This window comes from Cyprinus carpio, chromosome A13 (assembly GCF_018340385.1).
Source record: "Cyprinus carpio isolate SPL01 chromosome A13, ASM1834038v1, whole genome shotgun sequence".
In the NCBI taxonomy this organism is placed as follows: Eukaryota; Metazoa; Chordata; class Actinopteri; order Cypriniformes; family Cyprinidae; genus Cyprinus; species Cyprinus carpio.
This window is the reverse complement of record NC_056584.1, coordinates 12,916,919-12,989,007: the sequence shown is the minus strand read 5'-3', so window position 1 is coordinate 12,989,007 and position 72,089 is coordinate 12,916,919. Positions and strand designations below refer to the sequence as shown.

Sequence of the window (72,089 nt, the reverse complement as noted above, 5' to 3'; positions counted from 1 at the left end):
AGAAAGATTCGTTCACGATCCGGACATCACTAGACGAGACAAAAACAATAAAAACCCATTACAAACGAGGCATTTGTTGCATCCAATGGGGACATAATTACTGATTATAGTGACTTATACTGTCTTTTTATGTGTTGCATTGCATTGCATCGTGCCACATAAACATAAAACAGGCTGTGAGTCAGAAGCGCCAGACTGTCCTTGCAAAGTTTGAAATGCCCAACTTTATAGAAACAGCCTTTGTGCCACAGATGCATTGCAGGCTACTGGTTCAGGAAACAGTCCTCATCCTCCATAAAATGTGCAGCACACATCTGAATATTTGGGTTAAACTGTTCTGGAACAGTGTTGAAATACAACTTAACCACTGATTTCTAGTTGTGTCCAAACAAATAGTTTCGCTTTCACAATGAAACACACAGCGTCTCCACGACATGGCACCAGCGGCAACAGAGAAAATACAAGTTGCGCCTTCTTTCTTTGCGTGAACATTTGGGCAGTGTTATGAAAAATCTTCCCACATAGTGACATAGACATGTGCAGGAGTGTTAAACCGAGCCGTTTTAGGGGGGTGTGGTTGACTTTAAACTTTTATAAAGAATATCTTTTTGGATTTGAGACTTTAGTCCTTTCAACTTTACAGATCTTCTTTATGCACCAAGAGTTTGTAACACTCCAAAGAGAAAGGAATAAATCTCATCATATGACCCCTTCAAAAAAACTCACCAACCCCACACTTGTAAACAGTACTGTGTTTAAATTTTAACATTATAATTTTTGCATATTTTTTGCAAAGTTATTTGGTTTGCATATTTATATTGTTTGTTTGTTTTTTTACCCAGAATTATTAGCTAAGGTCTTCCATTCCAAAAAAAATTATTAGTCATCATAAATGTATTGAATTTCTTTAAATATGTTTGAGTTTGCAGTACCTGTAATTCCCCAGCCGGTGATAACACAGGCAATAGGCCTCTTGCCCCTCCTGTTGCTCTGAGGAGGAAGGCAAACTGCATTAGTGTGCGGGTTAAAGGCCACACAATTCCCATCTGTGCCCTTCAGCTTCAGTAAGGCAATATCATACTCCCAGCCCTGGCTGTGGTACTTCCTGTGGATCACGATGCGCTCAGGAGAAAGAGTGCGCTCAAAGTCATCCCTCTCCTCTGTGTGGTAGTCACCGAGCCGCAGCACATAACGGGAGGGGTCTGAACCAAACCTGAAAAAAGAGATGTTCATGCACAGCACGTTTATTTATCGCCTAACTGTCAGGAATGACAGACATTGTAGCAAAGTAGTGTTTGTCATTCTCTTTAGAGCCACTAGATGTCAGGAGAGTCTTTCTCTCGCCTCTTGAAGCAATGAGCAGCAGTAATGACCCAACAGGAATTGATAAGAGTCGCCCCACAAAGTGGATGGGTGCCTTTCGATTGAGACCTCAGCCACAGAGATACTTGCCACGGCCAGTCACCCCTAAACGACAGTCACAGATGGTTTAACACACATGTGCCAAGTTCTAAAAAATGTACTGTTTAGAAATGTACTCCTTGCCTTACACATCTTAATCATTATTTTATTTGATTATTTTATATATATATATATATATATATATATATATATATATATATATATATATATATATATATATATATATATATATAAATCTCCATTCCAAGGAAGTCATATGGGTTTGACATAAAATAATGACATAATTTTAATTTTTGGTGAACTATACCTTAACTCAAAACCTTTTTGCTATCAAACACGATTATAAAGCTAATGACATTTTTCTGTTGTAACTGTAAATAAACAAACATTATATATTGCTCCCCTGTGAACAGAGATTAATAAACACAATGCACATGTTACAATGTTAGTGAATAAAATAAACCATGACGTTCATTACCGCAGAGACTTGTCTCCTCCGATGATCCTTCTCCTGCGCCTTTGTGTGTTGGGTCTCAAACCACATTCCTGCTTGCTCATGCTTCTGTACTTTATGGGTTCAGTGGTGAAGTCACAGATAACCCCTGCGTCCTCACTGTGCCTGCAATCATGGGCGTCCGGACCCACAGCTGAACACTCCCCTAATGAAGCCTCTGTCCCAGCACAATTCACATTATCCAGATGGATGGGTCCCTGACCCTCACCAAAATAAGCCATGGAGCGGGCCTTCGAGACCCCACTGAAATTGTTAAAGGGAAAGACGTACAAATAAGTGTCTGAAAATGTGTGTTTATCTTCTTTCATCGCATGAAACAGGCTTACACAAATCCTAGCTGTCTGCAGACCACTCCAGCACTGATGTCATTCCAACCATCATCACACACACTGCCCCACTGGCCGTTAATAAAGACCTCTACGCGGCCCTCCTTACGGCTCTCGCCATCCACCAGCCTCACCAGGGGACCTAGAACCACAGCACAGGAAAGATGGACCTCTATATACCTGGATGAGTAGTGGATTATATGATTGAGAATAAAAAAAATTACAGTCTTTTTTTAAAGGGTGATGTTGTGCAAAATCACATATGAAATACCATATCATATCATATATTTAAAAAAAAATCATATATCAGGTGTTCAATTGGCTATGGGCACTCTTGTTATTCAGTACTAGAATTGAATGCCTAATTAGAAATGACAGAAACAATTTTATGGTATATTTATATATATTTAATAATTATAAGCTACATATAAAAATGCATTTCATTATATGTACGTACATGTATAAGCATGTCATTACAATATAAAAGATGATGTCTTCTAGTATCCTATTTGTTTTGGAGGGCTCTTAAAAAAAGTGTAGTGGACTTGTTTCTTAACATCTGGTTCAGATATTGTGCTACTCTTGATGATGATAATGCTAATAAAAGTTTTTACATAGAGTTTACAAACCTGTGGCAAGAGGCACTTCAGGGATCTCATTGTTCTGTCCTTCTCTTTCACAGCGTATGCCCACATCCTCAGTGTGAGAGCAGTCATGCTGTCCCCACTGACCGTGAACACAGTCCAGCAGAGAGCTCTCTCCCCCTTCACATGTCACCTCATCCAGCAGGATCAACCCTGTACCCTCTCCCATAACATCCCATCTGGAGCCCACCTCAGCTCGCCCTTCTGTTTGGACAAACAGCAGTATTGCGGTACCTAAATGAAACAAACTTCCTGGTCTCCTGAGACCAAAAGATCTCAAATCAAACTTGAAATCATCTAGCATGCAAAAAATGTGCTGCTTTTAAAATTACTGCTTTTAAGTAGCACATTATATGCTTGCATTCAAGAACTATGTTATCAACAGGACAAATACATAGCTTACTGATAACCCAGCTGTCGACACACCACCTGGGCGTGACGGCCGGTCCAGTTGTCATCACACACTGTGCCCCATTCTCCAGCGTGATAAACCTCAAGACGTCCTTCCCATGGGCTATCAGCTCCTACTAGACGCAACACTCCATCTACAGCAGCATTAGCATGTCTATGTTTAATCAGTGCACTTATACAAACAAATAAAATGCTGATAAAAGTAAAAGGGTTTTGGTCCTTGAAGTATTTGAAATGTACTACATAGTTTGACACAGCTTGTGTCACATCTTCACCTGAAAACGGGTTGCACGAGACTCCAGCGTCCTCCATGTGATCACAGTTGTGCTGGCCCCAGGGCGCATGAGGGCATTCCTCCAGAGACAGCTCATTTCCTGTGCAGTGCACTCCGTCCAGCATGATAGGACCAGTGCCCTGCCCAAAGTGCGCCCATGTCCATGCCTTTGGTACACCACTGAAAACAAACACATGCCTGTGATTCATTCCCTTATCAAAACAGTTAAGATACACTGCCGATTAAAAGTTTGGGCTCAGTGAGATGTTTTGAAAGACGTCTCTTACGCTCACCAAGGCTGCGTTTATTTGATAAAAAAACAGTAAAAATGGTAATATTATTACAAAAATATTAAACTGTAAAATATCATTAAAATTGAAAAATAATAATAATTTAATATGTTTTAAGTGGCATTTATTTAGTTCTAATGTTGGCAAAGTTTAATTTCATTACTCCAGTGTCATATAATCCTTACACAAGTACACAAAAAATACAATTCGGAACCAAAAACCCTCCACTAAAATAAAAAATAAAAATTAAAAACTATACAATCCTTCTCACACAACTGAAAAAAAAATTAAAAACTTTATTGCGACTTTTTATCTCACAATTCTGACTTTATTTCTCAAAATTGTGACTTTTTTCTCACAATTTTGACTTTAGTCTCTCCAATTGCGAGTTATATCTTGCAATTCTAACTTTCTATAACTTGCAATTTCGAGTTTTGTATCACGCAATTCTGAGAAAAAAAGTAGTCAGAATTTCAACACGTTTGTTTTCACGCAATTGTGAGGGAAAAATGTCAGAATTGTGAGATAAAAAGTCGCAGTAATCTTTTTTTTATTTTTATTTTTTATCCAGTGGCGGAAACGGGCTTCCATAGAAAACAGTTCAAGGAAACCATAATACAATTTCTTTTTACAGAGTTCTGTGATGAATAAAAAGTCTAATTTAATGCATCCTTACTGAATAAAAAAGTATTAACTTCTAAAAAAAAATCTTTCTGACGCTAATCATTTAAATAATAGTGTAATTTTAAAGACCATAACAAGGAGGAAGAGAGATATAAAGGCATATGGAACTATATTAGTTTATTGTACATAACTTTGTAATGATACTTACATTGCAAAGTCATTCAAAACAATCACTGGCTATGTACAGAAGAGGACTGATGTACTGAAAAGTGTATGTTACACGGATGGTGAAGGAATTAAAATTCTATCCCACTGCAGACTCCTGGAGTGAATCCCTGCACCCCATCAATCATTCATACACTCCATCCATTCATCTATATTAATAAAGTTCACTTGCTGTGCTAGTGTGTGCATTTGTGTGTGTAAAATGACAGTCCTTATAGGCAGCACTGATTTGTGCATGACATCATCAGTGTCTTCCAGCTCTTGTAAATGCTTTAAGTCAAATCATTTGTGCAAAGTGTTTCTAAATTTTGCTAAACAAAACAGAAACATCCTGATGATGATACAAAAGCTTTCAAGCAACATTAGAAGACCTTGCAATAGATCAGTTTGAGATCATATCCTTGTAATAATGCTATAAGACAAGGTTTTTTTTTTTTTCAAATGGAAAGCCATAACACAGTTATTGAATTTGATATAACTACAGTTTCATTCTTTCTAGTCTAAAATCAAATATTTTATCAGTTCTTCCATCGAAAAATACTATGTTTTTTATTTCAACATGTTTTATACATATAACATTACTTTAAAAGAAGGTAGAAACAATACTTGAAATAGTTTTTGCTTTAACACAGTGACGATATAAAAAAAACTTTATAAAATTGAAAAAACGATACTTGTTAAAAAATATTTTAAAATTATTTACGGTAATTGAAAGTAAAGATGATGACACAATGTAATATTGAAGTCCTTGGCATAAAAAAATTGCTAACCCTGTGCGTACAACACACATATGATAATGATTTCTTACCCCAATCCTAACTGTCGGCCGGCAAACAACTTCATGCATTTCAATATATCCCATTCGTCATCACAGATAGTGGCCCCACCTCCCATTATGGTACACCTCCACACGCCCCTCGAAATCCTCAAGGCCTCCCACGAGCCTAAGTGGGGCACCATGGCCTGAACAAAACAAAAGTCCAAATCAAATCAATATTCATTCATTAATTCAATGCAGTGGATGATGCATAGGACAAAATAATTAGTGTGACATTTGCACACTTCTTGAGAGCAGAAGCTTAAAATATGCTTCAGTACGGAACCCTTTTACAAGATATCGAGATCTCTCATAATGCTTTGAAGCATGTATGTGTGCATGGTAAAGGATGGGGAACTGTGTAAGGGACTCTTGGCTAAGCACTTCATGAGCTCTCAGATTGCTTTCTCCTTCCTACTGTTTCACTGTGTGAATAATTCACAGCTATCTCTCTAAATATACAGATCCGTTTTAGCAAAATACTTTATATTAGTTCCCCATTACAACAGGCAGACTGTTTATGACCACTAATTCTGTCACTCATGAATTCTGTCTTCATTTAGCTCCACAGAAGGCCGTTCCACACGCCTAAAACCACCACTGTTGAAAATATAGTTATTAGATTCATGATCAGCAGATTACAGGAAGACTCAGCTATCGATTTATGAACTGACTGAACTGTGACTCTGAGAAACAAAAAATGAGAAGGCATGCTACAAAGATAACTTTTTTAACTTGCATTTCTCATATTAAAATATATCTATATTATTACAGTACAGGTCAAAAGTTTGGAAAACATTACTATTTTTAATGTTTTTGAAAGGAAGTTTAACCTTCTGCTCATCAAGCCGCATTTATTTGATCAAAAAATCAGAGGCACAAAATTGTAATATTGTGATATATTATTACAATTTAAACTAATTGTTTTTAAATTTATTATACTTAAATTATCCATTTATTTCTGTGATGCAAAGCGGAATTTGTAGGATCATTTATCACATGATCCTTTAGAAACTCATTCTAATATGATGATTCATTATCAAATTGTTTTGGAACAGTTCTGCTGCTTAATATTTTTTCAGAAACATGTGATACTTTTTTAGGATACTTTGATGAATAAAAAAAAACAAAAAAATTAAAAAAAAAAAAGAAGCTATGTTTTTAAAATATAAATATGTTTGTAATAACAATATACACTACTGGTCAGTAATTTGGGTGTCATGTTAATTTTTTTTTCTTTCTTTTTGTTAAATAACAATCAATACTTTTATCAGCAGCTAGGATGGTGTTAAATTGATAAAAAGACCCCCTCCCCCGATAGTAAAGAAACATATATTATTAGAAATATATTATTACGAATTTTGCTTTTAGTGATTTGAATAAATGCAGATCTTTTTAACCTTGTATTCATCAAATATATTAGACAGCAGAACTGTTTTCCCACACTCATAATAAATTTGTTCAGGAATATTAGAATGCCATTTCTAAATGATCATGTGATAGACTGGAGCGTTACATGCTTGACACTGCAAGGCCCAGGACTGAGTCACTTCACTGATGCTGAAAACCAGTCAGCTCTTTGCAATCACACGGAATACCCTTTTTTTTGTTTAAGTATATTCAAATAGAAAACTATTATTTTAAAGCCTGTAATAATATTTTCACAAATTACTGTTTTCTTCTGTATTTTTGCATCAACACCACGAACACAGCAGGCTTGATGAGCATGAGAGACTTCTTTCAAAAAACATTAAAAATAGTAATGTTTCCAAACTTTTGACCTGACTACTTATATATATATATATATCTAATATATATATATATTATGTATTATGTGGGTGTGTGTGGAGTGTGTGTGTGTGTGTGTGTGTGTGTGGTGTGGGGAATGTAATGTTATGGTGTATTAAGTGATTTGCCTTGAAAAAAATATATTTCATAAGTTTGGGGTCAGTGGGGTTTTTTTTTTTCAGCAAGGATGCATTTAAATGACCAATAATTGGACAGTAAAGACAACTTAAAATGTTCGAAATGATTACAATTTCAAATAACATTCTGTTCTCTTTATTCATCAAAGAATTCCCCCAGTTTTCACAAACTTGGCTGTTTCATGAGCAGCAAATTCATCATATGACAATGATTCTGAAGGATCACGTGACACTCAAGGGACTGGAATAATTGTGCTTAAAATTCAGCGTTGCCATTCCAGGAATAAATGACATTTAAAAAATATTATCAACATAGAAAACCAGTTATTATAAATTGTGATTAACATTCACTGTATCACTGTTTGTATTGTTTTTGATACAAAATAAATCCAGCCTTGGTGAACATAAGAGACGTCTTAAAAAAAAAATAATCAATAATTAATAATAATCATACTAATCACAAACTTTGGCACTAGTATACATCACAATGAATAATTATCAGGATTCTCCACCTAAATAAAACAAGCGTACCCTCAGGTACTGCACACACCCACTCCGGCCTCATTTCCATGGTTACAATCACGGAGGACATTACTTTCCTGCTCCGGCACTTCAGAGAGGAATCCTTCATTTGCATGCAGCCAAGATAGTTTCAAAGGAAAGAGACCAGAACAGGTCCGAAATAGGATAGTCGAAGAGCAGTGCCGATTTCACGTTTGGGAGTAGTTGGCAGGTAATTAAATGACAGCACATGTGGGTCGTTAATCATACAGCGCCTCTAAATGATAATGAATAACAGTTTGCAGCTTATACCCCAAGCCTCAGATTGTCTACAGACCAACACTGGCCATCTCGAATCAGTCACGGTGGGTGTCACATACTGCTCCCCACGGCCATTTTAGATACACCTCAAGACGACCACTCTTATTAGAGGAACCCCCCACTCTTCGCCTCACCTGGAGAATAGAAAAAAAGTGCAGAATCAAACATATTCAGGGATTTAGGAATGATAGCGTGTACCAAAACTGTTATGCTTTGAACTTGCTTTAGACAGATAACAAAAAAGCAAAATTAAAATAAAAAATAATAATTTATTATCAGATAAACTAAATATAGATATATTATATTTAATTTGAATGCATTTAATTATAAAAATATTATTTATATTTTATTTGTTTCTTATCCGCACTGTGCTCCCCATCATTTTAACATTCATTTTTATATGTTATGTTATGTTATGTTATGTTATGTTATATGTTATGTATAGTTTGGTTTATTGGCTGATTTATGTGTTTCTGAAGGTTTATGGAAAAAATAACTGGAGACTGGAAAGGCATAGTGCATTATTAAAAAGTTTTTTTTTTTTTCTAAATAATGTATGACCATAAGTTAATTTGAAAGGTAGTCTACATCTAGCACATATTCTCCAAATGTACTGTAGCTTATCTCTTAACACAGCATGTTATATACACAACCTTTTATTCTTTCTTGGAAAAAAATGCCATTTTTAATAGTCTTAATTTTTATAGTCTTAGCATGAGAGCAGACATCCTGAAATGAAATTAGGTTTTACTGCCATCTTCTTTCTCCTTGACTAGAGGACAACTTAAGGAAAAGTGGCACTGCTTTACCCCCTCTCTCCCCCATTTACAGACTCTGTGAATCAGCTCTCTATAATTTAGGACAGAATGATCACATTAGAGACACTCTGTGTCTTGCAAATTATCATCTTGCTGCCACACTGTCATGCGCACACAGACATGAATTTAAATGCACACTCTAATTGTTTGAGTCTGTAACCGTGTTTAATGTTATTACATAGAACGGGAAAGGAGGAGAGAGGCGACCGAGATAATCACAGCTCACAGAGATAAGGCAAACAGATTTCAACACTAGCTCAGTACTGAACCACAGACACAGCCAGGTGATGACAGACCAGCACAAAGAGATCCAGGAAGCGTCTACCGGACACTTAAAATGGGAGTAACAAATGTGCATAGTGATGTAAGTCTGACTGATTATTAGACCAGCAATCCATAGAGAGGAAGATGAATGAAGACAATAAACAGAGAGGGACGGAGAGAATCCTTGACTGCTGTTAGCTCACTGACAGACACACTGTGGCTGTGTGCTGTGACACTGCAGTAATAAACATCACTCAGCTTCTGTACAACAACACCTACACCCCTAATATAACAGTTATGGCCTACAAATACTCACCAGGACACATTCATAATAAACACAAACACTCACGGTCAGGATTTAATATGGTTTATTCTAACAGCCTATTTATATGTAAAGGTCCTTATTGTGTTGTGGTCCTATTTAAAGTGTATACAGTACAATGCATATTTTTAGTCTTTCGCTATGTTTTTCTGTACAGTCTCTATACAAATAAAACCAAAAAAAATAAAAATAAAATCTATAAAATAAATACATTTATTTATGCTTTTGTTAGCTCAAGAAAGGCATGTTTTGGTTATTATGGTGAATAATTTGCTTGAATAATTAATAATAATAACTTTTTAAGAAATAGCCTATACTTTTACCAGCCTGTTGAATTGCATTTGATATGTCTATAAGATATTTAGTGGATAAATTTACCCAATTATAAATTAGTTGGGTCATATCTCTGATGGACCACAGGTTAGTCACACATGCTAGTAGATCTCCTGTAAATGAAACAACCTAAAAGCGACATTTTCTTGCACAGTAAAAACGCACGTGTTGGGTGGTTTGAACTCACTCCTTCACACAAAACTCAAAGTAATACAAAAAGCTCTTAAAAATGAAAAAATGAAGCTTTTTGTAAAATATGTCAAAAATGTGAAGCGAAGGCCAGTCAGGAGGGCTCACCCTGGTGGCAGTGCGCAGTAGGCCCATCCGATGGCTCCTGACTTCTGTCTGAAAAAGCACCAGGGTTTGGATCCCGTCGGTCAGGGTTTCTACATTGGTTGTGGTCACTTGATCCACGGTTGGGGTACTGCAGCATGTAGTCTGGAAAGTCAGTCCATTTTTAGACAGGAAGGAGCCAGAGTCTGTCTGAGACACAGATCCATTGTAATAGCCCAGCTCGAGTGAAGCCCTCCAGAAGCAGGGACAAGAGGACCTAAGGGAAACACACACACACACACACACACAAAGTTATAAGTAAAATTCAACATTTCATTTATGAGAGAAATTCCCTTGATGGAGCAAAAAAAATAGCACATTTTGAAATGCAGTGGCAAATAAAGGTCAACTCGTTGTAAAAATTCTTGACATGAAAAATGCAGTAATGCACTTGACCCTAAAATGACCTTGTGTTAACTCAAACTGGCAGTGTTAGCCAAACCTAAGGTGAGGATGCTTATTAGCTGTTTTATTGTGAAACATTTTTCTCTATCCCTTTTCTCTGGAAACCCCTATAGTGCTTCCTCTGGGTTCAGAGGGTGGGGACAGCAGTGTGAAGACACTATGAAGGCTTACTGCACTGCTGGAACAGCAAGACCCATGAGGACCCACTGTCGTGTTGTGTTATACAACTGTGTGTATGTATGGGTGTATTATTGATGGGTATATGTGGGTTGATATATTTATATGTACTATGCACTAAAATACAAATATTATATATTTGAATTATATAATAATATCAAACAAAGAATAAAAATAATAATGTAATAAAAATAAATACATATATTACATTTATTTGATATTAACTATATATACAGTATTTATAATTGTATTATATATTCTAATATTTTACATATAATATATTTACCTCTTTTTTAAATGACTGGTTTATGCTAAAAAATGAAAATGTTTCTTTTTAGAGGTAGGGTAGAAAAAGTCTATGGTAACATTCTCAATTTAGACCTGGAATGATATTGGCAATATGTGATGATGATATTGTGTGTTGTTTGAGGCACAAGGACACACAGTATATTTTCTAAACTATTTACCTTTGTGTGGACAGATTCTGATTCAATAATTTTACTTTTGCTTGCTTGCAGTCTATTCAGCATGCATCAAATAATCAGGAAGATCCTTCTTCCAAATGATTCTAATCAAAACAATTAAATTAAACAGAAATATGTGTGACTTTGGGCCACAGTGAGCAAAATTACATGCTGCAAGTCTCTTGTGAGAAGCATTCTCTAATACATTTTATGGGCGACAATACAGTTTCATGCTTTACTATGGGTTTTTTAAATTAATTTTTAAGCATTTAAACTATAATTTAATACACATACTTAGTAGAAATATTCTTATGCTATTCATCCAGCTAAGTATGCAGCACTTAGTCTGTCCTTTATTTTCATTTCAGGACTATGTGATGACTAGACAGGAAAAGAAAGTCCTGTGCTGGGCCCATTTTCCAAGTCCAAAGCAAAGAGACAGATGTTAAATCCAAACTCTACCTAGACAGGAGAAGGATATGTTAAATAGAAGTCGCAGGAGCATTCATAAAATGGAATGAAGTCAGGTTTTTAAAAAGTACTCAAAAAGGACATAACCTTAAAGCAGTTAGGGTTACTGAAAGCAAAAACATACACTCTCAGGATTTGTTTAGGGAAGTAACAACAGTTTTACCAAAGGGAACCTTATCACCACAAATAAATGTTAAAAAAAATCCCACTGTTTTGATTTTTTTCAAAAAAAAAAAAAAAAAAACTACTGAGAATGTATGGGTTTAGCTTCTCAGATAGCTGTTGTGCAGGACCAGACAGAGCTAATGTGCCCTCTAGTCTCTTCTTTTTTTTTAGAAGCAGATGCTAAAACCCCTAGGAGAAAAAAAGCTGTACTTTTGTGAAAAGTGGTAATGGCAGAAAAGTATTTTACACCTGCATGTGTACACAAGCTAACAACCCAGGACGGACACGAAGCCTAACCCTGCTTGCTTGTGTAGATTGCTCCCATACAATCTTGTCTGAGGAGCAATTGTTGCGTTGAGTAGTTCTTTAACCTCTGCTGTAGGGAACTCATCAACGAAATATATATCTGACTGCAGATTGGTTTGCATTAGTTAATGTTGTATTAGAAAAGCCAAGCAGGAATGTGTTTTTTGCCATTGAACGAGATGCTCTTTACGAAAACAAAATACCTGTGACATTTCAGTCACGACCAGTAATGAGTATGTGTCTGATTAGGTGGCATAATTAATTTCCCAAGCAAATGCACACAAAAGAGATGCCGGTATATTGCCAATTCTGAAAAAAAAAAAAAAAAAAAGATTCCAGATTGCACCTTTATTTAACTTTTAACAAATAGTAAAAACAAGTAAATGCAGTGGGTGCCTACCTGAGATCTGCAGTGTATTCAGGTACACAACGCTTTTTCCTGCCTATGAAGACAAAATAAGCAGAGTCAATTAACTTCTTTAACTAATACAAATGTATTTAAAGTACCAGTTTTTTGACCATGTACCATGGTAATTCTTTGAAATACCTTGAATAACCATTTAAATGGCATGGTAAATGAATGGGTAAGATTTGGAATTGGTATTTTGTTCCCTTTGCCTAAAGCCACTGATCGAGTGGTGCCTTGTTGTTCTGGTATGAAGTCACCTTCCAAAACCTTCACCCTCTCTGTTCCTCCCTGGTGTAATGTGCTGCGACACCACTGCTCTAGCTGGTTTCCTAATTTAACATTCTAATGAACATGGAATTGAATATTGTTGGCTCTGTGACAAATTGCTTATGTTCCTCTATTGTATGTCGCTTTGGATAAAGCGCCTGCTAAATGCTTAATTAAATGGTTGTATGATACATATGAAAGTACCATATTATTACAATCTTATACTATCACTGTACCATGACAGTTTTTGTAAAGGTATGACGAATAATAAAGTAACATACTAATAACAATGAATTATGGCTTAAAAATTCATGGTTTAATAGGATACAACCCTTATTTTTAGTTTATACCATTTGTTTTTGTTTTGATCCCGTAACCAGCTGCAAGCCTTAGTCAAGGTTTTCTCCCGTGAAGAAGGTTATCAGACGTTTCTGCTGCTTTACGGTGAGGAGATGTCACATAATGACATGAGTTAATAGTGTAGAGCAGCTTTGCTTTAACTGAGATCAAAAACACTTTCATGACCATCAAGCCATTACGTGACTGCTACTGTGTGAGCTGGGTGTGATGAAGGGAACGAGCATCACGCTTTTCTCTCATCCTGACCACACTGCAAGCGTCTCGTCCCATCGTTCGCTTGTACTGTAGTCAGGATGAGAGTGAAGTGTGATGCTCTTTCCCTTCAACAGTAATTAAATACAAATGAGTTACATTACAAGAGACTCAATTTAAGTAACAAACCACAAAAAAAAAAAAAAAAAAAAAAAAAACCCCTACATAAAACTGAAACCATTTAAATTTTTTATTTTAGATATTTTGACAATATTATACCTGACTAATACCAAAATCCAAAATGATTAAAGACAATAGAAGGAAACTTTTGGTTTTTGGTGAACTTAACGGCTATGAAGGGAATTTAAGTGAAGGTGTTAGGGAGTATTATTTTGTGGTTTAATATTTAAAATTTATATAATATATTTACATCTTTTTTTAAATTACTTTTTTATGCTAAAAATGAAAATGTTTTCTTTTAGAGGTAGGGTATAAAAGTCTATGGTACATTCTCAGTTAGACTGTGATGTGTGTGTATGTGTGTGTGTGTGTGTGTTGTTTAGGCACAAGGACACACAGTATATTTTCAAACTATTTAACATTATTGAATGATTCTGATTAATAATTTACTTTTGCTTGCTTGCATCCGTTCGCTTGCATCAAATAATCAGGAAGATCCTTCTTCCAAATGATTCTAATCAAAACCATTAAATTAAACAGAAATATTGTGACTTTGGGCCACAGTGAGCAAATTACATGGCAAGTCTCTTGTGAGAGAGCATTCTCTAATACATTTTATGGCGACAATACAGTTTCATGCTTTACTATGGGTTTTTAAATTAATTTTTAAGCATTTACAGCTATATTTAATACAACAGTAGAAATATTCTTATATATTCATAATGCTGCACTTAGTCTGTCCTTTATTTCATTTTTCAGGACTATGGCATTAGGAAGGAAAAGAAAGTCACTGGCTGCTGGGCCCCATTTTCCAAAAAGCAAGAGACAGATGTTAAATCCATCTACCTAGACAGGAGAATGGTATTTAAATAGAAGTCACTTGGTGCATTCTAAATGGAATGAAATTATGATTTTAAAAGTACTGACTCAAAGACACCACCTTAAAGCATGTTTAGAGGTTGACATGAAGCAAACATTAATTTTTCCGATTTGTTTAGGGAAGTAACAACATTTTTTAAACCAAAGAGGAACCTACTCACCACAATAAATGTTAAAAAACTCACTGTTTTGATTAAAAACAAAAAAAAAAAACACTGAAAATGTCTGGGTTTAGTCAGAGATTGTTGGCAGGACAAGACAGAGGCCATGTGCCCTAGTCTCTCTTTAGAAGCAGTGCTCACCCTCCGGGAGAAAAAGCCAAAATTTTGCATGTTATGTCAGAACGTAGTTTACCACCTGCAATGTGTAACCAAATCGACACCCACGGACACCAGCCTAACCCTGTCTTTGCTTGTTTAGATTGCTCCTAGCAATCTTGTCGATGACATGTGCTGTTGCGTATTTCTTTAACTTTGCTGTAGGGAACCATCAAAGAATATATCTTGAAACGGCGAGTGTGTTGCAATAGTTATGTTGTATTAGATCATGTAGCCAAGCAGATTGTTTTTTTTGCCATTGAAGAGTTTGGCTCGTATGACAACAAAATCTGTGACATTGCAGTCACGTAACAATCGAACACCACAAAAAAATAATGAAGGTGATAGTGTGGGGGGGACAAAAGGGGTGTTGTCGTGATAAGTTAAGGTGGATCACAATAATGGGTGGTGAGAGAATATATGGGGGGGGGGTCCCAATCAACTGCCACACCAAAAATAGATTCCGGTGTATATTTCCAGTCTGATGAAACAAAAAATATCCAGATTGCACCTTGATTTAACTTTTAACAAATAGTAAAAAACAAGTACATGCAGTGTGTGGCCTACCTGAATCTGCAGTGTATCAGGTACACAACGCTTTTTGTTCTGCCTATGAGACGACAAAATAAATCAGAGTCAATTAACTTCTTTAAACTAATTACAAATGTATTAAAGTACCAGTTTTTTGACCATGTACCAGGGTATTCTTTGAAATACCTTGAATAACCATTAAAATGGCAGGGTAACATGAATGGGTAAGATGATTGGAATTGGTTATTTTGTTCCCTCTTGCCTAAGCCACTAGACTCGAGTGGTGCCTTGTTGTTCTGGTATGAAGTCACCTTCCAAAAACCTTCCTCTACCCTCTCTCTAGTTCCTTCTGGTTGTAATGTGCTTACGGACACCACTGCTCTAAGCTGGTTTCCTAATTTAGCATTCTAATGAACATGGAATTGACTATTGGTTGGCTCCTGGACAAATTGCTTATGGTTCCTCTATTGGTTATGTCGCTTTGGATAAAAGCGCCACTGCTAACTGCTTAAATATAACTGTTGTATGATACCTATGAAAGTACCATATTATTACAATAGATATACTTCATCCTGTACCATGACAGTTTTTTTTGTAAAGGTATGACGAATAAATAAAGTAAATACTAATAACATGAATTATGGCTTAAAAATTCATGGTTTGTAATAGGATACAACCCTTATTTTTAGTTTATACCATTTGTTTGGTGTTTGATCCCAGTAACCACGCTGCAACCTTGGTCAGAGGTTTTCCCTCCACCTGAGGAAGGGTTATCAAACGTTTCTGCTGCTTTAACGGGTGGTGAGAGATGTCACATAATGACATGAGTTAATAGTGTAGAGCAGCTTTGCTTTAAACTGAGATCAAAAACACTTTCATGACCATCAAAGCCATTACGTGACTGCTACTGTGTGAGCTGGGTGTGATGAGGGAACCGAGCATCACGCTTTTCTTCATCCTGACCACACTGCAAGTGTCTCGTTCCCATCGTTCGCTTGTACTGTAGTCAGGATGAGAGCGTGAAGTGTGATGCTCTTTCCCTCAACAGTAATTAAATACAAATGAGTTACATTACAAGAGACTCAGATTTAAGTAACAAAACCACAAAAAAAGCAAAAAAAAGAAAAAACACCCTACATAAAACTGAAACCGTTTAAATTTTTTATTTTAGATATTTTTGACAATATTATAAGCCTGACTAATACCAAAATCCAAAATGATTAAAAAGACAATAGAATGGTTAAGCTTTGGTTGTTTTTGGTGAACTTATACGGCATATGATATGCAATATTTTTCCCAGTGAAGGTAGTTAGGGAGTATTATGTTGTGTGGTTTATTTGATTTTTTCATTAATATATTTTTTTTTTAATTATTATTATTATTATTATTATTATTAACTATATAACCTGCTGAAAATCTTAAACCAGCCTGGTCTGTTACAACTACTTGGCAACTTTTCAAGCTTGTCAGGCTAGGAGAGCTACAGAACAGCTGAAAGCTCATTTTAAACCAGCAAAGCAACTGTACACCTCACGCCACAAAAATTAACAAAGACTGCACAAGATAATGCCAATTGTAACAATAACCACACACTGGCTTCAATGTCACACAAGTGTAAGGCGTAAAAGCGTCATAACATGCACGATCATAATTCATTCCTGTGTCGCCTATCATTCTAACTACTCATTTAGAAGAAGAAAATTTAAAAAGGGTGGAACCAGTGTCATCACATTTAGCTTATAACCAGCTTTTGTTTTTTTGCCTCCTTCTGACCTCCTCTACTGAACCCCACATCACGTCAGTCAGTTCTTCGTATTTCTTTTCGGACACAAATCGTGTTTGTAACAAAATGTATTTAACTTAGCTGACTAGGTATGCAATGTCATAAAGGCAAAAATACAAACAAACAAACAAAAAAAAAAACTAGGCGTTTACATACCTCGCGCAGACGGGTGATAGAGAAACGAAGGGACAGCAGCAATAAAGAGATCCCGCTGATAAGCAATCCTGTCATTGTACTGTAGGCTACCACCAGCACAACTGCGCCCATCATCGCTGTCCGCGGGCACACAAGGAAAGTGGGGAACGCCTTCCTGCCTCAAAGTGTTGTACAAATGTATGTACGGAAGAAAGAAAACGTCGAAATGATGAACTGAACAAAAACCAACCTCATGTAAACTTCTAAAAGTCCCTGACACCCCTCCCATGTTGAGGTGTGACTGAAGGTTTGCGTTCACTGTGAGGTGACCACGGAAAAGAAGAGACGCCGCTCCAGCAGCTTTCAGCACAGTACACATTACAGATGATTATAGGACATAAACATTTATAGATCACAGTGCGGAGAGGTTGGCCCCTTATGGTAAGCCGTTTAACAATCATCCATTCCTTAAGCGAACTAGCCATCTGTTTATGTTACTTTTAATTGGTTTTAATTGGAAATCCATAGTGACCATCTTCTGCAATTTCACTAGTAACTATTGAGTTAAAAAAAAAACTAGCTTGTACGCTTTTTTTTTTAAAATATATGTTTTTACCACTTTATAAAAAGCTAACGTAACAAATGTATGCCCGGATTTTTGAGAAAGCGGGCGGACAAAGGTTTTAATAAATACATACAGTAAAGAACAGAAAAACTGCTTTACTGATAATTTAGTGAATATGCCTAATAGCAACTGAAGGATTGGGCCAACCAACTTTTTCCCAACGTTTGTAAGTGCCATCATTCTTAACAATAATCACCGAAATGACAAGCATAAATAAATAAAGTTTACAAAATGTAAGACCAAATCACAAAAAAAAAAGAAAAAAAAAGAGAAAGAAATTCACCCTTCAAAATCATGTTATAAATCTTATTGTGAGCTATTCATCTGTTCATTGTAAATTCATTTTAAGATTTTTTTTTTGTTTTATGACCTCATCAAAATATAGCAATCCTACTGGAATCTTCCTGTGAAAACGACACATCTCTCTCTGGTGACATATGCAGGACCTTCTCCAGTCATTACTCCCCTGAAACCCCCGCCCGCTAGCTCATGTTCAATCTGCCTCCACTTTTGAGTGGAATGCCCAAAATCCAATTAACAACTGATGAATAGAACCAAGCCCTCGCCCTAGGTTGTTTTTCTTTTCTGAAAATCTCTTTACAGTTAAGATAGGAAAGAAAAGATCTGTCACTACTCTTTCACTTTATCACAACTTTCAAAGACTGTCAAACTACTTGTAGGCCTTTTCCCATTTCTAAGAATGGCAGCCTTTTAATAGATTTTAATGAGAAAAAAACACCTAACTACATTATGAGGAGGTGAATTCATACAATGTGATTTGTACAGAAACAAAAATTTTTAGGAAAAAAGTAAGCAGTTCCACCCCTAAACCCAACTGTCAGTAGGGCATAAGACCGTTCAAAAGATGTACAAGTGATATTGTATGAATGCATAGATTTAGCCACCAATTTGTCAAACCGCAAAATGGTTTATGAATTATATGAGAGTGTATCTTACAGGAACTATTTGAATTCAGAAAAAACATTCAATCATTTTATATATATAGATATTATATATATATAGATAGAATAGAATTCAAGTTACTATCTGCATGAAACATGCTTTTTTTAATGGATTTATTAAAATAATTTAATAAAAGATCAAAGTCTCCTTTTAACTTGAGCACAACTACACACGTTATTCATATAATAAACATAATTCTCCTATACTTAAATTCATTCATCTGTAGGATCAGTTTATTTGTGTCCAGAATTGAGTTGCTCTATACACATAAAGAGAAATAACATGTTTTCTAATTCTTGCTAAGAGATGGATTTAGCCTCTACATCATTCACAGATTTTACATCCCCCCAATACATGAAATCTAAGAATTTGTAGATTTGATTAAAACAACCATGTTTCATCACTGCAGGCCACCATAAAGTATTTTAAATTCAATCTGAGAGACATTGATATGGTAGCACCGCACTTTTTTGCATAGCCTGTAGCTCTTTCAGTCTTTTTCTAAAGTATTTTTAGCTTGTTCATTGTTACTTCACACTCATTTTTTGAAGTTTGTGCTTGTTGAACAACTGTGCAAATTTGCAATGTCGTGATTGAGCAAAGTTTAGATTTACATCAGACGGCGTTTCCTTTTGGGGTCTAAACACATTACGCTGCAGACAATTGTAGATATTCAGCTGAAGGAAATGGTGGGCAGTGTTATCCACAGGAATGGCTAGTGTTTAAAAATTGCATTAAGAGAACTAAAAACCAATTCATGGTCAGAAAGTTGATCAATGTTGATCACAATAAATAACATCAGAACAGAAAATGAATTATTATTTGTAAGTTAATATGTTTAATAATTAGTTTTTTTCTATCTTTATTGCAGAGCTCTCATGGTCAATTTCAATACAATTTATCCTGGCATGTAACGTGATCCGGCACAGAGTACTTCTCCTTTGAATCTCCATTTTCTGATAATTGAAAATGGCTGAGACTAATTATATTTGTGGACCACACAGCATGAAACGGGGAAAAAATTAAACAAAAGTAAAAATATAACTGCTTTTTACAAGTCACAGCTAAATTATGCAGGGGAGATTTAGAAAGTAATACCAAAAACCAAACACGACAACATTCAGATTATCCAAGAAGTAACATTGGTATAGTCAACACATCAATAACACAAATTACAAAATTATTAAATGGGACACTTCACCCAAAAATGACAAGTCCGTCATCATTTACTCCACCCTCATGTCATTACAAACCTGTATGACTTTGTTTCATCTGCTGAACACAAAAGGAGACATGAACATAAGTAAAGGGGGTACACATTTTCATTTTTGGGTGAACTATCCCGTTAAGGGACCAGTGTTTGTTCCTTTGTGTACTGTTTTGATGAGATGACCTACAGGAGTGCAGTAATGTAGTAATCACCAAAAGTGCCTTCAAAACCTTGCGAATGGCAGTTCATTTGCTTTTGTGAGCATCCTCGCTGATATTCTTTTGGCAGACTTAATTGCGTTTTGTTTTTTGTTGTTAGAGAAACCCTTTTCCACACACCCAATTCTCATAAACTGCCCGGCCCAGTCATACACTCAGAAAAAAAGTCCCATTTATACAGCTCAGACACTAAAAGTGTCCATTCTTTGACTAATCTGTGTTACTGGTCCTAGATTTCACTGCTCTAGGTTGGGAAAAGCGTTTTTAATAAGGTGTTGGGCTTCTTTAGGCAAAAGTCGACCCTGGGTTCCCTGCTTTGCTTTAGCCTTGTTCTGCGCCTGTAAGAAGTGAAATAAGGAAACAATGTTAAATATAAAAATAATCATGTTGCATGCACTTTATTTCCTATTCAAGGCTTAAGATAAGTCATTCCAACCAGCTTTCCTGAAGCTGTAGAGGAGACACTAACAGAAACATAATTACACTTGAATGCGTGAGGATGCCATAAACAGGAAACTGAAATTGTGTTCACCATAACCTGGCAGAGAAAATCCATCTGGTTGTTCATCCTAATCACCCATTCCCATGTATTCATCAAAACCATGGTAATTAAAGGGTTAGTTCACTCAAAAATGAAAGTGAAAATTGAAAAATGAAAATTCTGTCATTAATTTCTTACCCTCATGTCGTTCCAAACCCGTAAGACTTTCATTCATCTTCAGAACACAAATTAAGTTATTTTTGATGAAATCCGAGAGCCCTGCATAGACAGCAACAGAACTACTACGTTCAAGGCCCAGAAAGGTATAAGGACATCGATAAAATAGTCAGTGTGACATCACTGGTTCACCCGCAATGTTATGAAGCTACAAGAATATTTCTTCTTATTTTTAATTTTCCTTATTTTTATTTGTGTGCAAAGAAAACTATAATAATGACTTTATTAAACAACTCTCACTTCTGGGTCAGTTTTTGCCGCTATTCACGAGAGTACCATGACTAAAGTCATTATTTTTGTTTTCTATGCACACAAGAAACATTCTCGTAGCTTCATAACATTATCTGTACCAAACTGTTGTCACATGGACTATTTTAACAATGTCCTATAACCTTTTTGGGCCTTGAATGTGTCAGTTGCTTTGCTGTCTATGCAGGGCCAGAAAGCTCTCGGATTTCTTCGAAAATATCTTAATTTTGTGTTCAGAACAGAAGATGAACGAAGATCTTACGGGTTCGGAACGACATGAAGGTGAGTAATTAACGACAGAATTTTCATTTTTGGGTGAACTATCCCTTTAAAGATGTTAAACTGCTATCAGCAGGCTGTTTTACAGAAGATTTCCTGAGGACTGAGAGTTACCTTTTCAACACATGTGTAGAAGACTGAGACTTCTTTAGAGCAGACTGTGTTGTTGAAGTCATTCTGTTTCCAGCAAGCCATCAGCAATGACATTTCTGTTACACAGGTGGCCTCTGTAACAAAGAAGTTTATCACCATGTAGAGTTTAGCAAAAACAATGCTTTATAACAGCCCTTCGAAGTTGCCTTAAAAAAGCAAAACCAGCATCACTTGTATTTCCTGTCCCCCTTTAGAGAAGCAAAAATCATTTTAGTGCATTCACATCTTTTTTCTTTAGCCAATCAGATTACAATTAAAATGAACAAAAAATAACACCAAGGTACTTTTAATGAATGTATAAGTGATAAATATATCTTTATGCTTAAAAATATATATATATTTAACTGAATTACAACTGGCTTTAGTTGATATTAAAACTGTAGTTAGATATAAATCTGAGATTGTTTTCTAGCGAGCACAATGTTTAACCAACCATATAAAGCCTTATGCATCAAATTTTATATATAAATTTCCAAGGCCTCTAAATGATTAACATGATCAAAACATTGGAGGAAAACCTGTACACAATCGACTACATCCCTGATTTTAGCAAGGCCTTTTACTAATTCCAAAAATTTCCAAATTCAGGTGGTGGTACACATCATTTTGCTACAAAATCTTTAACAGCTTGTATAAACTACATGTAATAATAACTTTTATACTGTTATTAATATATTATAATATATAATAATATATTTAATCATATATATATATTAAAATATTTTATTTGTCAGGTTTTTAACGGCTAAACAGAAACTTTACACTCTATTTACAAATTTTATACGTACTATTTCACACAAATGCTTAAAAATATCCCTTAAAAACCCTTAAAAATTTTAACACTTCGAAAAAAGGATAAATAGGCTGTCTGTGTGAATAAAACAAAACTTAATGCAAATTCTGTAACCGTTTTCGATCTAAAGCAGGTCAGTAGAAGAGGCCAAAAAACTAACAGACACCGAACAGTTTATGTGCACATACATTCACATACATTTTCACAGAAAAAAAAGCCTCCTAACCTCCTTTCTTCAGTTTGCGGCTGGCGACTTCATTCTTGAGCGCCAGAGGTTTGATGGGTCTCAGCACGGGTTTTTTCCACTCTGCCTGCTCAACAGTTTAGCAACCTTCTCTTGAATCACAGATCCACTCATCGCCTTTTCTATAATGTCTCCTCCCGAGGACGGTACAAACATTAAACCCAAAATAAGAAAGAAACGGAGCCTAATAACAGAACACAAACAATGACTTAAATGTCATTGCCGAGTACTTCTTACTTCACGTCCTCATGCGTAAGTCGCCATTTTCTGTCGGAAAGCGTTCTCTACCTGTTGTTATAGTTACCGCTGCCGACATTGTCGTAAAAGTATCGTGAGTAGTGTTTTTCCTTTGCATGTTCCTCATGTATCAGTCTATACACATACAAGTTTATTCAGTGATTATTGTTCTTCAGTTATTATGAGCTATTTCATGAAAAACTAATTTTATTCATACACAATTCAGGCCTAATTATACTGGGAATGCGGTAAAATCTAGTGCAAATCAGAGTTGTTTCTAAAGCTGGTTCACCTGGAATTTGAATTTCAACTCATGAGATTAATGGAAAGCAAGTCTTCAAATTCTGAAATTTGCTGAGACCTAGTACAAAACTTAAGGATGAACTAATTTAATCATGTGCTTAATTGTAAACAAATTGTAAACACCAGGACAGGATGCCTTTAGGTGATGCAAAAATCCCAACAAAAGACATACTCACAAAATTAATACACACATAACCACTCTGAACACCCCAAAGAGCGTGACTAAGATGAAAACTACTGTTTATCATACCCATTTTGATCTCATTAAATTGCCAGTAGCCTACTCTAAAAGACAATTTACATCAAATTATTATAAATTTTTTTTCTGTACATTTAGAAAAACCAAAGCTTTCCTTTCTCCCCAAAACAGGTCATTCAGATTAGATATTAAGCTGAATAAGAAACATTGTTGCATGGAAATGACCGAATGTAACACCACAAAAATGTCTTGATTGCTGTTAATCGCTGCTTACATAACAATCCTTGAAATTATGTAATGTTTTTCACTCTAAATTAATGGGGCTTATCAAACCAAAACTCACCTTATGTACACAGCTCCAGTTATAAACATACAGAGACAAAGTTATAATGACCATGTTGTTGTCTCTTCTACTTTGCGGTAAAATCAGACCCGCATTTTTTTTTTTCAAATTCATTTTGATAATTTTTCATCTGTCTTTCCCCACCTTGAGTATATTGTTTCAGCTGATGAACTCCAGCTGGTCCATGCATTCCATTAAATGGCAGCTTGTCCTCATATCTGCTCTGGTGTTCTGACTGTCTCTGCTTGTTTGTAACAGGGCTACCTTGAGTTTTCAGCCAGCTGGAACAACTATCAGGATCATAAACTGGCTGATTTGTTGCACATGCTTAGATTGGGAAGTGTTCCTGGAATGTTCAGGACTGTTTATAATTTGAAAGTTATTCCATTTCAGGATTTCCTATTAGCAAAGTTCAACTCTGAGGTAAATTACAAATCATGAGCTAAAGGCAAGTTAAAACACAACATGCAGACGGTGGAAATGAGATATCATTTAAATATTTGTATAAAATAAATCAAATTGCAGCACAGTGCATGTAAGTGTAGCTCTCATTTTAGTTGCAGTGTTGTTTGTTCTGTATAGATTTTCACATGCCAGCAGAAGAATGTTAATTTGTTAATCCAGCCTATCATAGAGTCATAGGTGACGAAGCAACACATTTGGTATTTGATTATATTCATTGAATATATGAAAAAGAATAGCTAAGGTTACTATGGGAATGAAGCTATTGAAATTTCTCAGATATAATTCAGTAATAATCTTTCACTCTAATTATATGAATGGTTGTCAGGGGCTATGTAACATGATGTGGAAGAAGAATGAAAGGCTTAATATAATATCATTAAACTCTGTATAACCTACACTCAGGGGAAAAGGAATTAACAAAGACTATTTTCTGTGTGTTACTCCAATACACTTCATAAAGATGACTGTTTTGCATCTTTGAGTTATTAATTCAGCTCTGTCTCTCTGGCAAATACATGTTCTTACTGACCCTATATGATTCATTAATTTAATTATTCCCTGCATTTAATTTCACACATGTACAGTAGACAGACATTGTGAGACAACATGAGGGTGAGAAGATATTTATGTTTTCTCCATGGGGAATAGGCAGAAATGACATAGGACAAAATCATGTGTGTGTGTGTGTGTGTGTGTGTGTGTATAACCAGAAAGGAGAACAGAGGCAGTCTGGTCTGTCAGAGGACTGTCTGGAATTGTGAATTGATTAATGCAAGGCAGATCCATTAGTGAATGAAGTCTGTCTTGTCAACAGTGCATACTGTAGAGCAATGACTTCACCTCTGCCCCGCATATTTTGACTTTATTCCTTAGCAATATATTGCAAGTCTATTGCATCAGTGATTTGTACTGTTTATTTGTTTTAATGAATTATCTAATGATTGCTGTTGTATATTCTCAAAATGTATGTAAGACTTGTGTGGACTGTCTATAAGAAAAGAAAGCTGTTTGAAGCAAAGTGCCCATAAATATGAATAATATTGCCATTAAATATCATAGAAATAGCAAACCTTTGTGATTGGGCTTGCAGTTGTTCCATGGTGGCTCTAATTGTGCTCCTCACATGATCGTTTTAATTACATTTACCATGATGATAGTCTGGTGGGTAAGTGTTGTCATAATGAATCAGTTTGTGTAAATGTTAGCAGGTGAAATCCATTACTCCAGTCTTCAGTCACACAATCCTTCAGAAATCATTCTAATATACTCATTTGGTGCTAAAAAACATTTATTATTATTATTATTATTAATAACAAAAATTGATTTTTTTTTTTTTTTTGCTGCTGAATGTTTTTGTGGAAATTGTGATACATTTTTCGTTACATTAGGAAGTTTCAAAAGAACAACATTTAATTGATTGATTTATTTGTATTGTTAAAATTATAAATGTCTCCATTGTCACTTATAATAAGTTTCAATACTCAAGTATTAATTTCATTAAAATTCTAATGACCCCAAACTTTGAATGGTATATATATTGTCAATATTGACAATACTGTGTCATGGAGATGTGCTCTTGAACTGGCCAATAGTATTTGAACAACACAAGAACTGAATTCCTCTACTCATGAATTTGGGTCAAAATTGAAGTTTTTAGTGTGACATTTGACTTTTTGCCCTAACCCTTGATCTCCTGACTCAGATTTATTAGCAGGAAAGGCCTCATGTGTCAGTAGACCCATTGTTTAAGCAGATGTCAGCTCCCTGATTGTTTTCTGCAGCCGTGTTTTGCCTGTTTGGATTTGGCTTAGAAGCTGTTATAAGAACAATTTCAAATCACTTACATGTGCCTGTGGAGGCCTTCAACACTAATGATATTCAAGTGCAATGAATGGTATCTTATCTGTCCACGTTTTAGTGACAATTTATTATTTTGGTGACAAAATAATGTTTAAAATATGCTATTTATAATGTGAAAAAAATATAATTTTTTACCATTTTAAACTAAAGCACATTCAAATATATCTGGTTATATATTCTCAGTGAGTCTAGATAACTGACTCTGATCAATCTGAGATACAATTAAATGGCTCTTGTCATGCAACTATTAACATTATATTCATGACAACCTGCAATTTTGTTTTATTACTTTATAAAAACATGTCAACAATTCTTTTTAGAGTCATCAAACACAAAGCTACATTTTCTTCTCAACTGGTTTGACTAAATTGAAAGCCTCATACTGCCACCTGCTGCTGCAAACCATTATGTGGAAATTATGTAGAAATTACTCTGGTAGCTCTTTGTTGGTCTAAATTGAAGCACAGATATTCTCTTTACACAGACATTTTAAGCACAGGCATTTTACATTCTCTTTAGTGTCAAAAGAACCATGGAAATAACATGTTATTTTGGACATGTACCAGAATATTCTTTGTATACATCATGGGTATGGTAATTGTTCAGCATCATGGTATACTGTAAATCAAACTAGTATGCCATTTAAGTTAACCTACCAGTGTAACAGACTGTTAGACTTGGATGTGTTATTTTTTGGGACATTTTATTTTATTTCAAATTTGTGTCTTCTTAATGACTGCTAAATTGCTATTTTTGATGATTGTTGCTGCCCGCTGCTGATTGGGTCTAAGTTAAAATTAAGAAATAATAGTCATATAGAGAGAAAACTTATACCATCCCTGTTGAAAAAATGCTGGTTAGGTATGTTTTGAAGCTGGGATGCTGGTCTGAGCTGGTTTAAGCTGGTCCTTTGCTGGTTTATGCTGGTTCTTTGCTGGTTTAAGCTGGTCCTTAGCTGGTCATGTGCTGGTCCTAAACTGGTCCCATCAGCTTAAGACCAGCACATGACCAGCATAAACCAGCAAAGCATAAACCAGCAAAGCATAAACCAGCAAAGGACCAGTTTAAACCATGCAGCTCAAACCAGTTTCAAAACATACCTAACCAGCATATGCTGTTTTTTCAACAGGGATAGACAAGGAATATTATTATTTTCTCAACAAAGATAATACTTAACATCTGTTTTAATTCTGCTTGGCTGAAGCTGCATAATTAAATGTAAACACTCTTTGTAGTCGTAATAACATTTGCGTCATTTGCCCTAAAGGTCATCTGTTTTAATTTTAATCAGATGTGTTTTCCCTTCGCAGTAATATTTTATTTTTGTCACTAAACACTCACAGATACATTTCAGAGAACCATGACAAGATTTAAAGGGACAGTTCAACCGAAAATGAACATCCTGTCATCATTTACATAAGGCTGTACACATCAAAGGCGATAACTATAAATAAAAAATAATAATACAAATTCTATGATAATAGGGAAGTCCACACCTCAACTATAATGATAACAACAAAGAGGAACAATATTGTAAGAATCAGGAATCATTTAGGCCTGTTAACAACAAGAAAGATAACTATAATGATAAATCTATTAGCGTCCACACAAGTGCACGATAATTATATGTTTATTATAAGTGTGCACTACAGATAAGCCATCTAAAAACATTGACAGCTAATCAGAATCCATGACTTTAAAGCACTAAAGCATTTTAAAGTGACAGATGGCAGAACTCTAGAGCACTTATAATAAATTGTAATGTACTAATAACTGTTGGTGTGGGACACAAAATATTTATCAATAATGTTCTTGGTGTGAATGGTTCTTTACCTTCATGTTGTTCCAAACAACTTTCTTTTTTTTTTTTTATATGGAACACAAAAGCAGTTACCAGGCAGAATGTCCAGGCTGCACAGCTGTCCCTGCCTGGTCCCCATCCATGTTCATTATAAAGAAATACAGCTGCTTTTGCTAAATGACTCCCATTGTATACCACACAATAAATTAGGTCGGTTTGGAATGACATAAAATAATTAAATGATAAAGATTTTTTTTTTTTTTAGGTGAACTATCCCTTTAAACGAGTCTTCCCCACTGAGACAGTAATGCTAATATCTTGATAAATAGTTGCCAGACCCCCTGGCACACAGACCCAGTGTTCATGTTTTGTGCAATGCAAAACACGTCTAAGAACTGAGGGTAGTGTGTCAACTTCAGCGTCTCCAGGGCTAATTGTCAACTGATGAGCTTTGAGCAGCTTTAGGATTTAGAGTGTATTATGAGGAGGGGAGGAGAGGCAGGCAGCAAGAATACTGCTAGAGAGCCGAGGACCAGGGTGGGGAGGATTGCATCGGCGAGAGAGAGAGACACACACACACACACACAGAAATAATAAGGCATGTGAATTAGCCAAAGTGGATGCAGCATCACTGAGAGGTGCAGAGTGAAAGTGAGGGAGTGAATGACAGCGAGAGACCAGAGGAATACGCATGTGTGATCAGCACAAACGGGAAGGGTGAGTAGCCGAGCAGAGCAGAGGAGAGGAAGGCACGGCTGCTTCACTGACTTCAGGCTATCTCAGGGTTGGAGCTGTCCATCCTGCCTCGCGGAGGGCTGCCTCTCTAACCACAGGCCACCGAGACACACACAGAGACTCGGAGAGAGATTCAGAGGACCTGTGGTCATGGCAGACATGGGTAAGTTATTCAAATCTCTTCTTTGTAAATCCTCTTTGAGCTTCTGTTGCAAGTTGTTAACTGTAATACAAGGTATAACTTTGAACAGATACACCGTCCGCGTCTAAAGGTCATACTTTCTTAGATTGAGAGCAATCGAATGGTGATTAACCCTCCAGGTGAGTCGAACCCCATTATTTAAGAGGTGTATCCTCAGCATGTAGCTGTTTAAATAAGGGCATGCTGGGAGCCAGGCACTCATAATGAGAGACCCAGGGTATCCTCAACCCCGCCCAGTTCTCATACGCACTGCTGCTTTCCAGCCTGCCCTTTACAACTATAATGGAGAGGGCTTATATCGCAGGACATATCTATTATGCCCGTGAATGGATCACAGGCAGTGTGGGGAAGGGAAAGGTATGATAGCCCTCCTCTATGTCTATTTTCACTCTGCTTACCAGGGATTATCAGGGTGATTACTTACAGAAGAGATACAGAATCGTCTCTCTCTTATTCTGGCCCTGTCTGCTTCCTGTGCCTGAGGAATGACCATCATAGTGTGCTACAGATTGTGTATTCTATACGGGCATATATTCAGGGATATGTCACAGCAGATTAAATCACATTGCATGTTTATCCACAGGATGAACAACACAGACATTGCTTGATCTTCATTTTTGACTTTAATACCACCATATAATCAAAATTGACAGTCCTTATTTTTTTTTTTTTGGTGGAATATTGTAGTATTTATTATAGTAGTTTATCCAAACACATTGTTTATTTAAAAAAAAAAAAAACTTCTATAATGACAAAATCAGGTCCCATCCTACATTTTTTTTTTTTTTGTTTAAGAAACCATTTCACTCAAATATCTGTCAGAATAGGGATGACAAACGATCGCAGCTTCCATTTCATGTTGACTTGGAATCTATTGCCATAAATGCTAAAATTGCAATTGCTTTAAAAGTAAATGTTTAAACATAATCTAAATAAAAAAAATAAGGTAAATTTGCATGCACAAATAAATATCCAATAATAACCCAATAATAGATAGATAGATAGATAGATAGATAGATAGACAAATCATAATTCAGATATTCAGTTTACTTCTTTATATTATAGCCTGATAATGTGCATGGTAAAGTCACTGAATACATGAATAAACTCAACTGTATCTGTAGTATAACTTGAAAATGTCTTGTTAGTTTGAAATGTGCGGTGGTGTTGGTGACAACGCTCATGATTGTGTTTCAGAATGTCTCAGTGAGGCCCTGAAAGCCATCAGTGTAAGCACAGAGCTGGTGGAGGAGGAGCTGAAGCCTCATCTGGATGTTCTGCTCAACCTCCTATTAGAGAAGAGTGAGTTTACGCCAATGTACCAATTAACCACCCCTCGATCTAATTATACATCTGTCAACCCATCATTCCATAAACCTGTTTTTTCATTCATATCTATACGTTTGTCTATTGCAACAACCAATCCTGGTGCCATGACCCTTATGAGAGCCTGTAAAAAGCGCGATCACATGTGAAAGTGACGTCTGTTGTTGCTAGAAGCCCTACTGAGTGAGTGCACCGTTTAGCATCGCACTCATTACACACTCATTCTGCTGTGAGCTGCAATTTGCCTCTGCCTCCTTGAAGTAGTATATGTGTGTGTGCGTGTGTGTGGGAAGACAATCCAATGTAGGGGGCAGCAGAGGGTCAGCTTAGCTTCATGCTGGCAGATTTGGGGCACAAGTAGGAGACAAGTAATCCGCATTTACATTTGAAAGAGGGAGAGAGGGAAGGGAAAGGAGAGAACGGGTTAATCTCATTAATCTTTCTCTTCTTTTCTCAATTTCACTCCCCATCTTCTGCTCATTCTTGCAAATTAGTTTGCACCAGCTGTCCTTCTTGGCACACTGCTTGTGCTTTCGGATCACAAATGCATCTAAAAATGGAAAAGCAGCCCCCACAAAAGAACACAAAGTAGATGTCACCATGGCAGCTAGGCTTCCTCTGACAGCTTGACCTGCCACCGTGGCCCTTGTGGATATTTTTCTTGAGGAGAACACGCTTTAATGACAGATTTCCTCCTGCTAGTATCTCTGTCTCCGAATCAGATCCTCATATACCACTTTGAATGTGAACGGATTACTCTGAGGCCTCAGTGTCAAAACAAAATGTGAGGGAGGAGATAAAAGATAAACTGAAGTAACAGGATAAGTTATCAGGAACAGGAAGAAAGTGCAGTGATTTGACATCAGTTGATTTGACATCAGTGAAAAATAGGGAATAGGCATTCGGTTTAGTTTTATTTAGTGGTGATGATATCCAGTCTACAAAAACAGAGCACACACCTGTAAAGTATTTTACCCAAATAAACACATGCAATTATTTATATTATATCAGTATATGAAATGAAAACAATTACATTTATTTCTATCCCCAGAGAAAGGAACAGCAGAGAAAATAGTGTCCTCTGGTGTTCTGCCCATACTTGGTCAAGTCCTGAGGAAGAAGAGTCCCCTCACCTCTCAGGTCACCTTACTGGTGGCAGAGATGGCCAGAGAAGGTAAATGAGATTTATAATACAGTTTGTTGCTTATATGGGCATTTCTATATATATATATATATATATATATATACAGATATATATATATATATATATATATATATATATATAGATATATATATATATATAAATATTATTGGCTCTATATATATATATATATATATATATATACAGCTTGAGATAAAATGTACTATGAATATTATTGGCTCTGTGTTGATTTGATGTAAATATGATATATGTGTATGTGAAAGAAACAGAGACCTCAAGGTAATTATTACTTTTGAACAGAATATTTTTTATTATGTGTCATTTCCCGTCAAGCCATACTTAAGTCAAAAAATATTATTTAATTGTTTTTGGGATACATGCTAGCTATGAAATTGGCCTAAAAAGACAAAGGAATCTGTTAGCAAAACAAAAAAGGAATCTGTTATTTTATTACAGACAAAAAAGTTTAAAAAAAAATTCCCTTAGTTTCATTTCTAACAAAAAACGCAATTTACATTTCAGGCAACATATATATACTTGAAATAAAACATAATTTAACATACATCTTCGTGACTTTCACAAAACAATAAAAATAAATGTAAATTTGTGTATCCATGTATGAACCAAACATCCCCACAATGATGATAAAACTTTCAGCAAAACCGTATATTATAAATAGCTTGATAGAGGGACTAAATAAAGTCTAAATGTCAAAATTTTCACTAAGAATAAATAGTTATTTTAAGAACTGTTCACTGAAAGGTTCTTTGGGGAACCCAAAATGGTTCTTCTGTGGCATATCTGCAAAAAAACAAAAAAACAATACAAACAAAAAAAAAACCTTTTATTTTTGTTTGTGTGTTAGCTGCTGTGAGGGAGCGCTGTATTGAAGCAGGTCTGGTGACCGCATTAGTGCCTTTACTGAACAGCCCAGACCAGGACCAGCTCCTGCACACGGGCCGAGCAATTGGACGTATCTGCTTTGAAAATGGTGAGTGCTTAGGAGCAGGATAGTGACAGTCAAGCTGATCGTATTTCCCACCAACAGTCTTGTTGTGTCTCCAGTTGGTCGCACAATTCCACTTAGCTTCTTAGTTTCTGTTCTAACAGTTTTCTTTCTATACCACAGAGTTAATTTGATTAGTAAATGTCAGGATCTTTATTCTGTTCATCCTTCAACTTCTTGAACCTGCAGTTCTTCTGGTATTATGGTTTGGAGTTCTGCATCTGGTATAAAGACATCTTGTTTGGAGGGATGCTTGTCTTTACAAGTCCTTGGATTGTCTTTCTCTTCTGTCGCCATCTCCTGGCCTAGTTTTCTAGTCTTTGTGTTGAAAGTGTTCTTCTAGAAAGCACCAGTACTTCTGTCCAGGTCTATGTTGAATTTTATATTCCAGTGACTGCTTGGTAGCTGTTCCTCAGGTTGGCTATGCTGTCTATGATCAGTCCTATAAGTAACAATGTAATATAATGTTATAAAAGAAATATTCCACTCTGGTTTTGTTGAGGCTTGGCTTTCGACAGGCTGTTCATAATGAGTATTCATTACACACATTCAGAATCAAATAAATTACCACTCATTCCCTGTGCTCTTTTCTCCATTATATTCTCACATCTTCTATAGCTCTCAATGCCCATTCCTCTCTTGGCTGTCTATGCTTGTGTGCCCACTGTCTCCCCATCCCACCTGTCTCTCTCTCTCTCTCTCTCTCTCTCTCTCTCTCTCTCTCTCTCTCAGCTGTTCAGCAGACGCAGCTGGTGGAGAATGGTGTAATCCCCAGGCTGGTGGCCATAATGCAGCAGTATCCTGAGAATGACCCGCTGGTAAACGTCTGCCTGCTGGCACTCTGCAACCTTGCTGATGTGGGTAAGACAAAAAAATAGAGAGCAGGGAAGCTTAATAATCATATGCTAAATACTAAAACACTAACTGGCTGGACTTTGTCACACTGAGTAGCGATACACCAGTTTTCAAATTCTGGTGGATACCTATGTATGTATGCATACATATATATATATTATCTCATAACAATACATGACTATTAATTAATTAATTAATTAACATAATGAAAATTGGCTGGTATTTAAAAAATTATCTAGAAAGTAATCTATTAATATAAAATTAATCATTTTAAATAGTACAAGTGAATTTAGGCATCACAACAACATCATAATGTACTATATGAAAAAATGAATATTCATTTTGAGATTTTCCGATGATTACATTTAACAGTTTTATTACATTTTTAAAGATTACCATTAAGTGAGCATAGGGGAATTAAGCATGCACAATTACACAATACACAATAATGGCCAATATGTCTATACCGACATATACAATAACCAATATGCTACCAATATATTCTGCATCTGCAAGATTGAAGTAGTCTTGTTTTCATAACCACCCCATTCTCAGTTATTCTTATTTAAAGAAGCATTCAGGCATTTTTTTCCTCATAATATTTCTAATATCTAGTGACTGATTGTGATTAATTAGATGCTGCACGAGAGGCCCTGGTGGAAGTGGGTGTGGCGGAGGTCTTGACCTATCAGCTGAAGCGGGCACCAGATGCAGAACGCCGGCATCTCATACTAGAGGTTCTTAGGTCACTGGGAGAGAGTGGTGAGCAACATAATATTCAAACCAGATCTATACGTGAGCCTGCATCATACATCAGCATTATTGGTTGAAATTTAGCCTCAGTCACTATTCTATGTGATGTAGTCTAGAAGTGAACTAAAAATATACTTGTGCGTTTCCTTGAAAATCCCTGTGTGACAGCATGTTCATGTCTTCTAGATGCTCTGAAACTGCAGTTTGTGGAAGCAGGCGTGCCCGAGGCGCTCTCTGAAATGATTCAAACTCTTCAGGGTGGCTCTGACACACATGACCTCTGCAGCATAAAAGTGGGCTCAAACCTCATAGTGACCCTCCTACTGGGAGGTACGTCTCTCTCTATTACTTCACCACTAACATCATATTACAATGGAATTTGTTTTTAAATCTATTTAGACTGTTTTATTATGGATCCATTAGATTATCAACATTAGACAATAAGGGAGTCAAATGAAAAACTGTCAACAATAGTGCTAAGAATAGTGCTATTCTGTTTTATTTTAAGAATTTAGTCCTTTTCTGGCATCATCTTCCTTTTGTTACAGATGAATCAATGCAGAAGTGTTTTGGGGAAGGGACGGGGATGGTGTATCAGGATGTCCTCTCCTGGCTGCAGTCATCAAACACTGAGCTGCAGTTGTCAGGAGCCCTGGCCATTGCTAACTTTGCCAGAAATGGTGAGGAGATAAATATAGAGTTGTTGTATGATAACGTTTTTGTCTGAAATTAACCCTCAAACGTTATTGCAGTTAAAATTACTGAGAATAGTTTCCTCTCTTTTTTGTTCTTAGACAGTAACTGTGTAAAGATGTTGGAATTAGGAGTTGTTCCTCGTATTCTGGACCTGCTGGAGCAGCATGTAGCAGAGGGAGATGTATCTGTGCAGCATGCTGGCCTCAGTGCACTTAGAAATCTTGCCATTCCAGGTTCTTCTTTCCTTTTCAGTATATACTCTATAAAAGTCAGTAAGATTTTTTTAATGTGTAAGTGTCTTATGCTCACCAAGGCTGTGTTTATTTGACCAGAAATACAGTAAAAACAGTAATATTGTGAAGTATTATGAATGTAATGAATTTATAGCAGACATTACTCTAGTGGTTGGATCTGTCATCTTGCTCTCTCTGTTTTCTTGATGTAGCTTCCAATAAGGTGCGTATGTTGGAGGATGGAGTCACAGAGAGGATCAGGACCCTTCTGCGCTCTGACATGCCCCCCGTCCAGTTCAAACTGCTGGGCACTTTGCGCATGATGGTGGACGGCCAAGGTAATGATGCAAGAAAACTGCATTTATGTGAATTGTTGGGACACAGATTAAAGAGACATAAACTTATAAAATGAACTTGCATGCAATGTAAGTCGCTTTGGAGAAAAGTCACTCTTAAATGCATAAAGACTGAATAAGAGTGACAGTCCCAGTAGTAATAAAAAAAGTACAATTTGGCTGTTTAAGAGGAGGGCATGACAAACAACATGTTGTAATTTTTTAGACAAAAGCTTTGCTAAACTATACAATTACCTGCCAAATGACTATGATGGCTGACAAATTAACATTTCGCCTTAATGTAATTTCCAGCCCTTCAGTGAAGTGTGTTATTTTAGATACCCTTGTATTCAGGCAAAAGGCCTGCAATAGCTTTGACACACTAAATTACTGTCTGCACTCCAGTTATTATTTCTCTTACCAAAAGTGATCTGAGTAACTAAATAAAGAGGTTAACAAGCCTTCAACAGTATCTCTTTTTTATTTGTATATTAAAGTATCAACACTTATTTTCTCTTTTCACCCCCCCCCCCCCCCCCCTTTTTAGAAGAAGCAGCTTCAATTTTAGGCAAGGATGAGGTTCTGTTAGCACGGGTCATGGAGTGGTGCGAGGCTAAAGATCATGCCGGTGTCAGAGGCGAGGCCAACCGTCTACTAGCAGCTCTTATAAGACACAGCCGAAACCCTGTGAGTTTTAGACACACAGAGTATGTCTAACTATAGTCATTGCTCCTGTTTATATAAAATATCCCCCTCTGTTGTCTTTAAAGGAAGTCATCCACACTGTCATTAAAGCAGATGGAGTCCAACATCTCATCTCAATGGCAACCAGTGAGCATGTCATCATGCAGAATGAGGCTTTAGTCGCTTTGGCCCATTGCCTCTGCAATAGACATTGGTAAGACTATATTAACAGAATGTAGAACCGTCCTTGACCATAAAGATATGCATTTCTATGTAAATCAGATACAGATATAAAATTGTGATGAACCCTGATATCACAAGCTGTGTGTCAGAATGTGTGTCTTAATGTAATTTTGTTTGGATGTACCAGACAACAGTGGGCAATGTTACTAAGTTTAAATAACCATAGTGCAAATATACATTCCAGTAAACATGTGCCACTTTCTCTTCTGTGCAGAGGCAGTCCAAGAACCATTTCGGGATTCAGATCTCCTTCCCACCTTGCAGAAGATGCTAGATGACCCTCTTGTGGCCGTGGAGATCAAATTCAGCACTTTAGGCCTCATCTGCAGCCTTGCCAGCTCTAGTCAGTACTGCAAAATAACACACTGTGGAACACATAAAGACTGAACTCAGTTTACTGAGAGTTCTGTATTAGATTACTACTTATTAACTAACCAAACTCTCTGTGAAGATTGAAATTACAAGATTCTGTGAATATAGCAAGCCCTGGTTTTACTCTTTACCCTCTTCTTTTTCTCCTACAGGCATGTTAAGGGAGCAGATAACATCTCTAAACCTGAGGGACACCCTGTCCAAACTGTCCGCCCACACCAGCACAAAGCTGGCTAAGCAGGCCGACACGGTGATGGCTGTTCTTAGTGAGACTGCCTAGAGTTGCATAGTCATCTTCCAGACACACTTACAGATATCCTTGTGGGGATATTTTCTGACATTTTGTCCCCATAAGGATAGTGAAACTCACACACAGTTGCTCCCATCTAGCTTGTGATGTAGTCAGACCAAAGCAATATTAATTTACCCCACTCACTTCAGAGACATGTGGCGCAATTTCATCATCCAAAGTAGGAAGAAGTCAGTTTGTCCATAATAGATGTCATTTGTTGTCAGCTGTCCCAGGAACAGGAACATTTGGGAGACATACTATCCATCAGGCATCATTAATGAACATGCTGCCCTTGGAAACCAGAAACAAGTATTCAGAGTGTTCAGTGGAAAATATCTTAGTAAATATCTGCATACAAACATGCAATTATACTCTCCATGGACCTCCACTGTAAGAGCACTAGCAAAGCTGCTGTATCTATCTATAAGCTTGCTGTCTATCCATGGAAATTTATTAATGACAAACATTTAATTTTTATGTTGCATACCAATGTATTGCATTGCTCTTAATATGAGTAGTGTCATATTTGTCCTGTGGTTTCTTTTATCAGAGTACAGTAAAACTGCTGAAGTGATATTTCATCTTAAAGTTCTATAATGTTGAATGTAATATATACAGTATATATATATATATATATATATATATATATATAGATATTGTTAGAAAAGAGTATGTATTGGGTTGTAACGTCTATTTTCATATCATAGCTGGCCTTACTACTTTAGTTTTCTGGTGTAGGGCTTTTAAATGCAGATTCTTTGATCATGTTGATCATTTATTTCTAGCTAGCCATGAGCACAAAACTGAATCTCCGTATCATGAAAGCAATAGTCAGAAACATACCAAGCACAGTTCTTGAGCTTCCTAAGTCTAAATAAAAAAAGCAATCCTTATTAATAACTAATAACTCTTAGCAGTATTGTGTAAATGCTGTGTTTGTGTTTGCATCTTTGTATCCATGTCTTAAAATTGGTTTTGCTCAATTTCTGTCAAGGTCAGCCTCCAAATGATCGAAAAAACAGCAATTTTAATACTAATGTGTCAACGGAAGTAATGTTTTGAACCATGTCTGTGAGTTTGTGTGGCCTGTAAATTTCCAGAGACAAATGGCCTGAGGGCAGCGACAGACTTTTCAGATTTAACAAGCTGAATGTGTGAGGTGGCTCAGCTGCGGGCTTCATGCAGCCCCGAAGATCACTGGGCTCTTCACAGCTTGACAAAAAGCACAATCTCTGTGCGGAATTCATAGCTGCGCTAATGGGTGTTGATTACATTTTTAAATAAATAGACTATTTTTGTGTGTAAAGTGTACGGTTTACCAGAACCAGCTTGTTTCTGGCAATAAAAAAAAACGAAAGCGGAGATTGCCTGTTTTTTTATACTGATATATTCAGACAGCTCTCAACTTCCATTAAAAGTTTAGGATCAGTAAGAGGTCTCTTATATTCATCAAGGCTGCATTTATTTGATCAAAAACCATACAGAAAAAATCCCTGTAATATTGTGAAATAAAGTTTTCAACAGTCATTAATTCAGTGTCACATAATTCTTCAGAAATCATTCAAATATGCTGATTTATTATCAATGTTGGAAACAGTTGTGCTGCTTAATATTTTTTTTTTTTCGGAACATTTGATACTATGGATTATTTGATGAATAAAAAGAATAAAAGAACAGCATTTATTCAAAATAGAAATATTTTCGAACAATATAAATCTTTGCTATCACTTTTTCTCAATTGAACACATCCTCACACAATAAAAGTATTAATTTCTTAAAAAAAAGCCAAAGTGTGTGTGTGTATATATAAATATATATAGATAGATAGATGTAGATAGATAGACAGATAGATATAGATATTATATAGATTTAGATGGATAGATAGATAGATAGATACACACACACACACACACACACACACACATCAGTACAGTGTTTGGGTGTTAATACATTAAATCGGCATTTAAAAATGATTTCTGAAGGATGTTGTAAAAACTAAAGACTGGCTGCAGTTATAATAATAATAATTCACAATATTACTGTTTTTACTGTATCAAGTAATGCAGCCTTAGTGAGCATATGAAAGCATTACAAATCCCTTACCAACCGCAAACGGATAAAAGACGCACACACACACACACACACACACACACACACACACACACACACACACACACACACACACACACACACACACATACACACAATTTTTTAATAATATTTCTTCTTTAATTATATGACTGTATGAAATAACAGGATAGGTAGAGTTATACATGGATGATGTAATAACAACAATGCCATCACTCTCCATCTTTGGCACTTTGACAGTGACCCAACTGTGAGCAATCATTTAAGCGGTCTTGTTCTATATGACCACTAGATGGAGACATTAGAAACACTAGTTTGACCAAAAGGCAAGCTGTCATTGCAAATATTGACACTCGTTTTGCCTTTTCTTTACTCACTATACTTGAATGTCAGGCAGTTTATTTTATATGCAAATGATTGAGATGGCTCTTTTTCTTTCTGTGTAAATGTTGCAATAAAACACGTTGGGCATGTTTTGCAGAAGTTGTGCCAAGTGAAACATATGGGTAGTCTCTGCAGGAGATTGGTATAACAGGCCACATGCCCAGAGTTCATCCACTCTCATCTGTCCACATTACACAAGCCACAGCACCCAGCTGAGCCTAATCAGTGTGTCCCTCCACCATCCACTGAGTGGACCTCCACCTCCTACAGCACAGCAATAGCTCACTAAATAACCTCACTATAGTATGGAAAAATACTACAAAGTCAGTGGCTACCAGCAACCGTTTGGTGACCAACATTCTAAAATAAAATTCAAAATATATTCTGTTCTCTCCAACAAAAGAAAGAAGCTCATACAGGTTTAGAACAAGTAGAGGGTGAGTAAATGATTTTCATTTTTTGGTGTACCATACACATCAACAGAACATTCAGTCGGTGCATGGAATGCGTGTGGTCAAGCAGTGTGGCAAAATTATTGTCCCATTATTCTGTCTTGTATTAATTTACCAATCAATCAATCCAGAAAAATTCAGATTTTGCTCATGTTCAAGCTGGTCATGACATTTCGCTGCGACTACACCTTTGGTTGGTTTGGGCCACTTTATAATATTCCATATCATAATGTTAAAAACTTCAAACATTGGCTTTTGTTGACACTCTCATGTAAGTTATACTGCAGTTCCACAGTAACTTAATATTTCTTTCTTATTAATTCTCACACGTTTATTAGTGGAATTCTGTTACCTTTTTTAGACATACTTTAAATTACAACACAGATATATCTAAAGCAGCTAAATACAGCTGTATCTAAAGCACTACAAACACCCAAAATCATACAGACCAGGTTTGAATGAACACTGCACTGCTGCTTTCAAGAATGCTGCAAAGATTATAATGTCAGAATCTGTGTATCTCAGCAAGATCATCCTATGTCTACAACTTAATCTATAATGTTTCTGAAACTGAATAGGGAGCGGCGGCACTGACTCCACTGATCTAGGGGTCGGTATTGACAGTTTAACATCCAAAAGTGAGAATGTAAACATGCCGGTGTGGGTGTGACTGGAGTTCAGGTAGGCGTGTGAACAGTGCACAGGAACAAATGCTCTGGGGAAGCGACAGGGAACAATAGTGCCCTTTGTAACAGGGCGTGACTCATGCTTGAAGGACTATCTTTCATAAAAGAAAGTTCAGTCCCATTAAAGGACACCTGAGACAGGCACAAAAAACTCACCCAGGACCACCAAAGCACTGGTCTCAACTATGCCAGGTCAGTAGAAAATGATCATTGTCAGTGTAAATTATTATTTAGCAAAAGGAAGAAATTAAGTGACAATCCTTATAATATTAACTGTTTTTCACCACTGGGCCTGCTTTAAATGACTTTGGAGCTCCAGTCAATGATTTGGTGTTGAAGTGTTTCAGATTATTTTGTTACTTTCTGTCAGATGTAAAAAAGCATTTAACTGCAAACACTCTCTCTGTTAATTTGCAAGTAAGTGGTGTGGGTGCACTTACTGTAAGTACAAAGATCACCAATGGAAGATTTTATTGTGCATATTAGGGGTCAGGTGGTTTTAATGATGTCTTTTCTCCTACTAAATTTTTTTTTTTTTTTTTTTTTTTTTTTACCATATACTGCAGAATTGTTATGCACAAAGTATATATTTTATACATAAACAATATATTTATTTGCTTTAAAAATTATCAAGGTGTATACAGTAACTCACTTTTTTATTTTTCTCCCACCTTATATTTTGTAAAGTTGCATATTATTCTGAGCATCTCTTTGGTATTCGTTCTCTTCCTGTCTTGTTTAATCAGTAAAAAGTACATTTTTCTCATATTGAGTCACTGAATGGTTGTCAGCAGTTTCTTTGTTTATTAGACACAGCTACATTGCTTAACCTTGTTCTTATCTTTTGCCCTTCATTGCCGGGCCAGCAGTGTTTTCTTATCAACAATGCAGCTCAGAATGCACTTTTTTTTTTTTTCTACGTCTTACAAAGCAGAATTTGAAACTCTTTGTAAATAAGGTCAGATCACCCATTCTGCAGCACAGCTTGGTATTGTGATGTTGTTGTACAATGTGAGTTATCAATAAACCCTCGAAATTGTGTCAGCAGCACAAGCAAAGCCCAATTTCATATAGAAAAATGGACACATCAATAGTGGCCACATCCATCTTTAATGCTCTGACAAAAGGAAGCATCAATCCTTATAACAAGACTGATGATTGGTGTAGGTCTGTATTTAATCTGTGTGCTTCTGGCCACACCCCTGTCCAGATGTTGAGTCTTGGGGATTCTGTCCCTTTGCACAGACAGACAGACAGATAGACCTACAGACAGACAGACAGACAGACATTGATAGATGAATGATAGACATAGATAGATAGATAGATAGATAGATAGATAGATAGATAGATAGATAGATAGATAGATAGATAGAAATATTTCAAAGAGGGTGCTAAATTATATTTCCTCTGTAAACTAGATTACCGAGAAAGCAAGTATAAACTGGTGAATGAACTGTTGAATGAACTGTCTGCCCACAAATGACTCTCAGAGGGCACTGTTGTTCATTATTCACACTTTAACTGCAGTGATCCCATAATAGCATGTGTGCATATAGAGAGACAATACGTAATATCACGGTATTACAAATAAAAGAAAGAAGATTCATCTCAGCCCCATTGAGAAATGTTGTTTCCATAGCAACAGGGGGAGAAAGATGGTTAAGCCAGAGAGACCTAGAGAGCAGTGCACTTCTTTATAAAAAAAAGAGGTGAAAGACAGAAATACATTTCCACTGTGTTTGTGTGTATACGCATGGTCACAAGACGAGAGGGAGCGAGAGGTAATTTGGCTGTCCATCCATTGATTTCCTTCACAGTCACTGAAGTGTTTCCCCTTTATTTTCTGTCAGATGCATGAAGGGGCATCAACACCGGCGGCTTAACCACATCCTCATCTCCATATTCTCCTCCTCCTCTCAGTATCCAATCTCCTTCAGCCCTCCACCACATCACACATATAGTCTTTCCCCACAACACCCACACAAACAGAGTCACCTCTTCATTTCTTCTTCTCTCTTTCTCTCCCTCTCATACACACCCTCCTGCCTAGAGATTTGAAAATGTGACTGAGGCTGGTTTGTAATCAGATGAAAGACGAGTATAATCCTGAAGCTCCCTCCGTCTTTTTCACTGCTGGAGTGGGGATGCTAAAGGAGAGGACAAGGGCCAGGATGGGTGACGTGTGACTGAGAGATCTGTGCTGACGGAGATTCTGCCTTTAACAGGACCTGGACTGACGCTGTACTCTTGGGAGTCTGGGATGACCGCAGAGAGTGGACGGGTAAAGACAGGGCTGAGAGGACATCAAAGGGAGCTTCATCTGTGACTAGGACACAAGGTAAGAATTTATTTTTATCGGGCCTTTAATGAATTAATAATGAAAGGCTGTTTCATCCCACTGTGTCTAAGTAGCACATTCCTTTCATGTGTGACATAGAATTTAATATGATTCATGACTTGTTAAAAGAGCATAACTATAAACAAACATTTTAATATGAACATTTAGAATTTTAATTTAAATACTAAACATATATTCATGTTATTTCCGATGTTTGATGCAGATAATGTTTTTGCTAGTAGATTATTTTCTCACCTGTTGACAATATATATTATCTAAAACCAAAGCAAAGGCTGGAATAATGTGGAAAACAGCCTTTGACCCGCTTTAAGAAATCTGTTCCAAAAGGACCAAAAGGTTTTGTTTTGGTTGCTGGTTCTTCACTATGTTTATGCGGTTGTCTCTCAGAATAACAACGACATATCCATTCCTGTCACTGATGGAGTTTTGGTGCCTTGCCACTGTCGCCTTTGGCTTGCTTATTTGGGGACACAATTATTGTCAACATTGTTGACTTGTCTGCACAGACACTATTGGAAGAGAACTGAACTGAGCTGGACAATGACATCACTGAATCAACAATGAACTGATTGGTTCTACTGGTCTCTTGCATTATCAGAACACGTTTTTCCGGTTTAACACTGTAAAGCTGCTTTGACACAATATTGTACAAAGTGCTATATACTGTAAATAAAGGTGACTTGACTTGATATTGTAATGGATGCATATAGGGACTGTAGATGGAGAGGTCATGTGGGACCCATGTTGAGACACTTACTGGCATACCAGACATTTCTACCTGCCCCGCCCCTCATCTGCAAGTAGCCTAGTTAAGACGATAGGTAGTTTTGCAACAAACTCACAGTTTCGGTCCAGCCTGAGTCTGACCAAAGGTTAAAGGTTTGGAGGCTGTAAGATTTTATGCTTTTAAAAGAAGCCTTTTAAGCTCACAAAGGCAAAATATATAAAATTATTTTTTAAAAATGATTACAAATAAAATAACTATTATTGCAATTTAGATATCTATTTTAATATATTTTAAACTGTAATTTATTCTTGTGATGAATTATCAGCAGCCATTAATCCAGTCTTCAGTGTCACATGACTCTTCAGAAATCCTTCTAAATGTTGATTTGCTGCTCAATAATCATTTCTTATTATTATCAATGGTGAAAACAGCTGTGTTGCTTAATATTTTTGTGCAAACCATCATCCATTTTTTAGAAAGTTCAGAAGAACAACATTTATTTTAAATAGAAATATTTAGTTACGTTTTATTCACTTTTTAGTCACTTTTTTAAAAATCAGTTTAATGTTTTTTTTTTTTATTAAAAAATAGAAGAAATAAAAATCTAATCCATGTTTTATTCAAGATTTTCCCATTAACAACATTTTGTTAACACTATATTTTGATGGTCCCCTTTAGACATGTAGACATTAGACACTGTAAGTACTACTCATTAGAGTATAAGTAGACTATCTGCTTAATATCTGCTAACACTTTATTTTTTGTCCCGCAACAGACATTCTTCTGAATAAAGTAACTCTGCAAGTATATGCCAACTTATTCTACTAACCCTAAAACCCTAACCATAAACTAAAAGTCTGCTAACAGTCTACTAATGAGAGTGCTAATGAGAGTTAGTTGACATGTAGTTGCAAAGTTACTTAGTCAACAGAATTTCTAAAGTGGACACTCAGAATAAAGTGTAATCAACAACACTTTTTTTCTTATTCAAGCAGATATCCAATGGCAGAAGCTGGGCACACTGTGTCATTCCCATCAGGGGACACAATCCCCTCAGACCCTTTTGTCACAGTTGAGAGCAGTTCATCAGAGGTGAAGCCTGAAGATGTACCCCTGAAGAGCTCCAGTGAAGCATCATACTCCTCAAAAGACCTCAAGGATGGCAGCCAGACTGATCAACAGGATGCAAGTGGTCACGGTATTGCGGAGACCCACATGTCTGACGGTGTGTGTTTACAGTCAATGAGCGATCAGAATAAACACACATGTAGTTGTTCACTAACAGTGGACAGGGAACATGTCTTATCTCCTCACAAGGACCTAAAACAGCACAGTCTGATATCAATACAGAGAAGCCACTCAGATAGCTTGCAGATTTTTAAAGAGGCTGCAGTTTCTCCTCTCCATTGTGAAACGAGTGCGTCTTTTTGCCAAGGACGAGACCAGGATGTTTGTGTGCAGTCATTTCCTTCTTTAGTGTGTAAACAGGCCATGCCACTTCAGCAGAGCAACACAGTGACCACGTCCACCAGAGCAGGAAGTAGCGGATCGGCCAGCCCAACTCAACCAGCCAAAAATGGCTTCTTTCAAATCTGTGAAGTCATTCCAGAGTCCACCTGCCCCAAATTCAAAGAAGCTGTTTGTTGTAACTCACACTTCCCCCACGGAGCCATCGAGGACACTTTTGCAGCATATTGCCACCCGCAACCAATTCCTGCGCCGGCGCAGCTGCTTCCGCACTTAGTAGGAATGGAGGAGAGATACAAGGGCCAAGTATCAGCAGGCAACCTGCTCCACCTCCCTCGGCTCATCTCTTCTGTCAGCGAGACCGGATTGGACGGTAAGCGCCTCCTTCGCTGCTGCAATCTGGACTGCTCTTGGCCTGGTCCGTTGCGTCCAGTTGGTCCCCAACAGTGGATGGATGAAAAGACCAAAAGGGAAGTGGACCATGACCACAAAAAAAGAACTGAGAGATGTAGGAGTGCAAGTGGGTCAGGACTCTGAGGAGCATCCCCAGCACGTGTTCCCAGAAGTGTGCCTGGTGGAAGAGAAGACAAACGCGAGTGGCAAGATCAAAGAGTCAAAAGTCTCCTGTGAAGGAGGTGAAATGGGATGCAGAGGGCATGACCTGGGAGGTGTACGGAGCCTCAGTCGATCCTGAGGAACTCGGACTTGCGATTCAGAAACATCTGGAGGTACAAATCAAAGAGACTAAGGGAATAGCGGCAAAACTCTCACGCCAGAACACGACAACATCCCAACACAGCTCAGGATCAACCCAGAGGAGAAAAAAGGGCTTGTTGGGGTTGCTGCGCCACCCAGGCTGCTGTTCTCGCACCACCGGTGCAGTGGACTAAAGGACCTACATGACTGAGACCCCAAATAAACATTTTAAATACTCTTGGGTATAAATTTGACAGCCAAGGAAAGATTAAAAATAGGGTTTTTTTTCTTTCTTTCAAAAGTACTTTCTTTTTGTCCTTGTATAACAGAACTGGGTAATACATTTCAAAAAATCATGACTTTATTTTTAACACCCTCACCTAAATGCTGTAGTAGTTTCCTCAGTAGGGTTTAAGAACTTTTTATAATTTATAGAAAGATTGTGGGGTTTATTTTTATAATAGTCATCTGCTCTTTGGTTTTTGTTTTCCATCAGCAAATCATAAAGATTATGACTAAGTTCCTGTCTTGCATTAGTCTGTGTGGAAACGTCCATTGAATGAAAAACATTTATTGTTTAATTCTGAGAAAGCACTGTGATGGAGGTTTTAGAGAATACTGTAGCTGTGGCGCTACCTGCTGGTCAAAACATGACAGTAAGACAGAAGGTATCACAAATATTATACTTTTAAAAGTAAAATACTATTTACAATACAATACCATTCAAAAGTTTGGGGTCTGTTTTTTCACCTTTTTTTTTTAATCAAAATACAATAAAACAGTATAACTGAGAAATATTATTCACTGTCACATGATTGTTCAGAAATCATTTTATGTGTTGATTTGGTGCTCTAGAAATATTTCTTATTAATATCAATGTTAAAAAATGGTTGTGTTGCTTAATATTTGTCAGCATTCTTTCATGAACAGAAAGTTCAAAAGAACAGCATTTATTTGAAATAGAAACCTTTTGTAACATTATAAAGGTCTTTACTGTCATTTTGATCAATTTAATGCATCCCTACTGATTAAAAGCATTCATTTATTTTATGACCCCAAACTTCTAAACAGTAGTGTATATTAATATTGAATAAAAATATTAATAATATGTAAATAGTAAGATCATAGATGTAGCAGGTGAGCTAATTATTTTAGTCCTTACTTGTCAGTACATTTCCAAAAATATATATATTTCTTAATAATATAATTTTCAATCAATTTCACATTTACTGAGAAAATTAGCACTGGATTTACTACAGCATGACATAACTTGTTTTTGGAGAGTAGGAGTTATACTGTATTCACAATAACACATTTTGACACTCGGGAGAAGAATATGATTTGCTAGTTATTTATCAAAGTGAATGAAATGTCTCTCCAGCAGCATTGTTTTTGTCTTTGTATTCTACTGTAACAATAAAAGCAATATGGCAGTTAATTGAAAAAAATGTTTTGCATTTTGATGTTTTTGTGACCACATCAAAAGTAACCATGCATGAAAGCTTTCCATAACTACAACACGACTTTTTTCCTCTGACTCTTGTTTAGTTGCCCAATTTGGACACTATTTGTGATTCTAGACACAGCTATGAAAAAAGAAAGACTATACCATTTTTTTTGTTTGTTTTTACTATATTTTTGTTAATGATCAGCAATATATTTACATGCAAAATGAAAGAATGGAAATTTAACATTTGTAGAATCACCAGTACATTTACAAAATAACAGTGAGTATAAAATATTCACTGATACACTTATTCACTTGTGTTAAAGACTGCCTGGTTTGGTTCAAAACCTAAAGAACAGTTCCAGAATATTGGCTGTGGCCCGAGTTGAGACCATTCCATGACACCCATACATGAACAGTTCATAAATCTGCTCATGTCCATAAACTGGATTTCCACATTGTGTGTTTTCAAGCATTTAGGCCTATCAATTAGCCTACAAAAATACTATAATTAATTTTTTTTTTTTTTTTTTTTTTAGAAAGCCTTTAAACAACATATTCATCTAAATGCATTCAGCTGCTTTTCTTACCATTGAACACAGGCTACTTTTTACTACAGCAGCAAACCTGATGACTACACCTGCCATGTTTTAATTAATCTCCAGCAGCAGCAGCAGCAGCACACACTACGAGCAGTGCTGCCTTACATAACGCGTGCATTTTATTTGATCTCACACATGATAGTGAGATATCGTGGGATATTCTGTGGACACGGGCACAAACGGAGGTAAGTACCTCGATATGGCTAAAGATAAAATGATTTAAATGAATGAACATCCATAATGACAGGTTGTTGTAGATGTGTAGCATCCATAAGCCCAATAATACATAAGCTATACTACAAACACAGTCGCGAGACTCCACTGAAACGCCTTGTGTTTGTGCGAACATCAGTCGACGTCGCGTGAATACCGTCATATCTGTCTTTTCTCATAGAGGCTGCAATGACAAAATGAACGTGTGCTAAAAAACCCAAAAATGAATTCGTGACCATTTTGAATTTATGACCAAGCGAACGCTGTGTGAATTTTTCGCGTCATATATTGTATTAAGCGTCTTGTGTACAGTAAGAATACTATAAGAAAAAATCTTCTCACCTCTCTAGCAGATACTGTGAGCCGTAAATGGCTGTATTATTGTGACCTAGTTGGAGAATAGCCTGATTTCTTCCCATTTCGCTTCATTAAACACACGACAGTAAATACCACATTTTAAAGCAAGACAATTAAATTAAAAGATATATGAATGAATGAAGTAATAAATAAACGTAAAATATTTCCATTGACATAACTGCCAACATAAATAAAAAAAAGGAAATTCTAAATAAAATATAAAATAAATGTGATAGGCCTACATTGCAAAAGGCTGTTAATAACCAGATTTAAACAATAAGTAAATAATATTTTACAGTAAAATTAAATGCAATGTAATTGTAAGCTAAATAAGTTTTTTTTTCTCCTGTAGCATTTCACTCTTTTTTTTTTCTCTGTTGAAATATCTAAGATTTTTTACACTGCAACATTCCTCTCAAGTTCAGAGGTGTCCTAGCAGGTGTAATTAATCACATGAACTATGCACTTGTTCCACAATATATGACAAACACAAAGCCTACAAATATTTTTAGAAGTTTGAAATATTTTATCTAATGCACCCTTTTTTCTCCAAGGCCCCCTATTGTCCCCCATAATGATATTCTTTTGTGTGTGGGAATTATTGGGTAAGGATTTTAATCGCGCTCTCTCTCTCTCTCTATATATATAATATTTTACCCAGTAACATATTTCAGAGCTTGGCAAAACTAGGTAAAAGTTTATATGACTTTTCCAATTCTTAAAATCACACTTTTAAAATTAGGCTAACGGATATATTCAGGTTATTCAAGGCAGTTGGAACCATGGTCGTTTAAAGAATTAAAAAGTTGTTGAGGGTGTGAATGTAGTGGCATTTGTAAATTTTAAGTGACCAAATACAATTAGGAACCGCTGAAATAATCAGGTAAAATAGGTAGATACAAATAAGTTCAGAGAAGCTATTACACTTATTGAGTTTTTTTTTTTTTTTTTTTTTCTGAATCATCTCCATGCTCTTCTTCCATTCCCAGTGTGATCCAGAATGAACAGGGCTGTTGCCACCTGCTGGATATTTCTCCTGCTTTCAGCATTCATGTGCGATCAGGTGATATCCAAGGGCGGCAGGGGAGGAGCCAGGGGTTCAGCGCGGGGCAGCGCCCGAGGAGGCCGGACGTCCCGCACCCGAGGCTCCCCTGCTGTTCGGGTAGCAGGGGCAGCGGCGGCCGGGGCTGTGGTGGCGCTGGGAGCCGGAGGATGGTATGCGTCGGCCCAGCGTCGTCCGGAATGACAGCTCAGAGCACAGAGATGAGTACTACAGTAACAGAACAGACTGGGAGCTCTACCTCACCAGGACATCAAGCGCAATAGTGCACGATCACACTACCACTAGACTGTCCACTCTGCTCTTACCAATAAACTTTGTGATGTACTTTGCCCCTTGAGGCAGTTTAGCAGTTCGGCACAGCTTAATAAGCTGCTTATGTATGTTACTGTGCAACATCTATGTTTAATAATGTGTACTTTATTGCACAACAAAGCAGATATGAAGCTGAAAGAAAGATTCAAAACCTCTGTTTAGGTTAGTAGACATTTTAGGAATAGGATCTAAAAGGTTAGACTGCATAGTTTGCTTCAACAGGAGCATTAGTATCTACACAGTGATAGACTACTTCAATTATGCTGTTTACATCATGTACTGGATGGCAAAAATACTGTGTTGTTGTGCTGCTGCACTGTTCTTAAGATTTACACAAACGTGAACCTTTTTATATGAACCTCTGTCTGTTATTATGTCTAATATTTATGTTCACATTTATCTAATATTTGTACATAGATTGAAAAGATATGCTGTAACCCTTTTAGAATAAGAAAACTTCATTCTATACCTGTACTTCCATTGATGTGGGTGTGAAAACATCCCGTTTTTAAATTTCTACCTTCGTCATGCTTTGAACATTTGTTGTATTTAAACAATTTTGTGTTTCTAGTAGATTTTTTGATAACCCACAAAACAATGGGAATGCAGTATGTATTAAGTGCACACGTGTTTAAAAACTCAAAGAAATTAAGGATTTTATTTTTTAAAATAAAACACTACACAAGCTGTGTTTGCCAGCTGTTGGATATATTTGACAAATTATAATTTTAGAAATCAAAGCAATTACGTGCCAAATATTTTATATATATATAAAAAAAAACAGATGATGTAATTTTGTGCTGCCATTTGATTGTTTGGTTGTAATCTTTGGTTTTCACATACAAGACACCAATGCTTATCAAAATAAACTGAATAATTTATTGTAGTTTCAACTGCAGTGTTGAGAAATAATATTCAATGCACCTTTTCTGATAGCTACAGAATAAAAACAAATACATGCCCCACATACCCTGTGCACAACCTTTTAATTAAAACATTAAAGTGCTTCTCTTATGTGCTCAGTGTCCAAGTCTTGAACATACATACAGTAAGGTCAAGCTTTCATTGCAATAGTTACAAATCAGTTACTTAAAACAATATCAGTCAAGCATAACTTTCCAAGTTCTCCTTTCCGAAATGCTCTGATGAAATCGTAGGCTGCTGGTAACTGGTAGCTGGTAGGAGTCTGGTAACTGGACGTGATGTTGCCTAAACAGTTGACGTGTTATTGGATAAATATGTTCAATGATTTATGTTTCATGAAAACGTGAATGCTTGAACATTTTAAAAAGTTCAAGTGAGGTTGATTTGTGTGAAATCACTAAAATGAAAATTGAGTGGCTTGTGTGAATCGACTCACCTACTCCAGTGATGGCCTTCACATGCTTGGTCTTGCCGAGATTAACTGCTATACTCTTCAGCACATAATATCATCGCAAGGCTCTTCAAGATTGTACTTTTCAACATATTTGCAGAAGAAATTGTCACAATCATTATCTATTACTGTACTGTACATTCTGTTTTCTGAGACAAACAACAAATAAATGTTGGTGCTTGTAGATTGTAGAATTTCCCCCAAAAATCACTGAGAATTATGTTGCAAAACCTTTCTAAATCTTTCCAGTGTGTTCAGTGAAAAAAGCAGATAATCTGCAATGACATCCTCCACCAACTAAATGTTCCAAAATGGTATCTGTTTGAAAAGCAGACTCCTTCATCACCTTACAATAATAACATTATAACAACTAAATATTAAGATTTGATTAATTTCTCTGAGTTTTTTTTTTTTTTGGACTTATCACATAAAGCAAGTTTCATTCCTGTCTCTATGTTCTCTGTTTTAGGTGACAGGACTCCTGGGGTGTCCAGTAAATGAATTATAGGTCTTTCACAGACCTAGTAAAACAAAATTTCATTTAACGTGTGAACACATAAACCCAATTGAATCCACTAAATGATTATAAATGATTCCTGAATTTTGGTCAGGACAGCTTTTGTAATTCCTGGTTCACCTCCTACTTTTAAAGCTTTTGCCTAGCAGCAATAAAAGCATCCCATGTTCAGGCCTTCTGTGTGTTTGTTAAGATTAAGATTCTGTGCTATGACTGTACAGAAAGAAACGAGATTATCGCCACCTACAGGATTGTCAGGGGAACCACAGAGCGCCCTGACAGCTGAGAGAAGAGAACTGCACAGATTCTGTCACGCAGATCTAGCAAGTATAATATTATGAAAAACTCCATAACAGTTCACATAACAGATCACATTATTAACGTTTTTGTCATTTTTGATCTTGTGTTTAAAATATCTAAAAGAGGGACGAAGAATTAGCCTAAAATTATATGTAGCCTACTGAAACGCTAATTCTGTAATTTCCTTAATTACGCTAATAACGTAATCCTCTATAGAAAAAAATATTAATAAAGCGTAGTATAAATCTGATTCCTGGATCTCTTGAGTGCTACTGGTCGCTACAACAGTATAGCACTAGCGCCCTCGCATAGACATATAAATACCTAGACGCCTCATTGGCCGCTTTGAGCCGTTGCTGCGATACGTCAACGCGTCCGCCATGTTTGTGAGGGCAACACTGCCTTAAAAATTAATGGAAGTAAACGGGGGAGCTGCGTTTTTTTCTGGATAAAATCACGATAACGTTCACATTTATCAACCGATTTCAGAGGTTTGTGATCTACATGCAGTTAAAAAATCACTTTGCCTCCAGTTATTTAGTTAGGTTTGGAAAATTATTAATTTTCGTAAGAAATTGTGAACGCTCACAGTTCTCACTTGTTGATTTCGTTGATTTTTTTCGGTTTACAACTCTGTTAATGTAGTATAACTGTGACTTGTACATGTAATTTGAATGTATATTAAATAAAATAAGTTGTTTTATTGCTTTCTCTGTGTTCAACCCCAACATTTTAGCTTTTCTTGTGCTTCAGGTCAGAACCTGTTTTTATGCAGTCTGTGGTCAGAACACAGCTCATTCACTTGGGAAAAAAAATCGAAATAATACATCTTTAAACACTTATAATTTACCATCATTGAGAAAATTGAATACAACCAGCGAATACAAATCAAAAAGTAATACACTGGTAGTTTACTTTTTATTTTGATAGCACTCTATACAGATAAACTCCACAACAAACAATAACACATGCAACTGATGAGCCTTTATGGATCCAGTGAAACTTAGTTAATTTACAGTGGTAAAATATTATTCACTTATACAGCGCACAGTAAAAATATAGTAAAAGTGATATGTAATATAAAAATATATATGTTGTACAACTTATAGTAAAGTGAATAATATAAAAGGCTAGTACAACAGTACAATAACATAAGTGATATAATAGATTTATAATAGTACAAATTATATGTATAATAACATAATAAATAAATTAATAACAATAGATGAATAATAGCAAGAAGAATATGTAATATCAAGGGTGGAATACAGAATAGACAAAATGAATAAATTAATAGTAAATTAGAAAGTAAAATAAACAATCGTGAAATGTAGTTGTATAATAGTATTTGTGTAATAATTATTAAACAAATTAAGACACAACACAAAAAAAATGTGGACGTGAATTCCAATTGTGTTTAATTAATGATCTCCTTAGTATAATATATACATGTACACACACACACACACACACATAATATATATATAATTTATATATATACAAAATGGTGGTTTAGTTGTGATGACAAAACCTGACTAATAAACACTAATTCTACACTGCTTCCCTCAACATTTTCCTATATTTTATTCAACTAATGAGTAAAATAATGTAAACAACTTGACCATGCTTGACATTTTGTTCTACAATGCAAATTACACACACCCATGCAGAAAACACAAATTTGAAACAGTTGTTTATTTTTCCATATATGTTAATACATGAATGTTTGGGGGTGTGAGTGTGTGCAGTTTACGCTGTACAACAAAATATCAAAGTATAGTTATATTTAACACAGACCAGAAATTAATAATCATTATTACAACATCAAGGGCAATAATAAACAATGATTTTGTCATGATATTGCAGCTTGACTCACTATGAGTTCCTGGGTTTTCATTTCTAGGCTATTAACATTATGCAGTTTTTGTTTAAATACACAAAAAGTACATGATCAGCATTAAACAGCCTGTGTTAATCATTTTAAATGCAGTCTATAGTATTGTGATTGACTGATGAAACTGGTTATTTTAAATAATAATAATAATAATTCCTTACATTTATATAGTGCTTTTCTGGGCACTCAAAGCACTTTACATAGAAGCGGGAATCTCCTCGTCCTCCACCAGTGTGCAACATCCACCTCTAAATATTTGGAAAAAAAAGGCAGAAACATTTAATAAGGTAATTATATTGTTATAAAAATTAGCCTTACAAAGATAAAAAAAATAAATAAATAAAAAATGCTCCCGGAAGTCTGTTCCGGGAGAGAGAGAGAGAGTGGTCTGAATATGACCAGGGCCAGTCTGGCCATTCATTCAGGGCGTATTCTGGGTTTTATTAGTACCAATATAACATTAGGCTGTGCAAGTATAGCCTTGTCTCTTGGAAATGCAGAGAACAGCTTTCTTCAGCTTTCCTTAAGACTTTCCTTGTACTGTTTGCAATTGACTAAAAAGAAAAAAAAAAAAGAAAAAAAAAAATTATATATATATATATATATATATATATATATATATATATATATAGATATGAAATTAAATAGTTTTGTGATAAGCTATGAAATCATTATTATCAAGTGATGATAAATAAGTAACGCTAGTGAAATTAAAGAGAGATGCTTTAGCTCCTTCACTAATCCTGGCAGTCTGACACTGGTGGCTAATTAAGCTGTCACCTTAAATACCTGTGAAAGATAAAAACATCCAGAAACAACTGTTGAGTCTTACCTGTGAAAGATAATACCCCCCGAGATCTGTTTTTATTATTGTGCGATGGTTTGTAGATGCCCAAGCTCCCGACGAATAAGGTATGTTTTCGCTCTGTCCCGATAACGGAGAGTTGCCCGCTCCAATATGGCGGCGACGTTTGACGTGCGGTCGAGCGGCCAATGAGGCGTCCTAGTTATTTATATGTCTATGGCTACAACAGTATAGCAGTATAGCACAGCCTAGCGCCTCGCGTGACTTGAGAAAATATAAACAGAAATATATGGTACGTATTCTCTCCATGTTATTATGTTATAGTATTACATGTTAGAATTCGGAATTTAAGAAAATAATTTCAGTTCACTAGAATATGTGCAATTTGAATTTGAAGTGGAAAGGCAGGAATTTGAGTGTAGCCTCATAGCAATTCAAAGGCCAAAAGCGAAATTCACACAAACGTTTTGCGAACAATATTAAATAATGATATCGTTCATTTAGTCTGTTTTGCATGTTGATTCACTGATTAGTGACCCCACCCCCCACCAATTATACATAATAATCTAAATTCAGTTCACTCAAACATTAACATAGGCCTATCCATAAAATAGGCCCATTTTAACATTGTCAGATCAAGGTTTTTTTTTTGATAACTTCAGATTTTTAGGCTTACACATTAAAATAACATATAAATATCATACATAATTAGAGCATTCGGATTAAGTGAAATTAATATTTAAAAAACGATAATTGTAGGCTATTTTAGGTATTTTATATGCATCTTGGTATAACACAAACTTTTTTTTTTTTTGGTTTTTATACATTTTATAATTTTCATAAAATTATGGTATAAAATGAACTGAATTAGAAATCAGGAATTAGAAATGTATTTTTAAAGTTGTTAACCCTACAAGTGAGAATATTCGGCATCATCATCATTTGCATACTGAATTGTAATTGGTCTTTATCACAGCTCTTGTTTACAAGCTTCTTCCTCGCTCTTTGTTTGTATACAGCTATTCAAACTTCCATTTTAACATAAAGACTGCAGTTTTGTCTGCATTGCAAAAACTGGTATTCCAATCAGGAAATACAAAACTACTAGCCTTTGGCTGAGAGTCACTCCCTAAACTTCACTATAACTCGGGACTCCACCCTGATTTAGATACGACAGGTGTGTGCACAGGTGTGTTTTGAGGTGGACTAGTTAACTGGTGCCGAGCGGACAGCAACCTTTTTTTTTATTACTGAATTATCTTCACTTTTATATCAAAGTTTTTTGTAGGAGACTCAAAAATGAATGCGACTGAATTTCAGCTGTCTCTGGCTGAGTATGATTTCGAGCGTCACTTTGATGAGAGGTTCGCCATCGAGTGGATGCAGGGCAACTGGTAAGAACTGTATTTGATTGAATTAGACATTATTTTGTATTAATACACTTGCTGCCAGTGCTTGGAAGTCCAGTATAATAAATTTTCTGGTGTTATGTTTTGTCTTTTAGGAAAAAGTCTTTTTTGTTTGGTGCTGTGTATGTAGTGCTGGTATTTGGTGGGCAGCACTTCATGAAGGAAAGACAAAGACTTGACCTGCGTAGAGTGTTAATACTGTGGTCCCTCAGTTTGGCCATCTTTAGGTAAGTAAAATCTAATGTTCAGTTTATAGAGCATCAGAATCACCCCCTTAAGGTTCTTTTATTTGTAAACCCAAACATTTACAACCTAAATGGGGACATTGTATAGACTTATAGTTAAAAATACTATGACCTAAATCATTTTTACAGTTGCTAAAAAAACTTTTTAAACCGTTTTACACATGAAGATGCTCACAAAGGAGGTTTTATCAGATTTAGCCCACTTCTGGATACATATTTGTTCCCCCACATATGGTTATACATAAGGGTTATAATAGTTACCTAAAACAATAGAAACAACATTCTTGTCACTTAAAATAAGTTAAATCAGATCAAATATATATAAAAACATTAAACTTTGTGCCCAAAGCAGTATTTCTCTACTTAATTTTCTCTTAATGAGACTGACTGATAGACTTCCATTTTTCCATACAGTTACAATACTTAAAAATTGAAAACAAGTTCATGATCGAAGTGGCATATTGAAAACCTAAATCAGTGGTTCCCAACCATGTTCCTGGAGGCCCCCCATCACTGCATGTTTTCCATGTCCCCTTAATCAAACACACCTGATTCAAATCATCAGCTCATTAGTAGAGACTCCAAGACCTGAACTGGGTGTTTCAGACAAAGGAGAGATGCAAAATGTGCAGTGTTGGTTGGGAACCACTGACCTAAATGACTTGCTAATTCTTATGATGCTCCTTTGCGTCTTGCAGTGTCATGGAGGTTTCACACCACCTTGTAGTTTTACTTTGCTGTTGGTGTTAGATTACATAATTTGGGTTGTACCAACAGGAAACAATATCTATTGTTAAATGCAGACATGATGTTTGAAACCTAAGCGTGCCAATGACATGTTTGTGAGATTTACCACTTCATGTGGTTTTTAAATCTCAGGTGGCTATTGTTTCAAGTTGGTTTTGGTTTCATTTGGGTGGGGGAAGGTGTTTTAATCTCAAAAGAGTACGGAGATGACAGCAATCACAAAGTAACTGTTTGCATGCTAGTTAAAAGAACAATGGAATATTGTGATTGGATGGCAGCAGTGACCTCTGATCACATGCTCTTTAGATCTCCTATGGCAACTGGACTTTCAACACTTAATGTTTTGATATTGATTTGTGTAACACAGAAACTGCTAGCTACCATAGCAGTGTTTGTCTAACGTGCCCAACATACAAGTCGTTTTTTTTTTTTTTTTCTCTCCCAACTCCAGAGTTCATTAGAGGCCTGAACTGTTGAGCATGAATTTGATTAAGTTTTACAGCCATTACAGACCTTATTCATATACAAATCATGCCTTTTGTCTTTCAGTATCATTGGAGCAGTGAGAACTGGGTGCTTCATGTTGTACGTTCTCAGAACCAGTGGCTTTAAACAGTCTGTTTGTGATCAGAGCTTCTACTATGGGCCAATAAGCAAGTTCTGGGCTTGTGCCTTTGTGCTGAGCAAGGCCCCAGAGCTAGGTGAGCCTTTTCTCATTCATTTATTTTGGGATAAATGACCATTGTGTCATTTACTCACCCTCATGTTGTTCCAAACCTGTATGACGTTCTTTTGTGTAACAAAAAGGAAGATATTTTGAATGTTATAATGCAAGTCAGTGGAGTTCAAAACAATGCTGGACCTGACTTTTATTGTAAGGACCAAAAAAAACTTTGACCCATTTTGTTGCTAAATGTTGACACAATTTTCATTTTTAGGTTTATCATGTCTTTGTAATTTTGCCAAATAATTTTGAACATGTATTCTAACCGTTTTACACACGTCCTCACTTTATCAGGGGACACCATGTTCATCGTCTTGCGCAAGCAGCGGCTGATCTTCCTGCACTGGTATCATCACATTACCGTGCTGGTGTACTCCTGGTATTCCTACAAAGACCAGGTCGCTGGTGGTGGCTGGTTCATGACCATGAATTACACCGTGCATGCGCTCATGTACAGCTACTACACAGCTCGAGCTGCTGGAGTGCGTGTGCCGAAACCCTGTGCCATCATCATCACTTCCTCTCAGATTGCTCAGATGGCAATGGGGCTGGCAGTAAGTGCGCTAGTGTACCAATGGATGCAGGATGGGGATTGCCCTTCTTACATAGATAACATAGTGTGGGCTTCACTCATGTATCTCAGCTATCTGCTCCTCTTCTCCTCTTTCTTTTATCAGTCTTACATGAAGGGTTCAAAACGAGCCACAAGCATCAAAAACGAGTGATGCATAGCTCTGAGGTTTGAATACAAGATTTTATTTCTGAGGTTTACCTTGTTAAAATTAATATTTATTTCATGATTTAAGGCAAGGTAAACAATGAAGATGTTTGTATGCTTTTAAAAAACAAAACAAAAAAAAACAACAACAGCCAGACAGTAATAGCTATGTTTCAGGGCTGTTATCTGTTCATTATTTTCTCGTCTGTATTAGCTGAGCAAAGCTTGCTTTTGCTGTTGTGTTTTTGTGCTGTTGAGAACTTAAATGGTTTTGGCATTTCTGGAGGGTGATTTAAATCCTGTGGGTCCTGTGTGTCAAACCCCCTGTCTTACAGGCCACAGTTTCTAATCTTCAAAAGTCCATGTTTGTTTACTCTTTGGAGACTTGATACCATGTCCTGAACCCAGCTGAAACATGTGGTGTATGTTGAAGCATGTGCCAAGATCCTTGTAATCTGTGCACACAGTCAAAGAACAAGTGAGCGATTTGCAAGATTCCTAATGTAAATGTACAACTTCACATATTTCATTTGGCCACCCTTTCTAAATTCTATCCATGCTCTCCTGGGCGTGAGGTGTTGCGTACTAGTTCAGTGTTTCCACCTCATGATGTCACAGAAACCTGAATCATCTGTGCTGACTGGTTGGACAGGTACCCAGCCATTTAAACTGGGCATTTTTGGCTGGATTTCTCTGAAAGGACGACACCCATGTTCTCGCTCTCATTCTGTGCATGTTTATGTTATGAGTTCACTGCAGCTCTCATTCACTGAAGTTACAGTAAAACCAGAACGATTGATATTAGACTTTCACGTTTGTGCTTCACAGAACCGTTAACTGTCCCTATAATGGTGTTTGTTACTTGAGTCATTAATTAAAATGCACAGTTTTTTTTTTTTATATATTTATCTTGTATATCTCAGTCACATTTGGGACAATTATTTAATGGTTGTGGGGGTATTTATTTTTCCACTGAAACTACAGTGATAAGGTTTACATCTAAATGGTTTTTTTAAAAGATATTGTTTTATGTGATAGTAGAGAACAATCCTTTGAGAATATTCAGTGGAATTATGCACTTTAACATAGTATCATCTGAAATGTTGCTGCTACTGTCCAAGGTATTTTTTTTTTTTTTTTTGGTCTGTCCTCTGGTCTCCTGTCTGTTCCTGTTCAAGACTGTGAAAGACTTTGTCTACCTTTGTATTTCTATTTAAAGGACATTTTGATCATTAAAAGATTTTATGACTTTGTCTTAAAATATGTTGGAGATGACGGCCACATAATTACTTAGTTGAATTAGGAACAACAAAGTTGAATGTAGTGGCACTAACCTACATTACAAGGCATAGTTAACTTTGTATTTTAAAGTAAAATGTAATAAAGGTGCCAAATGTAAATATTTATCTTTCCTACCTGATCTGATATTAAGTAATTGCGATTGTGTAAATATTTTTGTCATTAAATAAATCTGTTTCTACAAGTTTTTGTTTTGTCTTTTCATAGACCGATGGAGTTAGCTGACCGGTTTTCTGAGCTAAGCTGGCATATTTTATGCATTGACATACTTTTGTTGTTATGAGGAAGTTTACATATTTCATGCTCTGTGAGGAATGTAAACCTAGATGCACGCTGATGTTTCTTTCAATCTCAGTTGTTTTTTTGTTTATTTCTCCGACGGTAGAAAAGATATAGCAGCTGGATATGATGCTGCCTCTTCAGAAGTTATTTTTTTATCACATTATTTAGTCTCTGAAGTTTTAATATTCAGTAACTATAGTGACAAAAATACTCTCTGCAAATGTTCTGGGCCAGTTTTTTTCCATTAGCAGACAAAAATGTGGTTAGGCACTTAACAGCCGTATTTTTCATGACTAGCCAGTCAGTAACTTGCCATTTTAGGTGACACTTCTTATCGCCCTGCTGGAGCCATAATGATTTTCTTGAGGGAACAGCAGCGGAGATACTGTTAAATTGAGAACCTATTAACTCTTCAGTGCCTGGTTCTTCCCTAACACACCACACACATGTATGGCCAGCATTGTTTATTGCTTTTGCCACTTGCATGCTCATTGCTCACTTAATGATATGGGAACAGAGTGCTGCAGTGATGGTGTATTTTTGGAGACCAAGCAGGGGTGCGTTTGCCAGAAGCAACTATAGTCGCAAGTTCCGTCATTACCAATAGAGTTAAATGGAATTAACAATAGTTAGCTAACAATGCTTTTGGGAAATGCACCCCAGGACGTTAGCAATTCCCTGGTTCCTCTGACAGAAACCCCAGGATTTTTTTCTTGGATTTTGTATTTCAAAAAATAAGCTCTGCCAACCAAAGTATGATTCTTTCACGTTTTGTTCATTATGACAATTTACACAAATGAACACATCTTTTATTATTATTTTGAAGCCTAAATACAATCACCAGAAGTAAAAAGCTAAACATAAATGACCTACATCACAGTTGCATGACTGCAACGTCACCACCATTATAAAAGCTTATAATACTATATAAAACGGGGGATCACTGATGTATTTTTATGTCACAAAATAAATAAAACATGAAAATATATTGAGCTTGTTTTTAACCCACAGACCAGTCATTTGGCCAAAAACCCTGTAAAAAGCCCATGACTTCAAGACGATGGAACCGGAAGTGCTAAAACTCATTTCCACGTTTTGGACTACAAAAACTTGTCATACCTGCACTCACTGTACATGTTCACTTGATGTTATTTAGTCTATTTAGTTACATCAGAGGTAAAATGTTTCTTTTTTCGAGAGACCCTTTTACCTTTACAGGTAAAAAGTCAGTAATTATTTTATTCCCTTAAATCATCTGCTAGAAACTGCGGTGAAAAATGTCATCCGTAATGTTTGAATGCATCTGATTGTAGAACTGTGTATGAGAGAAAAATCGTGCCACAGCAGTAATGCTATTAAAGCTCAATGCTACCACCTACTGTTCTACCTTTAGAACAGCAAGACTATGGAGTTTATATAAGGACAAAAAGGTAAAATTTAAATATGGAAATAAAGACACAGGTGGAAAAAATAAAAGTACTTTTATAAATCTGCTCATACACTTTTATTAAAATAAAGGTTCCAAAAAAGTGTTTTAGCAGCAATACCATAGAAGAAACATTTTGGGCTCCCCAAAAAACCTTTTGGTGAAAAGTTCTTAAAAGAGACATTTTTTTGGAACCATAGATGGAACCATAGATGCCAATTAAGAACCTTTGTATATAGTGTGTACAAAAGTTGCCAGGTAATTATACACAAAACAAATAAACGAAAACTCTCAGATTCACACATTTATCTTAGAATAACATAAGTTGATTGGATTTAGACTGCAGCAGAATGCAGTATCAGCTAAGAGGGTGTGTTTGATTAATGGGGGGATGCAATGCTCTACGTTTTGTTTTCTGATAAAGGAGAAAAAAAACAACAACTGCAGAAAACTTCATTGATAAATTCAATGCACTCTTGCCAAACTATTTTTCCTGCATCTTTTACATAAAAAAATTAATATAGTATCCATTATTGAATAATCTAAGAATACAAAAAAAAGATCAAATTAACCTGGACTTCATCAAAAGCAGTTCAAACATCACTTAACATCACTATTATATTTCGTATTGGGTTGAAATGTCCAGTTGGGTTGTAGGGTTCAGTTTGCTTTAGTCTGGCTTAATGCAGCAGCGCATCTAAACAGCTCATCTGCATTGACAAGCTTGGCAGCCACCTTGACTTTGAAACGACTGTTTATCCCCTGGACATCTGGATCCTCTGGAGCAGAGAGAGGGAGTGACAATACTCACACATGCAAACTGTCCTATTAATCATTCTACAAATCGCTCTCCTTGTTTAACTTGCCTTCCAAACATGTTTCTTTTATGTTCCTTTTGAAAAGAGATCATACGACACAAAGAGATATCCATTCACAGCCTTTTGGTTGAACTTAGGTTAAGCATATTTTTAATTTCAATATAAGTTAATATTTTATCGAGTCTATTGTTTTATTGACTACAATGATTGAAAGGAGAATTACAGGAAAAGACACCATCCATTTACACACTTTTCCAATAAGTGTAATTCTATACAATATGTTTGATTAACATGCCAAAACAATCCTTCTGCATTAGCATACAGTCTGTTTATTTTTAGCTTAAGTACATAAAAATATAAAATAAAATATAAAGATAGTTTTGAAACGAAAAAAATTAACATTTAATTTCATTATCAGATATTTTTGATCACTTACATGATAGAAATATCATAATTATAAAGTTGAAGACCAAATGTTTCTCTCAAAGCTTTTAAATGTTCTATAGTGCTGGCCTTCAAAGAGTGTCCCTCATGTCATTCCCATTTCATACATATAAGCACTTCTAAATGGGGGAGGTGTGGGTGAAAGGGGGGTCATGGGATAGGGACTAGAGGGCACAGGTATAAAAAGGTGCTGCAGAGAGGTCAGAAATCATATCCCCCAGGGAGCATCAAGCACGACAGACCTTCACTGGCAGCCTGAGAGTCCTATAACCCCTTTGGCCTCCAGGATTCCTTCAGTGAAGACACAACATGTGGAGAGACAATAGTACTGGTAAGCATTACTGAATGGTGAACATTTTGTTGCATATGTTTTAGTATGCAAGATCTCATAAGAAAAAGGTTGTTTTCCAAGCTTCTCCATCTCAAACCAAACGTCAGGCACTTTTACAGTTTTTCTGCTGCATATATTATTATTGTGGAGAAGTATTCATTCATTGAATTGGTGTTGTGTTTCTAATGCATATTAAGTTTGTGCAGTTTAGTTTGCACTAAACTGAAAGATGACAATTATGAGAACATTATAAACAAAAATATGTTAAGCTTCACACTTATTTTTTATCTTCTCTTTTCAGATGCATCTGCTAAAATATCTGGAAGCAGTACTGTATCAAGAAGTGCAAGTCGCAGGAAAAGAACAAGTTTCTCAAAGGAACATGTTGAGCTTCTCCGTGCCACATTTGAGACAGACCCTTACCCAGGAATCAGCCTCAGAGAGAGTCTCTCCCAAACTACAGGACTGCCAGAGTCTCGCATACAGGTGGGCTGCGTTACGTATAAAAACACACTCAGCTGAGTAGAATTTAAAGGGATATTTCACCAATTTTTTTTTTTTTATTCTGTCATCATTTACTCATCTTCAAGAAGTTCCAAACCTGTATGACTTGCTTTCTGTGGAGCATAAAATAATATATTTTCAAAAATATTTTTATCCATATAATGAAAGTCAGTGGTGTCATTATGCAGAGGAGAATTCTTTTAATTTTTCCTTTTGTGTTCCACAGATGAAATAAATTCATACAGGTTTGAAAAATAACAGTATTTTTTTGTTTGTTGTTTAATTTATTTTATTAACTATGTAAATAAAGAAACAACCTCTCTTTCTCCTTGTTGGTATCTCTTATGCATTTACAAAATCAGCAGATACACATAAAAACAGGTAAAATGATATGCTAATAAGGCCTTATGTGAAAACATACTGTTTGCTGTCACTGATAGCACTGTCAATATCTGAGATGTTGTAAGCGCCTTTGGGTTTATCTGCTGTTTAGTTTAGAAACTGTACAGCCTGCAAACAATAGACATACCAGTCCCAGATAACCATCCTGACTATATGCCACTGTTGCTGGATGTCATCTCACAATGATTAACCTGAATCTTTTGACAGGAAAGCTCTTATCTGTATGGACTAGATGGTGGAGTATAATCTACTGTATTCTTATGAGTCTGACTCTCTTTATCTTGGTGTCTCTGCTCACAATAGGTATGGTTCCAGAATAGGAGAGCTCGCACGCTGAAATGCAAGGGTGGAAAGAAATCGTTGTGGCTATCCGAATCACCATATAGTGCAATGCAGAATTCGCCAGTTCAGCTACAGTCTTCTAACAGCAACAACAGTGAGTCTGGTGCTGTTACTGGGTCTTTATGCACTCCACCACCTGCGTACGCTGATCATATTAAGGAAGAAATGGAAAGGGATGGACTTTATGGATGTGACACTCCATCTTCCATGTCTGTCTGTGATGATTCTGGCTACTGCACCCCTTCATACGGACACCATCATCATGCCAGAGCCATGAACGCTCACTGCAGCCCATCTCTACTAAGCCCAGAGCAACAGATGCCTCCTAACTGGGCTGCAAGGTATGACAGGAGGTCACCTATGAGCTCCATGTGGAGTCCCTATCATCTTGATGCCTATGGCTATAATCCCAGCTCCATCCATGGCTTCTTTTACTCTCCATCTGAAAAACCCAACAGCCTTCAGCCGCTGACCCCTGTTACACCAGACGTGGGCTGCTGGGAGGGTGGTTTGGAGGGCACTCCTCCAGCTTCCAGCTCTTTTTGTGTAGACAAGCCAGAAGTTCAGAGGATGGAGGGCCAACAGGAAAGTGGGATTCACCATGGGCCTCTGCCTGAGCTGCCAGCCTTGTCCCTACAGGAGATCCTGGGAGAGCTGCAAGGAGACTGGTGGCAGAGTGAAGGAATAAATAGCCACTCTTCTGAGGGCAACCATGTGTATGGCTGAATTTTGCTGTATGCAATCTATTTATGAATATTTATTCAGTGTATGTGTATTGACTAAAGACATGGCCAAACAATAAATTATTATTTATCTGATCTGAAAGTAACAACATGAGAGATTTCAGATGTTTTCAGATTAATTTAATGAGCTTCGATCTTATTTATCTTCATTTTTGTTATTTATTTAATGATCATTGTAAAAGTATAATCATGCGGATGTGTGCATATTGTTTACAGACATCTTTTCTGACTTCATTTAATTGCTGCACTTGCATTTAAATAAAATGTTTTTCTCTATATGTTCTCTCAAATGTCAGAATTTTGTGAGTGACGTGACGTGACATACAGCCAAGTATGGTGACCCATATTCTGAACTCGTGCTCTGCATTTAACCCATCCAAGTGCGGATGATTTATAAAACACAAAAAAGCAAAATAAATAAGCTTTCAGTTGATGTCTGGCTTGTTAGGATAGGACAATATTTGACCGGTGCCTTGCTCAAGGGCACCTCAGTCGTGGTATTGCCGCCCGAGACTCACACCCCACAACCTTATGGTTAGGAGTCAAACTGTCTAACCACTAGGCCATGACTTCCCCATGACTTCCCTTTGTGCAACATATGTTGCTATGGTTATTTCTGTGTTTAACTTGAATGGATGACCTCCATGCCGGAAAACACTGATAATCATCAAACTAGATTCTGAGTAATGTTGTACAACACAAAGTTTCTGTCATCCATGAGATGAAATATTTCTGCTTGATACAATTGTTTTTCTGTTCTGAATCAAATGTTTAAACTACCATTCAAGAGACTGGGATTGGTAAGATTTTTTATTTATTGATTTGATCAAAAATACACTAAATATTATTTTTTACATATTATTATTATTATTTAAAAAATCTTAAAATGTAATATTGAATTTTTATAATATTGAATTTTTGTAATCTGAATTTTCAGCATCATTAGTCCAGTCTTTAGTGTCATATGATCCTTCAGAAATCATTCTAATATGCTGATTTGCTGCTCAAGAAACATTTATATTATTATCAATGTTGAAAACAATTGTGCTGCTAAATATTTTTCTGGAAGCGGTTGCATTTTTAAAAATCATTCTTTGATGAATAGAAAGTTTAGGATTTATTTGAAATAGAAACATTTGTAGCAACATAAAAGTCTTTACTATAACTTTTGATCAAATTAATGTGTGCCTGTAGAATAAAATAATAAATTTCTTATAAAAAAGAAAGAAAGTTCTTAATTGTATCAATGGTCTGTGCTTCCACCTACTGTCTTCACTGTCATTTTCTGTCAGGATATTATCCATTCATTTTATGGACACTTCTGTTACCATAAAGCACAATGTATTGATGTGCAAATTTCAAAAACACTTGTAAAAAATCAATACGGAAATTTCCTGCATTATAAATCAATACATTGTGCCCTATTTTAAATTTAAATTATATTTTTTTTTTTTTTTATACAGTGCTAATTATTCTAACACCCTTACTGTATACACATGAAAGCAAAGAAAAGAACTATCATGCAAAATATGTAAATTAGAGATCCAGAAGGAGGATAATCTATGAAATCTCTCTCTCTCTCTCTCTCTCTTTCTATCTGTGTGTGTGTGTGTGTGTGTGTGTGTGTGTGTGTATATATATATATATATATATATATATATATATATATGTATATATATATATATAAGATCTATGGATTCAAGTAACCATACACAGAACAAAGATAAATGAAAAGTTTGTGAGGTTTTTCTAATCATAAATTAACAATCAAACTTGATGGGATTTAGACTACAGCAGAATGATAGTCAGTCTCAACTATCAAAGTGGGTGTGGCTGATTAATGAGGGGTGAAATAGACCTGTCATCCACAAAAAATGTGAGATATTAGTCTCTTCAGGCAGTTTCTTCACAGCTCTTTATAGTCATAGTTGATAAAACATTGTACTTACAGTATGATGAAAGTGGTAATAAGAGAAAGTGTTCAAAAGATGCATAGTAAACTAACAAATATTGATATCTTATCAATAGCTCTGGTGTAATACCTGCACCAGCTGCTTTTACATTGTGAATAGTTAATTTTTTATTTACCTTTTTATTTGTAGGTTTGGGGTGCTTTTAGAAAGAGTAATGTAACAGGAAGTGGAGATACTGTTATGATAAGATACTGTAAGTGGTTTGCATAAACTGAGGAAGTCCTTTGCTTGCAGCTCTTTGATCAACCAACAGGGGCGACTGATTTGAAGAAGGATGGAAACAGCACAAATGAAAGGCTTGCATGATCAAGACATATTTATTGTAATTTTGGATTATTAATATACAAATAAGAAAACTCTGGAACTATAAAAACCAACAGCAAAGAATCTAAGGTCACAAGGTGCACAGTGATCTCCATGGTTTCACATCTGGATTGTAGGAGTATGATGAACAAGAGCATTTAATGTGGTTTTACGTTCCCTGGTGGTAACTGAAATATATCTCCATTATCTGTTGGAGATGTCTCCACACTTTTTTCCCCATCTACATCACTTGTGCACCTGCCAACAGCATTTTCTCTCCGCATAGGTCTGCATGTCTATACTCCCTTCTTTAAAAACATTCCTGTCTCTTGCAGAACAAAATAAGTCATGGTGCAACTGACTGGAGGCTAGGTGGAGCTTTTGGACAGTAGAAGTATTTGCCAAAAGCATGGTCAACAAGCATTTTGCATTCAGTGCTTTGGTTTCCTATGGCAGGATGTGTTATTTTGGGGAAGTTTGTGTTTTTTTTTTCTATTCAAACAACACTTCAAAACAATAAACAAGAAAGAGGACGTGGTTCTTGTAGTTCTTCTTTTCCTCTTGGAGAGACTGCATTGGATGTGTCTCATATGCTTCCAAGTACAGTTACTCCATGTATTAAGGCGGCAGTCGTGGCCTAATGGCTAGAGAGTTGACTTGTAACCCAGAGGCTGCAGGCTTGAGTCTAGGTACTGGCAGGGATTGTAGGTGGGGGGAGTGAATGACCAGTACTGTCTTCCAACTGAGGTGAGACCCTTAAGCAAGGCACCGAACCCCTAAAAATGGCTGCCACCTGCTCCGGGTGTGTGTGTGTGTTTTATGCGTGTGCATGCACACTTGGATGGGTTAAATACAGAGCACAAATTCCAAGTATGGGATACAATACTTGGGTAAACGTCACATCATGTCACTCACTTGCTTACTCATTGTAGCAAGGAAGGACATGTGTTATACGGAAAGAGATAAAATGTGTTAAATAGAAAGAGAGGAGGGGCAGTAGGAAACACTCGTCTTTTCCTGTTTAAACATCATAGCACAGCAACTGTTGTGGCAGGATTAGCTTGAACCTGAATTGTACACATAAAGTAAGATTTTTATAGGAGATATTACAATATTTATGATTGTTGTTGTTGTTTTGTTGTTTCCGTTTAATTGATTGTTTAAACAGTAGATAATATATATATATATATATATATATATATATATATATATATATATATATATATATATATATATATATATATATATAAATAAAATAAAAAAATGAAAAGTAAGTGATACAATCTAAAACACTAGAAATTTATAAAATACCGCTGGTGTTCAGTACTCAATATTTGCTTGTCTAATAAAACGAGTGAGATAAGTGGATCCCTCGTGAATAATCGTGAAAGAGATTTAGTTATGTTTTAAAGTGAGTGATCGTTACTTTGATCCGATTAATGCAGGGAGCACCGGGAGTGTCGTTCTCACACAAACTCTGGAATTCATGTGGGGTGGGTGCTATCAGAGGTTTTTTTAAACTATAACTACCAGGCGGAGGCGTTGTGTGGTATAAACAAAGAGGTAAGCCTTTTTAGATTGAATATTATAACTGCTTATTTATTTATATTTCCTAACACGGAATGAATTATTTTACCAAAATCGTCGATAGACCACTTTGCTTTGTGCTTTTGAATAGTAAACGCGTTAAACTGATGTGAATTGTCTAGCGTTTCGTTTCTCACACAGAGATACAGCGCGCTCGCCTGCTCCCCTCGCTCTTAAACAAATACAACGACTGCTTAGTTTAACTTGACGTTGTAAATTTTCTATATATCAGTATATTGTATACTTATAAAAAGTAGGTAATTGTGAGTAAATTGAATGTTTTGACAAGTCGTGAAGTGGTAAAGTTTGCCATATTGAGGCATCTAGCTGTTAGCATTGTTCTTGCTTTTATCGGAGAAAAACAATTCATTGTATCATCATAGTATTGACAGTGTTCCTTGCATTGCCTTTCCAAAATCTCCTAAATGAGAACATTAAATGTTGTGGAAGACTGAAAGTTGCCTTGGCAGCTGGTTTTAAAAAGTGAGCTGACAACTCTGCTAATCAGTTAGCTACATAGCTAACTAGTAAACGGAAGAACAAGTGGGCTGAGATTGTGAGCCATCTTGTGTGTGTAATCGCTTATGGTTTCTGATTACTGGATGGATGTATTTCCTCTGGAAATTAAATGTCTCTGGGCCATATTTGATGTTATAATCAAAAGAAACAGAACTGAAACATCTTCAGTGTTTTTTCCTAATATCTTTTTCCAGCTGTTGGTAACGTCACCACTTGTCACGTAATGCAAATATGAATTATTATGATTACGTAACACTTTAAACCGAGATGTTAAACCAGCTGTTTTTATTTGTAATTTAAGAAAATCCCGCTGTTTTTTTTGTTTTATTTATTTATTTATTTTTACCTGAAGCAGAGTCTCAATAGAAACCATTTAGTTTTCTGTATGCTGCACTTTAGTGATAGGACATTTAATATAAAATGTTTTAGTAAGGAAGAGTTTTATTGATTTATTATGTAGAACTTTTTTAATCATCAAGATTTTAGGTTGTGAATGAACAAGTACAGTAGATGCAGTAAAGCAGGCTTTCCCAAAGCTTTTTGGCAGCAGAACCCCTTTGACCTAAATGTTTGATAGCACTCCCTGAGATTTATATTTTAATACGTTTATTTTAATAATTGAACACCATATTAATGTTTCTCTGGTGTCAGTTAGTGGTCACGTTACATGCGGGTAAACATAAAATATTAACTTTTTTATTTTTAAATAATTTATTTACATTTTACATATATTGATTATCTTTTGCAGTTCCCTCTCAAACTCCCAGTTTGGGGTCCACAAAAAAGTTTGTAAAATTTAGCTTGAATGAGAGGTACATTTTCATCTTTTTATCTTTATAGGGGTCATATGATGTTGCTAAAAAGAACATTGTTTTGTTGTATGGTGTAATGAAATGTTTATGCGGTTTAAGTTTCAAAAAGCACATTATTTTACACATAATGTACATTATTGTTTCTCCTCTATGCCCCGCCTTTCTGAGACATGTCGATTTTTACAAAGTTTATCAGTCTGAAAAGCGAGGTGTGCACTGATTGGCCAGCTATCCAGTGCTTTGTGATTGGCCGAATGCCTCAAGCATGTGACGGAAAAGTTACTCCTCTTAACATACTGTGATGCCATGTCCCAGTGTTCTAACAAATAATGCTACCTATCAGATTATGCTACCAACACTGTATTTATCCTACTGTAAGGGTAGGTTTAGGGTTGGGGTAGGTCAGCGGTTCTCAAATCCAGTCCTGGCACCCCCCCCGCTCTACACATTTTGTATGTTTCTCTTATGGCTTCAGACGTTTGTTCTATTTGAACGTAAGTGCCCTGCTGAGTGGACATCACAGGATATTCTGCCATGATTCCAGTTTGAAGCGAATTTATGTTCCAATTCAAAGTGAATTGAAGTTGCAAGATGTGAATTTAAATTCTATATATTTACAGAGGTATATGATGTCACACTTGTCCCTGTGTGAAGGCGTTGCGCAGTGCAAATCTGTGAATGAATGTTCCGAAGTGAGGTAAACTTTTTTTCCCCTGCTCAGGAAGTAAAGAGCAATGAACACTGTGTAGGGACCATGTCAACAGGAACACAGTTCATGCAGGTGTGTTAACAAAGAGAAACACAAAATATGCAGAGATGGGGGTAGCGAGGACTGGAATTGAGAACCGCTGGGGTAATGGTAGGTGTACATGTTAATAAAGGATTTTGCTTCCGAATTATGCTACCATCTGTTTTAATGGGAGGTAGCAAAATCTAACAGGGTAGCACAAATCGTCAGAACACCTGTGTGACGAGACAAAACCAATAAAACCCATTACAAACGAGGCATTTGTTGCATCCAGTGGGGACATAATTATGGATTATAATGACTTATACTGTTTTTTTACGCAGGACCTCCAGCAGAAATATAGGCCCACAACACCAAAAATACAGCAGTATATTTTATTGTACACATGGGGTACTTTTTGTCCCCGTGTTCACCAAACCCATCTTGAGTGTTTGCTGCTAAAAAGCTATTTTTTTAGTTTCATCTATTCATAGAAGCCAGTCCCATTTGAAGTTCCAGTCGTGTCTGATAACTGAATATGCTGGAGTTTGTTTTTGGATGAGTCAGGAGAATTTTTCTTGAATTTTTCTTGTACTGTTTGACAATTTTCTTTAAAGGTTTTCTGACCCCGAGACTCAACTTTTTTTCTGCAATTCTCCAGCTGTGGTCCTTGCAGAGTCTTTGGCCACTCAAATTCTCCTCCTCACCGCACATTAGGACGATATAGACACACGTCCTCTTCCACGCAGATTTATAACATTTTCTGTTGATTGGAAATTCTTAATTATTGCCCTGATGGTGGAAATGGGAATTTTCACTGCTCTATCTCTTTTCTTAAAGCCACTTCAATAATTTGTGAAGCTCAATTATCTTTTGCTGCACATCAGAAATATATTCTTTGTTTTTTTCTCATTGTGATGGATGATTAAGGGAATTTGGGCTTTGTTATCCCTCCTCTTTATATTTCTGTGAAACAGAAAGCCATGGCTGGATAATTTCATGTTCATAATCACGCTGGAGTGCTCGAAATT

The 72,089-nt window shown here is 36.2% G+C and overlaps 4 protein-coding genes and 3 pseudogenes across 7 annotated transcripts in view; 5 read left to right on the top strand and 2 right to left on the bottom strand.

The window, feature by feature from the left end:
* LOC109058968 overlaps nt 1-12,881 on the bottom strand; it is a 14,994-nt pseudogene extending 2,113 nt beyond the window's left edge.
* Nucleotides 12,882-20,577: 7,696 nt separating this feature from the next.
* Nucleotides 20,578-23,148, bottom strand: LOC122147336 (annotated as a pseudogene).
* A 5,311-nt stretch (nt 23,149-28,459) lies between these two features.
* LOC109080281 lies at nt 28,460-37,044 on the top strand (annotated as a pseudogene).
* Nucleotides 37,045-40,638: 3,594 nt separating this feature from the next.
* On the top strand, nt 40,639-45,724 carry LOC122147214. Of its 2 annotated transcripts, none has more exons than XM_042768830.1 (3): nt 40,639-40,761; nt 42,795-42,907; nt 44,648-45,724. In XM_042768830.1, the coding sequence occupies exon 3, from the start codon at nt 44,658-44,660 to the stop codon at nt 45,657-45,659; it is 1,002 nt and encodes a 333-aa protein (XP_042624764.1). In that variant the 5' UTR covers nt 40,639-40,761; nt 42,795-42,907; nt 44,648-44,657; the 3' UTR covers nt 45,660-45,724. The 2 variants fall into 2 exon arrangements, with proteins under 2 accessions (XP_042624764.1, XP_042624765.1); XM_042768831.1 differs by having other exon boundaries at nt 44,651-45,723.
* A 10,111-nt stretch (nt 45,725-55,835) lies between these two features.
* LOC109065952 (elongation of very long chain fatty acids protein 6-like) lies at nt 55,836-58,678 on the top strand. 2 transcript variants are annotated; one of them, XM_042768828.1, is made up of 5 exons: nt 55,836-55,892; nt 55,982-56,097; nt 56,208-56,339; nt 57,654-57,805; nt 58,123-58,678. In XM_042768828.1, the coding sequence occupies exons 2-5, from the start codon at nt 56,003-56,005 to the stop codon at nt 58,551-58,553; spliced, it is 810 nt and encodes a 269-aa protein (XP_042624762.1). In that variant the 5' UTR covers nt 55,836-55,892; nt 55,982-56,002; the 3' UTR covers nt 58,554-58,678. The 2 variants fall into 2 exon arrangements, with proteins under 2 accessions (XP_042624762.1, XP_042624763.1); XM_042768829.1 differs by having other exon boundaries at nt 55,856-55,880.
* Nucleotides 58,679-63,011: 4,333 nt separating this feature from the next.
* On the top strand, nt 63,012-65,414 carry LOC122147212 (paired box protein Pax-6-like). The gene is made up of 3 exons (XM_042768827.1): nt 63,012-63,146; nt 63,448-63,632; nt 64,356-65,414. The coding sequence occupies exons 1-3, from the start codon at nt 63,125-63,127 to the stop codon at nt 65,118-65,120; spliced, it is 972 nt and encodes a 323-aa protein (XP_042624761.1). The 5' UTR covers nt 63,012-63,124; the 3' UTR covers nt 65,121-65,414.
* A 3,009-nt stretch (nt 65,415-68,423) lies between these two features.
* Nucleotides 68,424-72,089, top strand: part of LOC109065953 (tetraspanin-14-like) — an 11,836-nt gene continuing 8,170 nt past the window's right edge. Inside the window, exon 1 of one of the 2 annotated variants that reach the window (XM_019082934.2) lies at nt 68,424-68,498. The gene's annotated coding sequence lies outside the window, so the exon portion shown is untranslated. Of the gene's footprint in view, nt 68,499-68,832; nt 68,977-72,089 lie in introns of those variants that run through there. The other variant, XM_019082932.2, reaches the window with a different exon arrangement.

What these genes read in the sequence shown, in the direction of transcription:
- LOC122147214 (XM_042768830.1), top strand. Translation starts at nt 44,658, where the DNA reads ATGGCAGAAGCTGGGCACACTGTGTCATTCCCATCAGGGGACACAATC.
- LOC109065952 (XM_042768828.1), top strand. Translation starts at nt 56,003, where the DNA reads ATGAATGCGACTGAATTTCAGCTGTCTCTGGCTGAGTATGATTTCGAG. An exon ending in GAGTGGATGCAGGGCAACTG is followed by an intron (nt 56,098 to 56,207) that starts GTAAGAACTGTA and finishes TTTGTCTTTTAG; the next exon opens with GAAAAAGTCTTTTTTGTTTG. An exon ending in GAGCAAGGCCCCAGAGCTAG is followed by an intron (nt 57,806 to 58,122) that starts GTGAGCCTTTTC and finishes TCACTTTATCAG; the next exon opens with GGGACACCATGTTCATCGTC.
- LOC122147212 (XM_042768827.1), top strand. Translation starts at nt 63,125, where the DNA reads ATGTGGAGAGACAATAGTACTG. An exon ending in GTGGAGAGACAATAGTACTG is followed by an intron (nt 63,147 to 63,447) that starts GTAAGCATTACT and finishes TTCTCTTTTCAG; the next exon opens with ATGCATCTGCTAAAATATCT. An exon ending in TGCCAGAGTCTCGCATACAG is followed by an intron (nt 63,633 to 64,355) that starts GTGGGCTGCGTT and finishes TGCTCACAATAG; the next exon opens with GTATGGTTCCAGAATAGGAG.